General features: G+C 42.6%; 1 protein-coding gene across 2 annotated transcripts; it reads right to left on the bottom strand.

The window, feature by feature from the left end:
- Positions 1-55,295: 55,295 nt before the first annotated feature.
- FAM124B (family with sequence similarity 124 member B) lies at positions 55,296-71,798 on the bottom strand. Of its 2 annotated transcripts, none has more exons than XM_038416595.2 (3): positions 71,493-71,798; positions 65,876-66,615; positions 55,296-57,197 (listed from the first exon to the last, which is right to left on the bottom strand). In XM_038416595.2, the coding sequence occupies exons 2-3, from the start codon at positions 66,602-66,604 to the stop codon at positions 56,553-56,555; spliced, it is 1,374 nt and encodes a 457-aa protein (XP_038272523.2). In that variant the 5' UTR covers positions 66,605-66,615; positions 71,493-71,798; the 3' UTR covers positions 55,296-56,552. The 2 variants fall into 2 exon arrangements, with proteins under 2 accessions (XP_038272523.2, XP_043348442.1); XM_043492507.1 differs by lacking the exon at positions 71,493-71,798 and adding an exon at positions 67,070-67,142.
- Between the last annotated feature and the right edge of the window lie 291 nt (positions 71,799-72,089).

Below are 72,089 nucleotides of genomic sequence, written 5' to 3'. Positions count from 1 at the left end.
CGGTCTCGCATCTGCCCAAGTGCCTTCCAAAAAATGATGTAATTGATTCTGAAGAATCAACATAGAGTTCAGCGCTATCTGGATGATATTATCATCTTTGGAAATACTTCTGAGGAGCATGACAATAACCTGCAGTCTGTACTAAACTGCATCAGCAAAGCAGACCTCAAGCTCAATAGGTCCAAATGCAAATTTAGACAAACTGAACTCTCCTTTCTGGGCATACAGTTTCACAGGCTGGACTAAAACCTGATCCAGATCATATCCTGGCAATTTCAAATGCTCCTCCTCCAAATGATTTGCAAACCTTACCTTCCTTCTTGGGTCTTACCTCCTGGTATGCAAAATTAATTCCCAATTATGCCTCTGTCATTGAACTGTTATGAAAATTACTACAGAGAAGTTCAACCTTAGTGTGGACAACAGATGCACAAGCTAGTTTCAAAACGGTGAAAGACTTGATTGTACATAGTCCAGTACTTGCACTATTCACTCCTGCATTGCCCACAGTTGTAACTACTGATGCTTCTGATTATGGACTTGCGGCTGTCCTCACACAACTTCATGAGGACCACACAGAGAGGACTATTGCATTTGCTTCAAGGACACTAAGTAATGCTGAAAGGAAATATTCTATTCGAAAAAGAAGCACTTGCTTGTGTCTGGGCTGCTGAAAAATGGAGAACTTACCTGTGGGGCCTCACGTTAAAGTTGCACACAGGCCACTCCCAGTCTGCATTGGATGACTTCACCGTAGTATCAACAACAAGACATTGCACTGGAACTGGGGCTTGTGAGACAGCCTGTCAGACCCAGACGACCACCTGTCTGGACTAAAGACTATGTTATGTAGTATCTACAGTGTAATATTTCTGCCAACAGTATAGTGTCTTGTTTCATATTTGTTCCTATGGTTAGAACAACAGTGTTTATTTTAATTGGGAGAGTTTCTTAAGAGAGAAGGGAATGTGGTGTTTAGATGCTGCTTGTAATTATTAGAACTGGGAGCACTGGCTGTTGGGAGTCTGAAAGGACAGGAAACAGGAAGGAGGGGTGGAGAAGTAGAGGAGGCAGAGTGAGAGCTACCGAGGGTGCAGCAGCAGCTTGGTAAACAGGTTTCCACTTTAAAAATAAAGTCCTGTTGAAGTTTATTAGTATCTTGCCTGATTGCTACAGTTGTAGAGTTTCTTTGTGATCATGGACAATTCTCAGTTTCTCCTTCCATCTATGAAATGAGGACAGTGCAGCCCTACCTCACATGGATGTTGAAAATGAAAAGTGCATGGGGGGAACCCTCTTATCTGAAAGAGCATGGCAGGAAATTTACTGTTAAAGACTGTGGGTGAAATCCTGGCCCCAGAGAAGTCAGTGGAAAAACTTCTTCATTGACTTCAGTGAAGCCAGAATTTAATGACTGGATTTACAGAAAATTATTGATTCATACCAGGTGAAAACATACCTCTCTCTCTCTAGATCTACATCTTTTGATGCACTTCACCTAGTCAAGATCATCCTAGGATGTGTCATTAGGCTATCAGCAGAAGTTTAAATATTGGGAGTGGCACAGAAACTGAGTTGTTGGATTACCATCGGCTGACCTTAATTGTCATATGATTCTCTGCAACCACAAAACATTTCAGCAACTAAACTCAATTTCAGTGGCAAGCTTCCCATTGATTTCAACAGAGCCAGGATTTCTCCCCGGAGAACTAAGTTAGGAAAATCTATTGCATTATAACTGCTTATCAGCATTAATAGAAGTCACAGGATTTAAGGCCAGAAGGGAGCATCTGATCATCTAGTCTGACCTCCAGTGTATCACAGGCCACCAACACGACCCAGGCCCTGCACACTACACCCAATCACCAAAATTAGACCCAAGTATTACTGTGCACAGTAGATGAGACTTATTTGCAATGGGGAGAGGACAGGAGAGACTGAGGTGTACCAATGCCCATGGCCCCTGCAATGGCAGGGAATTGATGAAGGGAGATATATGCAGATAATCCTGGTAAGTGACCCACAGCCACTTGCTGCAGAGGAATCCTCCCCCCACCCCAAGGTCCCTGCCAATCTGACCTGGGAGGAAATTATTTCCCAATGCCACATATGGCGATCAGTTAGAGGGTGAACAATTTATGAGTTTATACTGTATAAGCTTTATACAAGGTAAAACAGATTTATTTGGGGTTTGGACCCCACTGGGAGCTGGGCATCTGAGTGCTTGAGATAGGAGCACTTTCTTAAGCTGTTTTCAATATAGCCTGCAGCTTTTGGGGGATGTAGTTCAGACCTGGGTCTGTGTTTGTAGCAGGCAAGCGTGTCTGGCTCAAATCAGGCAGGGCACTGAAGTCCCAAGCTGCCAGGGAAAATAGGCTCAGAGGTAGACTCAGAACATCAGTTGGCAGTCCCAAGGGCATTTCCGCACAGGGCCCAACTCCATGGGTGCTCCAGGGTTGGAGCACCCACGGGGAAAAAAAAAAATCAATGAGTGCTCTACACCCATCGGCAGCCAAGCTCCCCACCCCATCCCCTGCCCCAGCTCACCTCCACCCCTGCTCTGCCTCCTCCCCTGAGTGCACCATGTTCCCGCTTCTCTTCCCAGCACTCGCGTTTCACGGCATAACAAGCTGTGGGAGGGAGGGGGGAGGAGCGGGAATGTGGCGCGCTCAGCGGAAGAGGCAGAGATTTGGGGAAGGAGTCCAACGGTGCAGGGAGGGGATGGAGTTGGGATGGGAACTTTGGGAAAGGGGTTGGAATGGGGGCGGGTCAGGGGTGGTGTCGGAGCAGGACCAAGGGGTCGATCACCCACCAGTTCCAGGAGAAGTTGGCACCTCTGGGTTTCTGTGATCCAACCTGTTACAACATTCATAACTTTGTATTATTAAATTTCATCCCATTTCTGTCACTCCAGTCTTTCAGATCGTCAACATCTTCCTGTATCACATTCCGATCCTCCTCTGCATTGACAATGCCCTCAACTTTGTCAACAACAAATTTCATTTGATATTGTACCATGATCATTAATAAAAATATTGAATAAGAGTTGCTCTAAAACTGATCCTTGAAGAACTCCAATAGTAACCTCCCTCCAGTCCAATAATTCACCTTTCAGCACAACCCTTTAACCAGTTCCATATCCACCATACAATGCTTGTAGTGATCCCAATCTTCCCTAGTTGAATTAATAATTTTCCACGTGGTATTGTGTCAAATGCTTTACTGAAGTCAAGTAGATTAGATCCACTGCACTTCCCGTATCTAAAAAAATCAGTTATTTTCTCAAAGAAGGAAATCAGGTTAGTCGGACTTGTTAGTAAACTCATGTTGCATTATATCCCCTTTACTAGTTAGCTCTATGAATTTCGTTATTCTTTCCTTCACAGTTTGTTCTAAAACCTTGAATACTATTGAAGCCAGACTAACAGGTCTGGAGTTGCCTGGATCACTTTTTTCTCATTTTTTAAATATAAGTATGACGACACCAGCTATTGTCCAGTCACATGATAAAACCCCCCCGAAGAGATAGTTTTTTTAAAAAAAAAATCCTTGCTACCAGACTAGCAATCTCATGTGCCACTTTTTCAGTATTGTATGATAGAAACTATCTGGGTCCCTCTGATTTGAGTGCACTAAGCTCTTAAAAGTTTTTCTTCTACCTCAGATGAGTATATGAAAATGGAAATGACCACATCATCAGCCACCCTGCCTTCATGCCGATGTTCCACATTATAATCCTTATTGAAAACTGAGGGAAAATATTCATTTAATTTTTAGGCCATGTCTATATTACCTTTAATCTCCTTTCCAGTCACACTGTATAATGACATAACCTCACCCTTCCTTTTATCTATATATATATATATATATATATATATATATATATATATATATATATATATATATATATAAACACCCTCTTATTATTTTAATTTCCTTGGCAAAAGCAAATTTGGTTTGACTTTTAGAAATTCTAACTTTAATCTTACATTTTCTAACCTCCAAGATATAGCATTCTTTGCTGATCAATCTCTTTTCCCATTCTCTGTTGGGTCTCTGCTTACTCCTAATGACCTTTTTGAGATGGTTATTTATCAAGCTGGTCTGGAGCATTTCTCTACAGATTTTTCCCCCTTGCTTGGGATGCAAATTTAATTTAAACTGAATCAACTCATGATCACGTGAGCCAAGAGTATTTATAACCAATCTTCTGTGATGTCCTCACTACTCATCAAAAACAAGTCTAAAATTGCATCACTCTTGTTGGCTCAGTGACATCTTGATGAAGAGAAGAGTCATCTATCATGTCTAGGAATAACTAGGCCTACCAGTAATTAATGGCATTTGTCCTCCAATTTATACCCAGGAAGTTAAAGTCTCCCTTTATGACACAATTCCCAATAATATTTCTCTCTCTCTAATAATATTAAAGAGATCTGTATACATATCCAACATTGACCCTGGGGGTCTATAGCAGACCCCTAACACTATCCTAATAGAGCCTGGTATAAAACTTCCCAAAGCGATTTTGACCCAAACAGATTCTGTTTTGTCCATACCATCACTTCTCATTTCTTGTACATTAATGTACAATGCTACCCCATCACCTTTACCTATATTCCGATCTGTCCTAAGCCACAAATACCCTTCAATACTTGTATCCCAGTCATGAGGGCTATTCCACCAGGTTTCTGTAATCCCTATAATATCCAGTTTGGCTTCCTGCACCAGTAGTTCCAGTTCCTCCATTTTATTGCCCAGAATCCAGTATTCATGCTTTTCAGACATTTCCCTCAGGTCCCCTGCAGTTTTCTAGCCAGATTAATTATTATCCTTTCACTAACAGTCTGTAACACCAACCTGACTACTACTCCACTCAATATTTGTACTTTCTTTCTCCTTATTGTCCATGCTCTTCCTTTTCTCTGTCTTATTAACAACACAAAGGCCAAGAATGGGACAGTGAGAATTGTAAGGCAGTCTTTACAGAGAAAAATAACCTAATTTAACAGTTTCAGTTGTATTCAAAGGCTTCAGAGCTAGCAACTGGGTTTCTTCAACAAAATCTGCATTGCTAAAATTCTCATTTCTACAGGGACTTTTTTTTCCACATTGTGGTTAGATGGTGCTGTAACAATAAACAGACATCTTCACCATAAGGGATTTTGGATACTGTCAAAGCAAGCAACATTTTAAACCTACAACAACCATTAACTAATTGCAAAAGTCAGACCAGACAGTACAGAAAGACATGAAGCTGATATTTTGACAGATTGGGATTACACTTTGAGTAAGGGTGAGCCTTTGCAAAGAGACATGAGCCTTTGCAAAGAGACACAGATTCCAACTGGCATAAGCTAAAGCTGTACATCACTCTGAAAAGCCTGGAAACTGCATCTGAGAAACCTAACAAACTCCTTCACTATATGCATGATATGCAGTTTATGAACTAAAACCAGCACATTAAAGGGGAGATATTTCTTATCCTTCCTCTCTCTCGAAGTTGTTGTTAAAACACAAGGGGAATGTGAAACTGCAGCCTTTTCCTGTTTCTGATCCAACATTACGGATTGAAAACATACATATCAGTTTTCAGAGGAGCAAGCAGCACTAACACTAAAACCTGTTTAGAATTCAGATTTAACTGAGTCTAGCTAAGGTTTTCAGTCACGTAACTGGAAATTATTTTAAAAAAAAAAAAAGATTTTATTTTCCAAAAGAGAAAAATTTATTCTTGTGCTTATCAACCAAGAGATGTTAATAGAGCAGTTAAACATGTGAAAGTTGATCAGCACTGAACTTACAGACCTAATGACTAGTAGGCTCATTAATGCAACAGGAATATTTAGAGAAATACAGAAAACAAAGTTACAGCTACTGTTCCTATGAGATATTCTAGAGACTGAAGGCCTGGAACTAGAGGGTGCAAACTGTGCATTGCCTTAGCATGTAATCCTTGGAACAGGATTCACCATTACTGTCCCCGCATGTTCCAACATGGTAGCACTGCAACTACAACACAGGGCCAGGGTTCTATAATTGTGCCTTTCCTGGGTAGAGCCTGTCAAAAAGTAGCTTGGGAGCCCTGGAAGCCCTAGAACTCTGGTGGAGGCTCAGGCTAGCCCCTTGGGTTGCCTCTGCCAGTGACACAATGGCCCTGCAGCTCTTTTTAGCACACTGGTGCAAGCCCTGCTGGCACAAGTCTATCAACCCTGGGCTGGGAGGCTTGCTCCCTCCTCTGCAATGTTTTGATGCAGGGGGCCTAGAAACAGGGCTGCCAGGTCTCCAGAATGCTCAAGGGGCCTCATCAGTTTTGTTTCAAAAAGTCAATAGAAAAACATGCTCTCCGTGTTTTTTAGATGACATTTTAGAATTCCCATTCTGTGGAAAATTTTGAAATATCAAGATTTTAGTCCAATTAACTTTTTTTTTTTTTAATTTTGGAAATTTCCCACAGACTGGGAATTCTGGATTTTGATCTGCCCTACTTCTTGGTGCCCTGGCAACAAAGCCCCCTCTGGCCATAGTCATCCCATTTGGCTAATTCTAGGCACCTCAGTAGATTGAGATCATTAGGCACGTTGGGTGCTCCTATTGGTTTTTATTACAAAAGGCCTGAACCTAGCTTCTGGTGCTATGAACCCAGGAATGAGACAAGGCCCAGACATGTATAGGCTTTAGAAAACTACCCTGTCAAGTTTGAAGTTCCATAGCATTCCTATTCCCTTTGATGGGAGGTGGTGGGGAGAAAGGCCTCAGTTTAACTCTGTCGGGGGAACACCAACTGGATGAGTCCAAGCCACAACGTTTGATCTCACTCCAAGCTTTCCCAGAGGTCAGGGGGGGTTGAATAAGGGTTTTTAAATCTTGGCCCAGATCCCTAAAGAGTCAAAACCAGTTTATTGTAAACATAGCTAATATAGAGAGTTACTGTTTATGTGCCAGAAGGGTTTCATTTTAAATCCTACATTGGTTCAGAAAAGAAAAGAAAAATTAAGAGCCTCATCTCCCGATCAATAAAACAAAAGTTCTCCCTGGAGCTGCACAAAACAAATGATCTGGAATTCATAATGGTACCATCTGCCTTCTTCTAAGACATGATCAATCACTGTAAAATTTTAAACACCAGCAGTCTCCTTTATCCAATAACTGTGTCCAAATCAACTTGTTTTAAACAGATGAACAAAGAACATGGTGGCTTTTTATGGTACCCAGGGCAGCTCCATTAAGAACTTTGGGGTATAAAAGCTCCATCAGTGTGAACCTCCACTGAAATCAAGTCTGACAATAAAGCAATAACTTTCCCTATTTTTGCAACTATTGCAGCAATGCAGATACTTAATTTTCGAAGAAAACCACTAGAAGGTTTAGGTCCTAAATTGTTACCAGGTTTTATGTGGTCATGCAGTGGGGTGCATTTTGGAGGAAAATAAGGACTATTTCCTCCCCTTAACATAGTCTGTTCATAGGCTGCCCAGTATCACAGCCCTTGCGCAGGGACTGGTACTGAATTGCTCCATCTGAACATGTTCTCATAATAACACTCCCCCCAATCCAGAAATAACTTGACAAACAGTGGTGAGGAGCAGGGGATCTCTCCCTCTCTGAACCAGCCAACCGGGATAGCCAGTTGTGCAGGGGGGCAGCGGTAAGAAGGGAGAAACAGGGGGATGACCTTGGTGGTGGGGGAGGAAGGGTTGCCTTCATCTGCAGCATGGGGTGCAGTCAGTTGGTAGGATCATCTGGCTATATCTCACTACATACGTTCCCTGCCTCTGCAAGGCCCTAAGGCATTGATTCTCTTCGGGGTCCCTCTTATTCTCTGCAAACAACAGTTTAGTCTCCTGAGGGCTGTGAAATATAGGAGGTGAGACAAAATGATTTGGTGGTCCCTTCTGGCCTGAGCTCTGTGATTCAATCACGTTACTCCCCACAGCACAATTAATGAGGAACTGGTTCTCCCTCAGGGGCACTATGGCTCTGCACTGCCCCTTACAACAGGCTGTTCCTAAAAAGCACAATTGAGCCCTTAATTAGGAATAAAACTTCAAAGGATCACCCAGACTTTGTCAACAGGTTAAATGCAGTCCCCAGAAGCACTGCCTGTATTGAACAGCAAGCAATATTACTAATCCATCTAAAATTCACATTTATAAAGGCCATGTCTACATTAACGAGCTGACAGCAGCATAGCTGTACCGATGCAGCTGCACTGCTCTAAGATCACTTGTGTAGCTGCTCGATGCTGACAGCAGAGAACTCTCACGTAGACATAATTAAACCACCTTCAACGAGCGGTGGTAGCTATGCTGACGAGAGAGCGTCTTCCACCATCAAAGCACTGTCCACACCAGCGCTTCTGTCGGTGTAACTTATGTCGCTCAGAGGAATGTCACTAAGTGACATATGTTACACCAACAAAAGTGCTAGTGTAGATATTCCCAAGGTATTGGTGCAGCCATCAATGTTTCTGCATTACCCTGTTCTGTCAAATCTTGCAAAAAAGATAGAAATAAAAGTAAATATTTTGTGTTCTCAGAAGATGAGTAAGCAGTCTAAAAAAAAGGGCTTGAATGTAGGATTTCTTATAACAATTTGGTACCAGACATGCCCTCATCATTGGCTTGGAACTAATTCATACTGAACAAGTAGTAGTTTGTTCAGGCTAGCAATAAACTGTTTATTTTCTTAGACAAAAATGTTGAATCATTGACAAGTTCATGATTCATTTCCCCTCCTAATTTTCTCTGATGGACAGCTATTTATTCACCTGCTATATCTTTTCTTGGCTTACCTCAGGGGCCTCACTAATTTTATTTGTGCTGCTCCTCATCTACATAACAAAAGGAAAACAAACAAAAATGACCCAGTCAGTCATGAGGGCAAGGGAGCAAAATAGGACAGAGAATCTGCCCTGTGGTACCTACTCTGCTTTTCATGGAACCAAAGGGAACAGAATTGTCTTGTTAGCATTAACTCAAATAGTGATTTTCAGTGACTTCTTAACACTTGCTTCTTAACATGTACCACACATGCAATATGAACAAAAAAATGCTGTGAAATATCTAGTCTTCTTTTACTCTGTGCTGCCTTTTAATGCTATATGTGTCACATTCCATTGCAGTTCCATCACCAAGTAGCTGGATGGAGATACAAAGATTAGTGATTAAAAGCTGAAGCAAATCATCAAGTGAAAAGTTTTTTAGTTACAATGTGTGAGAAATAATTTGAATGACCTACATTAATTTTCTATCCATTTTCATGCTAAGTTACTGATGCTGAATACAAACCTCCCCCTGTGCTCTCTATTAAAATTTCTTTCAGGAGGGTGAGGAAAAAGGATTTTCAGGATGTAAAATAAGTTGTAGGAGCCAAGCTTTTTCTTGCACCATTTTAGTTTTGATGATCTGTCCACTTATCTAGATTCCACCTACACATCATCATGAATGTGTGATTTAATGCATATTGCAAAGCCCACTAATGTACAGTTCTCACAGCATGGCGAGATCTGGTTGAGACTGCATTTCCAGTATTTTTCTGAACAACTTTCGTGCTTTTGAAAACATCTAAAGGCCTGATTCAAAGTCCACTGAAGTCAATGGAAGACTTCCATTGACTTCAATAGGCTTTGGAATTGGCCCGAACACAGGAAGCATTGGAAGTTGTGAAACAGAGGTTAATAGGATTTCACTGAACATCTGGTCATTGTCAGTGTCAACAGAAGTATACCGAGATGAACATTAATGATGTTGGCCCTGTGTAATTGTTATTTTTTTTTATAAAACAGGGAATTTTAAGTTCACTGTACACAAGTCTATTTACTGGCTTCATTTATTGTTTCCATCAGTTTTCTTTCCCAATGGCCTACAAAGAAAAGAGCCACAAATAATATACAACAGATATTTTCCAAAAAATTTACTGCCAACATGATGCTGGTTCCAGACGTGACCAAAGTGTGTGAAATTCTGTTATCTTTAATATAGAAGCATTATAGTTATATACTTTGAAAGAGCCAAAGATTTTTGAAGGCCCAGGGCAAAATCTGAAACTTAGGCCCCCTACCTTTCCAAAAAATGTACCCTGGAGATGAAAGTGTAAGAAAAGGAGAGGGGTTGGGGTCAGAGAGGACCAGGGCTGTGGGGTCACTGCCCTCCCCACTCCCACCTGTCCCTAAGTTCCAGTCCCATTCCTACCTCCAGGCTCTCAGCCTGCTGGGTCAACTCAGGACTTGTGCGATGATGTCAGTGGCAGTGATGGTGGGATCTGGGCTGGGTCAACGTTGGTGAGTCACTCCCCATATCAAACCTGAGTGGTTTTGGAACCACATGCACCATCTCAACTCCTCACACTCTAATTTGGCTTGGCTGCTCCTCCATCATTTTGGGAGCCTGGAGCAAAGTACCCCTTTTGTCTTTCCCACTCCCGACAGCCCTGCTTACTACCATGCAATTAAGATGATTTGGGGGAAGCCTGTTACAAACATACTATGGAACATCATGTTGGAATTGGACTCCTTATCATGGTTGTAATTGTCATACACACAGGACTTAAGTTCGTATGAAAAATTTAGTCCAGCATTTTCAAATCTGACTTCATTGGGCTGTAGAGTTGGTCAGCACCTCTGAAATCCAGCCATTCTTAATACCTATGACTTGTTTTAGGCATGTAGTTTTGAAAACTTTAGCCTCACATTTCTGAAAGCCAAAACCCTGTGAATAGGTCAGTAATTCTATGACTAATGGAAGGGAAAGTCAAATAAATGACCCACAAGCCTGTCATAACACTTTCTCACAGAGATCATTGGCAAGTTAACAGGATTCTTTTTTTGGAGCTTCCTGAAATTTTACTCTTTGGGGCAGGGATTTTCTTTGTGTTCTGTATTTGTACAGTGCCTTGCACAATGGAAACCTGGTGCTCCTAGCATGACAGAAATACAAATAATGAACATCAATAGTTTATAAGTCACCATCTAGGATATATGGTTCTAAATCTTGAAATCATCTTTGAGGAGGGTTGGGAAAAGGGGTTATTCCAAATGAAAAGTGGTATTGGTATCAGGCCTGAAGTGTTTATGCAGACAATTCCATCCTTCTGTTTTTAAAAGCTTGTCATTTTAAAAGTCTCACCATGTGACTTAGGTAACCAGATACCACAATATTGAGTAATTGACGGCATAGTAAAAATGAATGGTTAAACCCTGATCCTGCAAAGACATATTCATTGAGTTAACTGTAAGTATGTGAACAGTCCCAGTATAGACAACAGAACTACACACATGCTTAAAATCAAGCATGCACATAAGTGCTTGCCTGAATGGGAAAAACATGTGCTTTCCTGAACCAGGGCCATAGTCAACAACCCATAGTCTGAAATATGTTCTCATAAACAAGTTAATAAGAAATGAAAATCTAATCTCAGATGATTAATGAACTCAAAAAGGGATAAATTCATCAAGTTATTCACCATGACTCATGGTCCCAGCTCTAGTCTTGACTCCCTCTCATCTGCGTGTTCACTCAGACAAAGCCACTTAGCAAGTAAAACAGAAAGAGAGAGGCTTGAGGATAATGATGAGAGTGTATTCCAGATAGCATTTTTGTTTTGGTGGGAGATGGGACGAGTCATTTCAGGGTTTTACAAAGGGACATGCCCATTTCTTTTTGTTATAAACACACACAAACACACACCTTTGTTCACTTCAGTAAACCCCCCCCATTAAAACTCACCATTGGGTCCATGTAGGTCTGATTCAGTAGGTATGATTCAGTGAGGTTGTACAATACAAGATGACCTTGCTCAGCCAAACCAGGCTTTTTTCAATGATATTTTTAAAATAAATGTATTAGATCAGATAGAGCAAGTAGTGGGCAGTTTACCATTCCTTATGATTAGAAGATAGTATTTCAGTATTAATTTCTGCTATAATTATTATTATTATTTGCGTTGCAGTAGCACCTAGAGGCCAGGTCCCCATTGTGCTAGGCACTGTACAAATATATAACAAAGACTACCCTGCCCTGAAAAGCTTACAATCTGCTGTCAATTTCCATTTCTTCAAATTTGTTCATAGATCAAAAGTTACATCTCAAAGTGTTTGGATGGGAAGTTGTTATGGAACTGCTTCATTTGGCTCTAAAACGTTACTGTCTACATCATTCCACTCTCTGGCACACACCCAATCCTCTGAAGAATCCCACAAGATTTCTTGTTCTTGGAGAACACCAACCATGAGTTGCCTGTACGTACTATCCCCAAATTAATATTAGGAACATAAATGGTGAATATATTTATCAAGAATAGGATGGTTTGTAGGCTATCCCATGCTGAATGGTTAGTGTGTCCTAATACCGCATTGCTACATATCATTATAACTGTGCATTGCAGCTGTTGCAAGAAGCTGGCAGCTCTGAGCAACCCCTTTTTGCTACACTGGGCAATGACACCCCTCTCCTGTAAATGCTGACTCATGAAACAGGATATTTATTTACCTTGCACAAACATTTTACCTTCCACATGACTCACAGCAGGGCTTGAAAGGAGCAATCACATCACAGGTTTAAAATTGTGGTCACATGCTTTCAATTAGAGACTCCATGGATGCATTGTTCCAGCTACATTACTTGAGAACAAACACCATGGGAAGCAGCACTGCAGCAAAGACCAAAGGGGAGGTTTTTTAAAGACATTAGGCCAACTACAACTCTGGCGTTACTGAATTTGTTCCATCAAGACAAAAGTTATTTCAAACTAGGAAGGAACATGGAAGACAATTAAAGAGATACAGAAACTATTTTAACTATATTAGGCTTAAAATTATACAAGAAAGAAGAAGCTTGAGAAAACCACACAGTTCCTTGCCATAAGCTGAATTATGAGTAGTATTACACCTAGATCCCACACCAAGCTCTGTGTTTAGAGACAATTCTTCTCCTAAAGAGCTTCTATTCTAAACCAGGGGTGGGGCAAAATTTTTGGTTTGAGGGCCACATCTGGGTCTGGAAAGCCATGAATGCTCACAAAATTGGGAGTGGGGTGCAGGGGGGACTGAGGGCTCTGGCTGGGGGTGTAGGCTCTGGGGTGGGCTGGACATGAGGAGTTGGGGATACAGGAGGGTGCTGTGGTTCCTGGCCAATGGGAGCTACAGGGGCAGCAATTGGGGCAGGCGTAGCGTGCGGCATCCCCTGGCTTCCCCTATGTGTAGGAGCCAGAGGGGGACATGCTGCTGCTTCCAAGAGCCACACGGAGTGGGGCAAACCCCCAACCCCACGCCCTGGTGGGAGCTTGAAGGCCAGATTAAAACCTCTGGAGGGCCAGATGTGGACCCAGGCTGTAGTTTGCCCAAATCTGTTCTAAACAGAGGATCCAGATATAGAATGGGAGAAAGTGATAGGGCATACGAGCAGAATCTTGAAAAACAAGGGTGCCTCAGTTCCCAGTGCAGCAAACAAACACAAAGCTGATATGGAGAAGTTAAAAGTCCTTAAATATGTTACAGCTAACTAATACATTACAGTGATTTACAATCTTCAGCTATCACTGAAGGGGACTTAATTCAAATAATCACATGCACAACTAACAAGCTACTACAGCAAGTAGTATGCTGGAAGTACCCCTGTGTTTGTATTATGGTGGCACAAACTATGCCTCTTTAAAATTGAATCAGGTATTGACATGATAAAAATATAGAATTCAGACCAGAGCACCTTCTTATGTTTTCTGTATGAAGTTGGGAACCAGCTGTCATGTTCCTAGATAAAACAACTGCTGCTTCTGCTAAAGGTATCAGTATACTCTGATATTCTGCTGAACTCAGGATGTGGTAGAATGACAGCAACACAAAGTGCAATGGAGAACCAGCAATAAAGAGGTTAATCGCTGTAAAAAAAATTGTAATGTCTAATCTGGATTCCCCAGTGCATAATATTGCACAAAGCTAATGAAACTCGCCAACATAATGCCTTTGCAAAATCAGCAATACAGTGCACAGCTGCACCAGGGGCACATGGGTTTTGGAAGTCATCACGATATTTCTTAAGCTTCTGGAAGCACACACTGTGTGCTGGATCTGCTTCTTGCATTATTTTCCACTCACAAAGAAGAAGCTAGTGATCATCATAACTCCTTGCTTATAGAATGATGTGAATGGTCTGATCTGCATGCAGGCTTCCACTGTGTTGGGTATGAATGTAGAATCAGCTAATCAGCAGGTCTGTCAGTGTGGAACTTGTACCATCTCTTTATTTTTGATACTACTGTAACCCTTCTGCCCGTCAGAGTTGGCAGCAACAAGGGCCGGGTTCCGTATCTAGGGGTTCTGTTTCAATAACACAATGCAAAACTGGCTCGAGCCCCCACCCAGTGACCTGGGACAATTACATACCGCTCCCTTGGGCACCTCTAAGCGGCAATACTTCCCCTCTCACAAGCACAGAGTCTGAGTGTAGCAAAAGCCTTTTAATAAAGGAGGGAAACAATGCAGCATTATGTTGGGGAAACACCACAAACAGGATTCATAACACCAACCGTGAGCAAAAGACCCACCCCCAAGTAAGTTTGGCAGTGTCCTTTTCCTCTCAGAGCCTTAAGTCCAGCAACCCAATAGTCACCCCCCCACACACACACACACACAGTTTCTTTCCTTTGTCAGTGTAGCCCCCGCAGAGTTCAGAAGTTCATCTGCAGAGTTTACCTCCCAGCCTGGGTGGAAGTGGAGGGACGTATGGGGTGCATCTTGCATGCTCCGCTGCTCAGGTTGACGACCAAGTACCACACCTCTCCATGGGGTTCTGCTTCAACCTTCACCAGCAACTGCACCTCTCCACCAGCTGTTCTGCTGTCCGCTCCTCTCTGCCAAGTGCCCAGCTATCTGCTCTGCTCTCCGCGCTAGCCATCCTGCTGTCCACTCACCAACTTGTCTTCAGCCCCCCCCACACACACTTAACATAGCTCTCATTGATCTCAGCTCTTAGTAACTTCAGCTCTTTAGTGATTTCAGTTCTCAATGATTTTTAGCTGGTAGTAGGGGAGCCTCAGTGCTGGTGCACCACTAGCCCAAAGTAGGTCTAATGCTTAGACCTAGGTATCAGTGATTTCAGGTCTGCAGTATGTAACAAGACTCCTAATAGAGCCAAAATTAGCTCTGTTATTACACAGTGGAGAGGTCAAAGTAGTGTTTAGGGCCCTCAGAAGGGGCCCACACTACCAGGTACACATACCTGTCCCCAGCCTCTCTCAATTCACTGGGTTTTGGAACTCATGTCCCTTACCTAGCAAGTGCTACTTAGTTGAGGGTGAGTCCCTCCATCATAAAATACCAAGTATAGTTCTACTGTCCTTGATTCACATAACCAGGATAACAACCCTTTATTACTCCTGCCCCAATAACAAAGAGACTAGGGATCCCACATCAGCCAAAGTGACTGTTTGGGCAAGCAGTCCATCATGCTAGGCAGGGTGGGTGTGCCCATGCGAACAAGATCAGCCCCTGAAGTCCTTTTCTACAGCTCACCAGCACTCAGGGTAGAGCTCATTCTGACCCTGCTTACACTACTAATGTGATCTCATTTGAGAGAAGTGGTAAGATGAAGATATTTTAAAATACACCCAACTAACATTTGAGTTACTGAAATATGTATGTGTGTAACAGACTGTGGGTTAGAGGAATTCTTGAATGAAGTTAATTCACAGCTGTGATGTAGAATGTGCGAGGACTTGGTTTTCAAGCATGACCAATCTTGCTACCAAAGTATAACCATTATCCAGAGAAGCCTTTATCAGTCTGTAATAACAAGCACCTGCAAAGACAGGAGTGCAGTAGGGAACATCTCCCCCAGTTATGTGTAGACACATGAGGAATGAGTATGGGAGCTGTTCATGGATTGCTTTCAACCACGCCACTTCCATCCTTCTGAAGTATACTATTGATTGTGACAGGGAGTCCTGTGGCACCTTAAAGACTAACAGATTTATTTGGGCATAAGCTTTTGTGGGTAAAAAACCCCACTTCTTCAGATGCATGGATTGTGTCAGTTGCAATTTCTCCAAAGGATGCTTTTGAAGAATTCTCATATGCCTTCATTTCTACTTTGTATGGAAGAAGGATGAATTAAACCTTATTCTTATCCCAGCAAGGCATTATTAGCCCTCATCTCCTTCTTTCCCATTGCGATTAACTTGACATCTACGGCCCATCCTCTCCCCTCATTATTCTGACATTCCATCCTAGCTTGCTTTCTATTCAGGCCTACTTTGTTGTCATCACTTATTTCTACAGCACCTCAAACGTGCTAGGAATTTTATATTACAAAATTAAAGAGTGCCATCGCCACACAGTGCTTACAACCAAATGTGGAGGTGACTTACAAAGGGAAGACTAAAACAGGAGGGAGTGAGAAGGGGGCCTTGAGTGCAGATGCTGAAGACATATAATGGCCTGAGTATTCAGTATGTGCCTACGTAGCAGTGTGAGATTTTTTTAAAAAACATTAAATGTGTGCTTTATAATTTTGGAAATCCATTTAGATGTAAAATTATGTCAGCGCAGGAAGTAATGTTGAATCAGGTCATATGCTCCATGACAATACCTACTAGACCTATGAAGAGAAAGAGATCCATTATTAAGGCTGTCCTCTGTGGTATCAATTATTACCCTTTACTAACTAAGCTAGTAAGCATATGGAAGAAAGATGGTATTATACTTAAGGAACAAGATTAAGAGACAGAAGATCAGATTTTTATTACAGGTCTTCCACAGATTCTCTGTGAGATATGGGACATGCTGTATAATCTCTCTGTACCTTAGTTTCCCTCTCTGTATAATGGGATTAATACTTTCCCACTTCATGGGGGTGTTGTCAGGTGTAATTCATTAATGTCTGCTCCGATGCTATTGTGTGCCACTGAAATGTCTATAAAGTATAAGGTTACAAAGAACACCTCTAAACCATTTCGGATTGATTGAATTTCTTAATTCAAATGAATTGATTTTCAGCCAACTTCCAAAAACCAAATCCACCACACATCATTAAGTTAAGAATAAGCATGAGAAATTTCACCTCACAAGGTAATTTTCTCAAAAAGTTGGAAGCCTCTGAAGACATGGGCTTGAAATGAAAGCGCCTTCTCAGCCATAATCAGACAATTGCTACTGTGACACTATAAGCAAGTTTGTATAGTTTGTATGGTGTCCCAAGAGCTGCTGTGATCTGGTATATGCTATTCAATACTGCAAGATCAGATGATCCTTCTTTGAATTACAAACCCAGACACAATCTGGGTTTTAAGGCATTCAATTACTCTTGCACCACTGACACTTTTTTCCCCCAACTAGGTAACGAAGGTTAAAACTATTGTCCCTTTGGGTTAAGCCAGGGTGTCCCATTGCCTAACAGCAAGATGAGACAACTTTCAAACTCAACATTAGATGAATGAATTAGCCTTTTAAAGGAAAGGCTGAATCTAATGTAATACCATTAACTTGTGTGTGTATGTATTCTGCATATATCTAAATACCCAGACATGCCTATAAATACGCATTAGTGTGCATATATATGTGTAATAAGTAAACAGAATATAATAATTTTAAAGCACTCCTTCACTGTGCAATAAATCTAAAAGCTGGAGGGTAATCAACCCCCATCTTTAAATAAAAGTTCTGAACTTTGAAGTGTCCCTAGCATCTGTTTGCCAGAAGCGGGGAATAGGCGATGGGATGGATCACTTGATGATTCCCTGTTCTGTTCATTCCTTCTGAAGCAGCTGGCATTGGCCACTGTCGGAAGACATAATACTGGGCTAGCTGGACCATTGGTCTGACCCAGTATGGCCGTTCTTATGAACTGGCATAAAGTAGGAAAGGAAAATGGTACAACCCAGAAAACAACTAAGCAGCAACAGCTCTGGATCCGACAGACAACTGATAGGAACAGTTATCAGATATGTGGGCCCTTCACTGAGAATACCCTGCTGTGAAGAGATTAACTGAAAGTGACCCAGTGGATACGGTTCATGAGATACAGGGAGATCTTAGATAACAGGATTCCAGAGCAATTAGGACTTTATAGAGCATAATCAACACCTCAACCCAGAAATAAACAGGCAGCCTGTGCAGCACATGAGTTATATGCTTGTAAAAACTTCTCTCATCCTGAGAATTTTGCAGCTCCATTCTGGACTAGCTGAAGCTGCAATGTACTTTCTTAGGGTGGCCTCAAGTAGACCCTATTGGTGTAATCCAGTGTTGTAGTTATGAAGATATGGGTCAATGCGGTGGGGCTGCAGTCATTAGTGGAGCAGTCACAGCATCATAATCTCCTATTAAATGAAAAAAACCCCACAATATGCCATAGTTGCTATCTGAGAATCCAGATGCAGTGACTGATTCAATAAAACTCCAATACTTTAAATTATATTGCTCAACAGAAGAAGCCATCATGACCCCTCCCACACAACTTATTCACCTAAACACAGTCCAGTACCAGGTCTGTTAGCATCTTTTCTATCTTAGCTGAACTGTGTTTCAGCCAGATTGTCTTTTCAAATCCTCTTCCCCTGGGTCTTGTCCCTGCCCCCTCCATCAGCATCTGGGGCTGATGAAAATGAAATGTAGATCCAAAACGCATTTTGGTGACAGAGCACATAAATGTGGCACACAGCAAATAAAAATGTCTCACAAAAAAATGACACCGTTGCAATGACGAGAAGGACCCTCAAGAGTGTGCTAAGTGAAGAATTGTTCTCATTAACATTTTCTCTGAGAAAAAGCAATGAACCCACTGAAGGACCATTCCCTACTGCAAATCTCAATGTAGGAGTCACCAAACCCTCATCAATAATATTGCTGATACCAGTCAAAAATTAACATGGACTATTTACATGTGTACATTTCTAGAAGGAGATCCACCACTGCAGATAAAAAATTGTCTCCACATTATGCCCAGAGGGATCGAATATCTTCTTCATATTAAATAAGATATGCTCCTACAATGTACAATTCTGGAAGCGACATGTCAGGGGAAGAGCTAAGGATTGTCATCTACCCTATAGTTTCCAGAAATCCATTGGCCTCCCTCTAACATAAATGCAGGAGGGGTAGCTTGCATTTCACTGCATTGTTTTAGTACATGTGCTCTCATAAAGAGATTCCAGTTGAACTACATTATAATTAACACTCTTTTTTAGTTTTAGAAAAGACTGCTTAAACACAACTCAAAACCGCAACTCAAATATAGTAGTCTACGTAACCTACACCAACTCAGCATGGGGCTCTGTACCCCTCTAGTGGTGGCTGAGCCACATAAAGACAGGCCACCACTTGTAACACAACACCTATGGCTGGCTCATTGACAGGCTGGGACTTCTGGACCTGGGATACTGAAACCAGGAGCATCTACTGCCTATGCTAAAAGACACTGTTCCTCAAGGCTGTAAGAGATTCATCAACCTTTATACTCAGCCCAGCCACCTTAGTGGAGAGATAGTGTGTCACCTGGTGTGGATTACACCAGCACTGTTTACTGGAGTCCTCCTACATGCTTTCCAATGGGAAATATGATACAGCCACCTTGGAGCCAAAGCATGGCGATGTGTTTGGCTTTGACACAAGCTACGGCTGCGCCTCTTACCACCATGGTGGGAAATGGGAAATTCACTCCAAGCTCAGCATTCTATGTCTCAGAGCAACTTTTAATGAGGGACCACTCCTCCCAAAGCTACTCTGTACTAGCAGTTACCTTAAGATTACTTTTTGTAAGTGGTTAGTCTGCAAAGGGGACTACTTGCTTTGACTTTAAAAATTGGCCATTTAAGAATGTATACGTAGATGTTGCACATATGTATCTACTTTCATGTTGTCACTGTTTATTCAGTACTACACAATGTACTATTAATACACAATAATAAAAATACACACCATACTATTCATAAGAATGTATTATGGATATGAAACTGCTGTTGTGTTTGTATGTGAAGTAAATTAAACAGATAAATATTAATTATACACTACAGCAGCTCTAAAATAGCCACATTATGTGCAATGATTGCACATTACAAATTAAATCTAAACTAACATTTTTTGTAATTGTGCACATAGCTCATCAGCCATTAATTAGAACCAAAGTAAAAAGAAAAGGAGTACTTGTGGCACCTTAGAGACTAACAAATTTATTAGAGCATAAGCTTTCGTGAGCTACAGCTCACTTCATCGGATGCATTTGGTGGAAAAAACAGAGTAGAGATTTATATACACACACACAGAGAACATGAAACAATGGGTTTATCATACACACTGTAAGGAGAGTGATCACTTAAGATAAGCCATCACCAACAGCAGGGGGGGGAAGGAGGAAAACCTTTCATGGTGACAAGCAGGTAGGCTAATTCCAGCAGTTAACAAGAATATCAGAGGAACAGTGGGGGGTGGGGTGGGAGGGAGAAATACCATGGGGAAATAGTTTTACTTTGTGTAATGACTCATCCATTCCCAGTCTCTATTCAAGCCTAAGTTAATTGTATCCAGTTTGCAAATTAATTCCAATTCAGCAGTCTCTCGTTGGAGTCTGTTTTTGAAGCTTTTTTGTTGAAGTATAGCCACTCTTAGGTCTGTGATCGAGTGACCAGAGAGATTGAAGTGTTCTCCAACTGGTTTTTGAATGTTATAATTCTTGACGTCTGATTTGTGTCCATTCATTCTTTTACGTAGAGACTGTCCAGTTTGGCCAATGTACATGGCAGAGGGGCATTGCTGGCACATGATGGCATATATCACATTGGTAGATGCGCAGGTGAAGGAGCCTCTGATAGTGTGGCTGATGTGATTAGGCCCTATGATGGTATCCCCTGAATAGATATGTGGACAGAGTTGGCAACGGGCTTTGTTGCAAGGATAGGTTCCTGGGTTAGTGGTTCTGTTGTGTGGTGTGTGGTTGCTGGTGAGTATTTGCTTCAGATTGGGGGGCTGTCTGTAAGCAAGGACTGGTCTATCTCCCAAGATCTGAGAGAGCGATGGCTCGTCCTTCAGGATAGGTTGTAGATCCTTGATGATGCGTTGGAGGGGTTTTAGTTGGGGGCTGAAGGTGATGGCTAGTGGCGTTCTGTTGTTTTCTTTGTTGGGCCTGTCCTGTAGTAGGTGACTTCTGGGTACTCTTCTGGCTCTGTCAATCTGTTTCTTCACTTCAGCAGGTGGGTACTGTAGTTGTAGGAATGCATGATAGAGATCTTGTAGGTGTTTGTCTCTGTCTGAGGGGTTGGAGCAAATGCGGTTATATCGTAGCGCTTGGCTGTAGACAATGGATCGAGTGGTATGATCTGGATGAAAGCTAGAGGCATGTAGGTAGGAATAGCGGTCAGTAGGTTTCCGATATAGGGTGGTGTTTATGTGACCATCGCTTATTAGCACCGTAGTGTCCAGGAAGTGGATCTCTTGTGTGGACTGGTCCAGGCTGAGGTTGATGGTGGGATGGAAATTGTTGAAATCATGGTGGAATTCCTCAAGAGCTTCTTTTCCATGGGTCCATATGATGAAGATGTCATCAATGTAGCGCAAGTAGAGTAGGGGCATTAGGGAACGAGAGCTGAGGAAGCGTTGTTCTAAGTCAGCCATAAAAATGTTGGCATACTGTGGGGCCATGCGGGTACCCATCGCAGTGCCGCTGATTTGAAGGTATACATTGTCACCAAATGTGAAATAGTTATGGGTCAGGACAAAGTCACAAAGTTCTGCCACCAGGTTAGCCGTGACAGTATCGGGGATACTGTTCCTGACGGCTTGTAGTCCATCTTTGTGTGGAATATTGGTGTAGAGGGCTTCTACATCCATAGTGGCTAGGATGGTGTTTTTAGGAAGATCACCAATGGACTGTAGTTTCCTCAGGAAATCGGTGGTGTCTCGAAGATAGCTGGGAGTGCTGGTAACGAAGGGCCTGAGGAGGTCACATAAACACCACCCTATATCGGAAACCTACTGACCGCTATTCCTACCTACATGCCTCTAGCTTTCATCCAGATCATACCACTCGATCCATTGTCTACAGCCAAGCGCTACGATATAACCGCATTTGCTCCAACCCCTCAGACAGAGACAAACACCGCTGGAATTAGCCTACCTGCTTGTCACCATGAAAGGTTTTCCTCCTTCCCCCCCCTGCTGTTGGTGATGGCTTATCTTAAGTGATCACTCTCCTTACAGTGTGTATGATAAACCCATTGTTTCATGTTCTCTGTGTGTGTGTATATAAATCTCTACTCTGTTTTTTCCACCAAATGCATCCGATGAAGTGAGCTGTAGCTCACGAAAGCTTATGCTCTAATAAATTTGTTAGTCTCTAAGGTGCCACAAGTACTCCTTTTCTTTTTGAGAATACAGACTAACACGGCTGCTACTCTGAAACCAAAGTAAAGACTCAAACAAAGCATCCAGAGGGCAAGTCCAATCCCATGTTATTATAATACATTGGCTCAGCGAGTGTGTCAGTATCACCTCTAGAGGCTGTCCCCATCATAGCCTGCTACTCATTAAATAAAGGACATTCTCCCATAGCTTAGCTGATAGAGGCCTGTGTTTCAAGTCCTGAAGTTATAAGGCTCTATCCACCCCTTTGGTTTTCACATCATGTTAAATAAGCATTTTCATCCTCCGTCCACTTTCCTATATCAATAGCTTGGGAACAGTTTCTCCTCTCAATCTGATAGGCACAAATTTCATTGATTTGCTGGAACATTTCCAGATATATCCCTGCGTAACACAGCAGAATTTGGCCCACCACAAAAACCAAAACAATTAGTCAAATCTCAAAGTTACACTGAAGCAATAAGGGACTAAATTAAACCAGCAAATACAATCATGTTAAGGGTTAGAGGTGGATCCCTAGAATACCCAGGTACTACAGAGTTCTAGCAGGCAGGCTTCCACATCGAGATGCGACTGGGTGGGTCAGGGATAGAGTTTCAGGCTTAACTCAAAGACTTTCCTTGCTTTTATGGTTTCAATTAGACTCTTAAATGTTACCTCGTTAACCACAAAATAGAAAGTGCATGACTCAGTTGGGTGGAATGTAAATTCTTGCAATTTAAAGTGGGTTTTGGACAAGTTATCATAAATCAAATAATTGAAAGAAAAAATTTTCTAACAGCCAGTCAGCTGGTACAATACTTTACAACTGCAATATGTTAAAAAAATCAGACTTTTTCTAAATGTGTGGGACTTTCATTGCAACATTGCTTTCTGTGTAATTCACAACCCACAAAAGTTATGCTTGTGTAGACCGCCCTTTAAAAAAATATTCAGAATTACAAGGCCTTCCAGTGACACTTGCCGTCTGGAAATTTTCAACACTTATCAGAATGAGCTGATGTCATTACAGTGACTAAGGAGCTCCCACCCCTAAATAGGATTCCAAGGACCTGCTAATTTTTCACAGCTACCATATGCTGCCTGTTGGTTACAGTTCACTCTTGCTTCACTTTGTTTATGTTGTACTCCCCCAGCCGGATTCTACAGAGACAAGCTTTGTTAGGATCATGCACAGATGGAAAGGGAGAGTCTTTACTAGCACAATCACAGTAAGTAGTTCATAGGCATATTTGGGCGATACTGACTCAACTTCTGCTAGATTCTTACAGCACCGTGTTTCCCAGTCCTCCCGGAAACTCTGATTCTAACTGTCCATCTCTCATAATAAAGGGTAGACAATACCTCATAGCATAGCTAGCAGTTCTGCCTTGTTTTAGGTTCAGATGGGCTTTCAGCCCACAATAATCTTGCAGTATTTTTTAAAGTGCTGCAAATTGACATCAGAAAAGTTGATGGACATCCGATGCATCAGTAAATGCATCCGATGCATCAGTAAATGCATCCGATGCATCAGTAAATGCATCCGATGCATCAGTAAATGCATCCGATGCATCAGTAAATGCATCCGATGAAGTGAGCTGTAGCTCACGAAAGCTTATGCTCTAATAAATTTGTTAGTCTCTAAGGTGCCACAAGTACTCCTTTTCTTTTTATCAGAAAAGTTGGAACCATGATGCTGGGTGTTAAGGCCAAGATTACCAACAATCAGGGCCAGCTCTACAGTTTTTGCCGCCCCAGGCAGTGAAAAAAACTGCCGCCATGGACGGCAAAAGAGAGAAGCTGCTGCCGAATTGCTGCCACCAGGGAAAAACAGCTGCCCCTTTCAAACTGCTGCCCCAAGCACCTGCTTGGAACGCTGGTGCCTGGAGCCGGCCCTGCCAACAATAAAGGGGGCGGAGGGTGCCTAAAGATCCGTTCCTTAAGTCCACAGTTAGGCAGATAAATAAAGAGGCTGTTTATCAACAGTGCTGAGCACAAGCAGTCTCTCCTCCCACAAAACATGGTACCAAATACAAAAGATGCAATAAAGAGAACAGCATCTGGTACAGATGTGACTATACTAGTGATTCTGACAAGTTGCACAGCCAATTTAATCTCTTTGAACTAGAGTTATTGAAAGATATTTCCTGTTTAATAAAATGCACACATCATATATCCCATGCAAGGACAGTGCAAGACAGTGCCAACCCACCATGTGAAACGGCATGACAGAAAAAACCCTAGGTGTTGGGTAATGTAGAAGCAATTACAACACAATAAAACAGGAAGAAACGGAACATTAGGGATTCATTTATGGGTTCAAAACAATGATGTGCCCATGTGGAACAGTGTTTATTATCCGATCAGTGATTATTATCAGTGTTTATTATCAGATTCAGACCAAAAAAAGGTTTCCTCTGAGAAAGCGATTAGGAAAGTCAGGAAAACTACATAAGGCAAAGTTTCTATATAAAGACTAGGGCTCCCATAATAAGGCATGTAGTAAGATAGTTTTTACACCTTTTAGACTTTTACCACATTGTCGCAAGACTGATTGATTCAGCTTTGGCAGCTAGTTATTTAATGATTATGAATAGTTATAAACTATTTATTTAGAGTGGACTTTCCAAAAGCTAGAAAAAGACAGGAGTTAAAATAAAAGCATTTAAAATAAATCAGTGAGGACAGCTGGGGAAAGAAGAGAAATAGGGCATGGGAAGAAGACTAAACATGGAATTTTCACAAGCATTCAGCACTGGACTAAACCTATTAAAGTATATAGTAAAAAACCTATTGGCTTGACTCGGAGCAGAGTTGGGTGAATGCTAAGCATTCTGGAAAATCTCCATCCTTGTAGTCCATTATGATCATTAGAGCGCCCTGACAGTGTGCTTGGCATTGTACAAAATAGCTGAAGAAAGATTCCTTATCCCAAGGAGCTCATAGGTAGCATTTTCAAAAGCACTTAAGTGACTTTGGAGCCAAAGTCCAATTTTCAAAGTGACTTTAGGCCAGATTTTAAAACTATTTAGGCACCTAAAGATTCAGATAGAAGGATTTTTAAAAGCATCTAAGCAGATTAGGTGCCTAACTCCCACTTAAATCCTAGGCTCTTAAGTCACTTTGGCACATTTGAAAAAATTACCTTACATTCTTAACAGCCAGTTTGATGATAGAATGTACATATATTCTACATGCAGGTCTTCATTCGATGCCTATTGAAGTCAATGAAAAGGTTCCTGCTGACTTTATTGGGCACTAAAACAGACCCTGAGTATGGTACATTTTGTAATGCTCGCTGACTGCTCTAGAATTCATGTCTCCCCTCCCGAGGATTCGCCCAATTATTGTGATTGATTTCTCTTGCAGTAGCGACCAAAGGCCTTGGTTTCAGAACAGGGTTCCCGTTGCATTAGGTGCAATTCAAACACATGATCCCTGCCTTCATGCATTTCCAAACTAAAATGGCAATACAACACATGGGGTGGGAAAAGGAATACAACAAAACTATCTAGTTTTTTATATTCAGTACTGGGCTGTAAAACAGAACTCGCAATCTGAGGAGTGGCCAAGAAGATTAGTTTATTTCATTTGGACAGAATTGTTAAAACGACCATTACATTATAAGTAGTGCCCGGGAAAGAATGTTTTAGGAGTTTTCTTGAATATAATCCCTTTTGAACAAATACCACCAGTTTGACTCAGCATCAGGGGGTGATTTAAACCAATCCTTGAACAGCAATAAATATGCAGATTTGTTTTCAGGTCAAAAATGTGGCAGTTCTAAAGCTAAGGTCACTTTAAAGTAGCCAGAAAATAAACAAATGTTGCAATTTCACTTCCTGTAACAAAGAAACCCAAACAAACTTAACTGGAATTTTCAAAGCAGTCTGACTGAGTTAGATGTCCAGCTTCATTGGGTTTTGGGTGCCTGCCTCCTGTCGGATCCTTTGACAATCCTAGCCTTTGTGTATCAGTGAAGAGTAGGTCAGGCTAAGAAACATCAATGTCTAGAGAGCCTAGAAACTTTTGCTAAACAAGGCTAAACTTTTTTCAGATGAAGAAGGATGTCTAATATTGTACCACTCATGCCTCTCCCAATCTGACATGATGGCCAAAAATGAGACAGGAGATACCTTGTATTACTTTCATACCATTTTTAATGTTGGTACTTTTTTCTGAATTTGAATTTTCAACTGCAGTAAGCAAGATGAATAAACCTATTTGTTCACATCTACATGATAGATCAACCCACAAGACTAGACAAATGCTTAATTATAAGTTTCAGTGTGTTCAGCCAAAGAATCGCTATGTACTGCCAGAGACGGGAAATGAAGTTGTGTGCGGCAAGAGTGGAATTGAAAAAGTATAAATGATAAGGTTGAGCTATAGATGTTGATGCCAAGAATGAAGTATGAGCACTAGGTCCTACGAATGGACCTATTGATTTCATCCAGTCTGCAGTGCATCCATTGACTTTTATGGATCTTGTTTAAATTAGATATTAAGCCCTTTGGGACAGACCATGTCAACCTACGTGTTTATATATTAGCTAGCATAGAGGGCCCTGATCCTGATGTGGACCTTTGGGCACTTCCTAAACACAAAGAAATAACAAACAGTAGCTGCTTTGCTTTCCTGGCTCTGACTACTGCTGACATTAAAAATTCCCAGGAAATCTTAAATAGAATTGAAAAGAAAAATAAAGGGTCTTAAATATGTATCATGCAGATGGATTGCTGCAGCAGCACAGCTGCTAAAGCAGCTTCATTGCGCATGCAGTGATCTCCCGCATGCCATCATGTACAGGTTTGGAGCCCGAGTCAGTTGTTCCATTAACAACCAGCAGAATTGTGGATATTAGATATATGCAAATAGGATAGAAATCACAAAGCTGAAAGAGCTAACAGCAAATGAGGTGACCATAGCTGAGAAGAAAGGAAGGAGGAAGCACAGTCGATACATTTTTTTTCATAGATGTGCCACCAGTACAGATTGTTACCTTCGCTAACAGCCAGTCAAATCTCAGTTGCTGTGGATGTTCATCAATGCTAATTGCAGTACATTGGCCAGGAAAAGATCCCTTTGGTGGCTATTAAAAGGCTTCCTTGTACACACACACACACACACACACACACACACACCTTTGTCTGTACACTAACATTTAGTGCTTGTCAAGGTAGGTCTCCTTTTATATGGTGTGACAGGGTCAGGCCAGATGGCTACAGGAGAGTGATAGAAGGTAGATACATTAGCCCCAGATTAAGCAAGTCCCTTTTCCAGAGTAAGATAATGGGCTGTTCCAGAACAATCAGGAAGTTGCTGGAACCAATTATGGCAGACAGGCTAATTAGGACACTGGGAGCCAATTAAGAAGCTGCTAGAATCAATTAGGACAGGCAGGCTAATCAGGGCACCTGGTTTAAAAAGGACCTCACTTCAGTTAGTGAGGTGTGTGCGAGGAGCTTGGAGCAGGAGGTGCGCAAGGAGCTGAGAGTGAGAAAACGTACTGCTGGAGGACTGAGGATTACAAGCGTCATCAGGAGGAAGGTCCTGCGGTGAGGACAAAGAAGATATTGGGAGGAGGCCATGGAGAAGTAGCCCAGGGAGTTGTAGCTGTCATGCAGCTGTTACAGGAAACACTGTAGATAGCTGCGATCCACAGGGCCCTGGGCTGGAACCTTTAGAGGGTTGGCCCGGGTTCCCCCCCCCATCCCCGCAACTCCATATTTGATATAAGAGGAGTTGACCTGGACTGTGGGTCCCACCAGAGGCAGAGGTCCCTGGCCTGTAACCCTGACCCACTAAGTGGGTCCGCAGAGACTGCAGGGATTGTTCTCCCCGCTTTCCCCATGCTGGCCAGTGACAAGGTTAACTGAGTGAATAGCAAGTTTGAGCCACTAGCAAAAGTGGCCAAACTGAGGGCTGCTGTGAATCTCTGAGGCGAGCAAATCCGTCAATAAACATAGGACCCACCAAGGCAGAGGAGGAACTTTGTCACAATGGTTAATATGTTTAAAAGTGCAATAACTATTACTACGCATGGACTGACGGGGCAGAGAGCAGGGCACAGAATAGGGGAATGGTGATGCTGGAACAGGAAGCTAAGATGCAAGTAAGATAACCTGATAAAATTTGTCTTCATTTGGTTTTATGTGCTGTAAAGATGACAACATCTTATGTCAAGCCCCCATGCTCTTACTAACAGGCTGCTCTTGGGGTTGTTCAGTGAAGTACCAGTTTATTGCATAGGATTAGTCCATAGCTCTGGCAAGATGACTAAATGCCATTTTACGTTGTGCAATTACATCAGGGAATGGGTTGAATCAGAGCTGCGTGGAGCCTCAACCAGAGAACTTTGGCCTCTTCAATCCAGATTAGGCTTTTGGTGCAGCGTAAGCACTAGGAAAAAACAAGAGTGCAGCCAGCCTGAGAAAAGAGGCACCAACTGGAGACAGAGGAGGGAATTGAGCCCTCCAGGGGTTCTGAGCTTGGTCCCAGTACAAGGTCCAAGCTAGGGCAACGTGTGCCTCTCCAAGCCTGTGCTGCTAGGGACCACTTAGGCCTCTGAAGCAGACTAGAGCAGCCCCAAGGGCTGCCCTAACCCACTCACTCTCTGAATATCCACAGGACACTGTTATGCACTCTGTGTTGGTGGGGAGGGGCAGGACATAGAGTTAGTTATGTCAGTTCTGCTTCTGCCAGGGATATTCCCTTACACGGATGATGGCTCCTGGCTGTTTACAGCTACTTTATGCCAGTTCTTCTGGAAGGATGTGAGGGATCCTTTAAACTTCCCCATCGCCAGATACTAACTCCCAGCTCTACACTCACCCACATGCTCAATACATTCCCTTTGTGCAATGATAGCTGGACGCAGCTTCCTCTGAATACTAGTGTGCGCTTTGGCCAGATAAGAGTGCAGAAAGGAGAAGAGGCATAAGATGCTCCCTACCCCCAGAATAGAGTGCCCAGTAGCAGCCTGGGGAACTAATTTCTCATTCCTTTTACACCTCAACAGTCACTACACATAATTCACCATTGTTCGTTAAAGTGATGTCACTGCTAATGTGGCTGAAGAGATCTATTGTGACACAGATGGTGTAGAAAGAAGTAATTTGATTGTCTGGAAAGGACTCCAGCAGCCAAGTGGTGAGGTAGCAAAGCATCGCTCCCATGGGCAGCGTGCTCCCATGTAATGACAAGGGCTGTGTGTGTCTCATATCTGATTGGGTAGGTAACCCTCTTGTCATTTTAGAGATGGAACACAAGGACATAGCCCCCTCTGCTGGTCAAATGAAGACTACCTACATGCCAGACTCTTAAGCAACAAAGAATCCAAACTGGGCTAGGAGAGACTGCATGAAAGACAAAAAAGGGATGGGGGGCAGCAGGGGACATTTTCCCCCTCCATTTCAATATGCTCAATCACAGCTGTAGAACAGAGTGAGGTTAGTATTAGACCAGAAGTATTTTCCTTCCACCCTGCAGCTGTCAGGATATTTTTAAACCTTGCACAGTGATCAGATGCCAGAGTGATAGATTCTTTATAAATACTTATACCTAGAAAAGCCCTCTTCCTTCCTGTCAAACCTACTCTGTGCAAGGCATTTACTGATGTTAGGATGTGATTAAAAACTTAGGCTGCCACAATTTTTGTTACTCCTTTGAGATGAGGAAGTTGCGGCTATCATGTCTGCTAGAGCAAATTTATAAACCTAATTATCTCCCAGCATAACCAGACTGCCGGCTGCTGAATCTGGAGTTCTGAACGGGAATGTTAATGAAAGTGCTCCAGAGAAGATGGAAAGCTGTCAAACCCATTTTCAAATTGTGAGAATTAAAAATCAGAATGGCATTGCAGCCAATGCAAGCAAGAATTAAGGAAAGAATTTCATGTTCTAGAGATGCCTGCTACAAGACTAGGTAGAGTATATTCTACAGAAATTCAGGGGAAGCAGCAGAGTCTACTGGCTAAGCCACAGGATCAGGAATAGGAGATCTGGGTTTGGACCACCTGAGCACCCACTTGCTTTTTGACCTCACCCAAGTCCTTTAGCCTTCAGTTTCCCCATTTAAAATGTTGTGCAGTGGAATTTTAAGACTGGATGAAGCTGATCAACCAAATCTGCCTCGTGGAACCTTCTACGTGGCTAAATGGGCCACCTCCTTCCTTGCGGAAATTGGGCTTCATAGTCTACAAATGTGTTTGTAAGGGAGGAGGAGGGGAAAGACGAGATCTAAGGGGAGATATTGGAATCCCCTAGTTAAAAGTCACTGGTGATTTGGGGGACCCAGCTTGAGATATTTAAAGGTAATGAGCACTTTCTGAAAATCAGGCCCCTTTCAAGTATCTCAAAAGTTGGACACTCAATAACTGAAATACAATATCATTAGTCACTTCTGAAAAGATAGGCTGCATACAGGTACTGAATACCTCTTGGGAGGGAAAGGTGAGTCAGAATGCTACCACTTCCTAGAATACAAAATTAGCTATATTGTAAAGTGTCTGACGGGACCGATATAAAATTAATCTAGTTAATTTATATTTGTAAGTTGAGCAAATTATTGATTAAAAAGAGGATTTGAATAAATAGAACCAGCTGGAGGACTGTGTTTGGCCAACAATACCCTATATAATCACAACATATGGCAAATTAATAAATCAGCGACCAACAGAGAGTTTTGTGACTGATATGAACCCTTGAAAATATATAGTATTTATAGTGCTTAGCAGAACAAAAATGGATCCCTGCATCTACCTAGTTTCCTATTGAAGGCAGGGTGACAGCACTTGCTTAAATTTAGACATCCCATTGTATTGCTTAACTAGGAGTCTCAAAGATCACTGAGGCCCCCCATCTACCAAAGTACTCAAGCACATGCCTATCTGTAAGTGCGAGTAGTCCCGCTGAAGTCACTGAGACTATTCACATGCTTCAAGGTAGGCGTGTGTTTAAGTACCTTGCTGGATCAGGGTCTTAATGAGTGAAATAGAAAGACTAAGTTTTCACCCAGCAACTCTGGCTACATCTACACTACAGCTGTAGTTTCCAGCTCAGGTAGACATATGTGTTCTAATTTTGATTGAGCACTGCACTAAAAATAGCTGTGTAGCGGTGGGGCAGACAGCAGCTCAGGCTAGCTGCCAGAGTACAGTCCCATCTTAGGTACGAACTCAGGTGGCTATCCATTCCCAGCACCATGGCCACACTGCAATTAGCACACTAGCTCGATCAAAGCTGTGTGTGTATATATCTCCTGGAGCTGGAAATGACACCTCCCAGCTGCAGTGTAGAAATACCTCTGAGAGAAAGGAAGGTCCCCTGACATCCCTAACATAGGAGCTAGATGGGCCATTGGAGGACAAGAGAAAACAAGTAAGATTAAATGAATAGCCCTGTTTATTGAAATCTCCATTTTCCTACAGCGATAATGAAACTGAAATACTGAAAAGCCAAATTTACACTTCGAAGTTCACAGTTGCACAATAGGGTTGCTTCCCCCTAGAGGTCAATGGCTTACACTACATACTGAAAAAAGAAAAAGGAGGACTTGTGGCACCTTAGCGACTAACAAATTTATTTGAGCATAAGCTTTCGTGAGCTACAGCTCACTTCCTTGGATGCATCACATAAGTTCACGAAAGCTTATGCTCAAATAAATTTGTTAGTCTCTAAGGTGCCACAAGTACTCCTTTTCTTTTTTGTGAATACAGACTAACACGGCTGCTACTTTAAAACAATATTCAGGTTACTCTCAGTCCCAAAGGGCCAGTCACTTACCCCAGGTCATATGTATTCAGATCTCAAACCAAAGACAATATTTATAGCCAATCCTGTAATAAACTAACTAAAGGTTTATTGACTAGGAAAAAGAAATGAGCGCTATTTACAAGGGTAAAGTAGATAAACATACACAAATGAGATACAAAGGTAATAGCAGCTTCTATGATAAGCAGAACTGTGTCTCCTTTAGGGCTAACCCAAGCCAAGGAGCTTGGGGAGCTCTTGCTTATGTTTAGGAATCTTTTCTCCTTCAGAGTTCAAACAGCATAGAGACCCTAATTCCTCCTGGACAAGGATTTTTATCCCCACCTCACTAGCGTCCAAGATGATGATACAAGCACTTCCATGTTACCTTGTCATGGATGGGAGAGGGCAGAAATTGACAAAATCTTTGTTCCACAATGGCCCAATTGGATTCAATAGTCCTTCCTGATGGGAAGGAGATGACACCTTTGGTAGGAATCCAGAATTTTGCATATGGTGAAGTTTTTTTTTCCCTGTTTGGTGATTTACATAGCTTCAGTTATGGAGCAAACACTGGAGTATTACATTATAGCATGGGACACAGATAGGTGTTATAAGTAGCATCCTGCAAGTATTCCATAAAGTCTAAACACTAAACACATTCTTCTAACATGAATATCTATTGTAACTATACTAACGCACAGGTAAGCCAGCCTGGTTTCTAGCTATGCATTAGTCAGTGTTCATGAGTTGACACCTTGGTCTGCCAGCGTCACAGGGTCTGTCAGTGATTTCTGAACTTCCCATGCCCATCCCCAGCATGTGTTTGACAGTCAGTGTTGCCCACTCTCCCACATTTATTGGGAAAGGGGATTCTGGCCCTTGCTACAGGGGCTCTCATCTCCCACATCTGCCCATCCCTTGCCAAGAAATTAATCCTGTTCTCCACTCCCCATCCCCCACTCCTCAGTTCTGTTCCCCTCGCCTCAGTTCAGGCCCGCAGCCTCATCTCTGCTTCTCCTGCAGTTCTTCACCTCCCTCTCCCAGATCAGAGGGTGGGAGGCACACAGCAGGATCCCCCTCTCCTACCTTACCAGGCTGGAGGTGGCAGCTCCAAGAGCTCATCATTCCACTCTGCCCCTTCTCAGGCCAGGTGTGGAGCAGGGGGTCCAAATTCTTTGCGGCCCCTCAGCTCATGCTATTGGTCCTGCTGCCAGTGCTTTCTCCCCACAGGGAGGGGAGTGAAGGGAAGGAAAAGCCTAGGATGGGTTTCACAGCACAAACTGCATGCTATGCTTTCCCGACTGCCAGTCCATGGAGGTTTGCCTGGCCTGCTGAGAGAGACTCGCTGCTCAGACAGCAAGCCCCACTTTAACTCCTGTGAAGAGCTGAAGTGAGCTGCTTGCTGCGGCCTGACGAGCCCGCTCCTGTTCCTTACATGCCTCCATTTCTGAAGTGCCTCATTGCTCCACACCTTCACTGTGGCTGGGTTTGTGGGAACCACAGAGGATGCCCTTCGGGTCATTGTCTAGTCAGGGCCTGATTATGGACACATTGAAGTTAATGGCAATAATGGCACTGACTTCAGTAGGGGCAGGATCAAGCTGATTGAGCCAAAGTCTTCTGAAATCAGTATGCAGCATCCCACTGACTTCAGTGGCATTTGGATCAGGCCCATATGGCCAAAGAGCCCTTGGTGGAAGGACAACCCGGGTGGGGGCTGGGATTTTGCTGTTACACCATAGGATTGGAGCTGTGCAAAAAACCTGAATTTTCCAGTTCATTGGCTGAACAAAACAAAGCAAAAAAACCCCTTTGGGGTTCACCCAAAACAATGTTTCATTTTTCTTGGTGAAACAAAAATGAAAAAAAGTTTGGGGTTTAACAATGTTTTGTTTAGATTTGGGGCATTTTTAACTACAATTTCATTAGAAGCAAACACGAGGAGGTGGGGGTGGCAGGACCTCCTTCCCCCTGCTCCCATATGCTCTGGAGCCCAGTGGTTAGTGCAGTCACCTAGCATGTAGGAGACTCAGGTTCAAGTCTGAAAAAGTTCACCCAGCTCTATAGTGTGCTGAGCTGCTTGTTCAGGAGAAGCACCCAGTCTGCTGCTACCAGTGGAATTAAATTCCTGAGGTTGTACAAGACTGTTTCCTTGCTACTGACTGCACCTTCCAGCCATTTGTCTACCAGCAATGCCCTGAAAGAGATCAGAGCTCAAGTAAATGTTAATTATGTAAACATGTGCCAGTGAGACCAACAGAGTCACAGTCTCGGGCCCTCTGAGAGAATGGCTGGCTGGGAGATGGGGAGCCCTGATGGGTGGATTGATTAGGTTTATTTGCTTCATGAATGATTGCTTTGTTTCAGCTTTTGTCTGTGTCATACCCTCATCCAGGCCCACACTCTGGATGGGCACCAGTCAGTTGTAAAGGGATTCAACTGCTGAATCCCATGAGCTGCTAGGCTTCTTGGGTCTGGGTAGGGACTGATGACTGGTTCTCGCTCTGGATCACTCAGGCACCCTATTGTCTGACACCCTACTGGCAGTCCTAGACCTAGACCATGGAGCCAGAGCCTTGACTCTCCCAAGCCCCAATCCATTTCCTGCAGTATCCAGCTGGCTGGGTGAGCTCTTGGGGTCTCTAGTTACACACCAAGATAGTTAAAGAAATGCACACACACACACACACACACACACACACTGAACTGTTAGAGAGCACAGAACAGTTCTATGGAAAACAACAAATTCTGAACACCGTTCCCTCCCTCAGAGTCCTTCCCACTCCTGAGAGACTGTGTGTTCTGGTCTTTGTCCTTGGGGTTGTGGGGGAAGGAACAGCCCCTTTTGTCCCCCTCACCTCTCCTCCTGCTGAGTCTGGTTCTGGCAAGGGGCTGGCCCTCTTTGCTTGACAACATGTCATTTTAAAAGAAGTTTGTCACCTTTTTCTGCTTCTCTTCTTATACTGGGATAGTCCATTCTCCAACATGCACCATCTTCCCATGGGCTGCTGGGCAGAGAGGACTGCTAACAGCTAATGGTTCTGTTGGTATCTCCCACTGTCCCACCAAGTCAGAGCTATCCAATGTTGATGACTCCTAGAAAGCCCTGTTTCAGTTCCCCAGACAGCCTGGATTTTTGTCACAGAAATTCTAATCCACACCGAAGGTTATAATCATAACTAGTGACACAAATACATTTCCAAAACTGTCTGTCCCTTTCACCAGTAAACTCTCTCCTAATGTCCTGTGCTAGGGCTCTTGCTGTTTGACTCCTGACTGGTTCACTGACTCCTTACAGCACTGGGTAAATTATCTTGTACTCTGAAGTTGTTATTGGGTGTAGGGTGACATGCATTAGGTAGCAGCCTCAACAACCTGGGAGGCACTATGCTTTCACACCACTCCTCGATCACCTCAGATCCTGTTGCTAGGCATTGACCTGACACGAGCAAGTCAATAACAGCCCAACTGAAGAATCCAGGCCCCTAAAATACATTAGGTACTGGGGCATAGTGGGAGAGGTGTTTATATTTAATAATTTTATTAAGATGAAGTAAAAAGAAAACGATACAGAGTTTAAGCATAGAAGTTTCTAGTTATCAGGGAATAAGGTAGAGATTATCAAGGGGTGAGAAATTCAGTTTAGGAATGGGTGGCATAAGGAATACATAATCTGCAGTCTCTCCGATTGGGTGTAAAAGTTTAACGGGTCAAAGTACAGACATTGAGATATGGCAATATGTTGTCCATATAAAGGCTATGTTCAGGTGTGGAGTATAATGAGTGGATACGATGATAAGGATGGATTACCCTCATTTGGTGGGATTTAATGTTCAGTGAGTTTATGGTTCCAATTCATATGGTCCAATGGAAAAAGTCTCTCAGTCCCTTTCCCATAGTTGATGCACGATGTCGTACCGGCTCACACCTCCTGGTACTGTCAGTGGCTGGTGATGTGTTCAATGTAGATGTCCTTGGACCATCAGATGGTGTCCGAGACCAGGAGGTGCCAAATGAGCCATGCGTAGCATCGACCAATCCCACAGGTCCACAGCACACACTCGTTGCAGGGGTCCCAAGCGCCCAGGGCTCCGATGATCAGGGCATCCATCTGCACCTCGTAGCCCTTTGCTCTCAGGGTGTCGGCCAGGGGGGGCGTATTTTTCCAGCTTACGAGCTCGGGCTTCGCGGAAAACCAGGGCCCTGTTCTCAAAGGAGACCGTGACGTCGACAAGGATGATCTTTTCCTGGGTCTCGTCGGTGACTACCACGTCAGGTCGCAACTGGCTGTCAGTACCGGGGATGGTGCAGTTCACGGCGACCTCCCCCAGGTGCGGTGCAATGGCTTTCACCAGGCAGTTCTGGATGGCATTGTGACACAGCTACCAGGCTCTGGAGTGGGGCTTGCAGCTGCACAGGACATGGGGCGGGGTCTCGGAGTAGCCGCACTTCCTGCAACGCTTGTCTCCGTTCCCGTGGCGGACGGCTCTCTTGAGCGGGATGCAGTTGAGCCGGGCGCGGTGGATGAACCGCCAGTTGGCAAAATGGGTGAAGCCGCCCCCGGCAAGGAAGTGGTTGCTGGCGTCCCACTTGCTAGTCAGTTCAAAGGCTTTATCCTGGTCTGGTTTACGCTTCAGGATTTCCATGCACAGTGAGTGAATGGCTGCCTTCAGGGTCCTCTCCAACATACCCCTGGCGCTAAGGGTGATGATGGTGTTGTCGTCGGACCTGATCTACGGCACCAGGACTCCCAGCTCCTGGCGCTCCTCACACCACTTCCAGCGGCAGCTGATGCACTTCCCCAAGCGATGAGTGGCATTGCGAGCACAGGTGAAGCGATGTCGCGCCCATCCCGTCCGAATTCGCCATCCAGGGAACCGCTCAAGAAGCTGGTGGTGTCTTGGTTGGAGGGGGCTCTGCCGATCTGCTTCTTTGTTGCATCATGGAGAGCGTTTGCTGCGATGTTCCTTACCATGGCCTCAGGACACGTCAGCAGGTGGAAGGCATGGGTGATCACCACAATGTCACACAGATCACTCAAGCGGGGGACATTGGCACCGCTATGCCTGTGGGTGATGTAGACCAGCTCGTCGCTGGCTCTCTGGGGAAGGAACAGCCACTTCTTCACCAGCTGCTGGATGATCTTGTCTGCCTTGTTGAGGGGTACCTTCGCCAGGGCAGATCCCCTTAGGGCAAACGAGATGCGGGGGATCAGGAAGGTGTTCAGGGCATTTATCTTCTGCCGCGGTGCTAGCAGGGAGGCGTCGATCTTGGCGGCATCCTGCAAGATCTCCTGGATGGTGTCCTCGGGTGTCTGCCGGACACGGAAACCTGTCGGTGTGCCAAGGTGCTGGTACGCCTGCCCCTCTGCCAGGGGGATGACAGGCTCGCCCTGGATCTGGAACCCTGTCATCTGCATCCCTGTCACCGAGTCCCTTTTGCTGCCGTCGATGTGGAGAGTGCGCACTTCTTTGCGTTGAAGCGGAGCACCATCCAATCGGCAGCTCGACTGGTGGCATCTAGCATATGTTGGAGGTTCTCTGGGTCGTCCGCGGTCAGGACCAGGTCATCCACGTAAGCCAGGATGCTCACCCTCTCACCGTGGAGGTTGAAGCTATCTGTGCCATTGGAGATTGCTCGCAGCAACAGCTCCACGGCGAGGTTAAAGATGATGGGGCTGAGGGGACAGGTGTTTATATTTAATACTACAAATGCTTTGTACACTTAGACAAGGTGGGTGAGGTAATATCTTTTTTTGGACCAACTTCTGTTGGTGAGAGATTAGATTTCAAGCCACAGAGAACTAGAGCTAGAAAGCTTGTCTCTCTCACCCAGAGAGGATGCCTGGAGGGCGAGGAGGGCATCAACAGAAGTTGGTCCAAGAAAAGACATTACCTCACCCACCTTGTCTCTCAAATATTCTGGGACCAACATGGCTACAGCTACACAGCATTGGACACTTATGAGCTAATGCAAATTAGTCATTTCATTTCTGAATGTCCACATCTGTGTTTGGAGCCTGACATTATAGCCCAGGGAAGTTTAGTTATTTTAAAAGAAAGGAGATAGTGGGTCAGATTTTCAAGACAACCCAGAACTGGTTAAGCAACACAATAAATGGCCAGGTTTTCAAAAAGGCTATGTATTGAGCTCTTTCAAATATCTGGATCCCCAGAACGCTGACTTCATGCAAAGCCAGACTGAGCCTCACAATGACGTAGGCGAGGTGCTGATTTCTTTTGGAAATCTAGTCCCACATCTTTAATTAAAACATTAGTATTTTTCCATCAACTGTATTTGTATAACAAGCTTCTGTGATGCATGGCCAGAAAGGGTTAAACATCCTGCAAAATAAATGACTCAAATTCAACCCTTAAAGACATGTGGGGAGATAATGTTTATTTATTTCCATATATATACATATATATACACACATATATATATGAATGAATGATAGGGTCAACAATATAATCAAAAGAACATCCTAGCATTTAAATGAATTGTAAACATGCGATATCTCCCTATTCATCTCTCTTTGAAATGTACAGTGAATGGTCAGGGCCAGATTAAGACCTTTAGAGGCTCTAAGCACTGAAAAGATTATGGTGCCCCCCATATATATTTCAAAATAAAAACAAAACTATACCTAAAATAAAATTTTATTTTTTGAAATGACACAAAACTTACAAGTACACAAATTAAAATAGCTTCTTTCTAGATTTTCTGATTGCAAAATTCTGGGTAAGTTCATTGAAGCTGACTCGAAGTAGCATGTCCACTTCCATACACAATAGGGAAAATGAATCAAGTCAGTCCTGACACATTGCTGTTCTCTGAGGGTTTTTTATTCTTTTCGGCTGAGAAAAAGAACGTTCTGTGGAGCAGTAAGTAATCATCAATGTTAGAAAAATATGTAGTGCAATCTCTACATTTGGAAATACTCATTGTATTCCAACTTTCAGTATTGTGACATGAAGATCAATGTGACTGAATTTCATTTTTCCTGTTTCATTAAACTTTGCGCGCATATAACAGTGGAACTGCTGTACTTCTCCACAGAGATTCATGTTCAAGTCAACAGGGTATGAGTCAACTAGCTTTTGGGAACTTTGTAAATATTGTTCATCGGATAAGTCCATATTGTTTAGAAAAGAATCTACTTGATACTACTTTGTACACATCACCTCTCCTCTTCATATGAGCTTCAAGTACATCAATTATAGCGTAGTAAGTAGATACACAAAATTTGTCTCTAGGATTCAATGCTGTTTCTGTTGCACTATCATTTGCTTGTTTTTTCCTGATTCGCTTGTGGGACTGGGCTTCTTTGCAGTTAGTATCAGGCAAGATATCTTTTGATACGTCTTCAGATCTTTCAAAATCATTCTGCAAAGCGTGTAAGTCATTCGTTAACGATTGACAGGTCTGCACACATTTTCAAATCCAATTCTTTTTCTTGGAGAGCTTGACTTGTGTGGTAAAAGTGTTGTAAAATTTCATTCCACATGGTCAACGTGAATACAAACTCTAGTTCTTGCATCTTGTTTGCAATGTTTTCTGCCTCTTGTATAGTTTCTCCCTTTTGTGATTGGTCTTCAGCTATACTTTCTTATGCATCCACAATCTTTGAGTAGGACTCCAGAATTGCACTTGTTGCCACTGCATGTGCCTCCCAGCAAGTATTAGAAAGAGATTTCAACACACGATCATTGCCCAAATATGTTTTAAGAACTGCCCATCAGTGTGTTGAGGCAGAGAAAAATAAAGTATAAAGTTACTGGACTGTTGAGAAAAAACTTACTGCCACCAGACAACAATCAACAGCACTGCGGCCATCAAGATTGAGAGTGTGTGCAGCATATGGTATGAATATGGCATATGTGTTCTGTTCTAAAAGCTTCTTCTGCATTCCTTGAAAATGCCCTGACATGTCGGCAGCGTTGTCATAAGATTGACTTCTGCATTTTGAGAAATCTATTTTGCAAACTTGGCACAGATAATGCAGTACTTGATTTGCCATTTCTTCACCAGTGTGGCTTTTCAAATTGAGGAATGTTATAAATCGTTCAACTGGTTTTCCACCTGTGGGAGACACATATCTTAGTACAATAATCAATTGATCAATATGTGAAAGATCAGGTGTAGAGTCAACAGATAAACTGAAGTACCCAGTAGTACTTATTTCATCCACAATAGCTGAACGAACTTTGTCACTCATTAGACCAATGAATTAATCACATATTGTCTTGAACAAGTATGATACAAGTACGTACAACTCTGAAGAATATATCAATAATAAAACAAATTTATTGCAATACATGACAGGATCTGATTTCCTCACATTATTTTGAGCTACTTTAGTAGGATGCCCCCCTGGTTTAGGTGGGGATAAGTAATAAAAAGAGAACAGAAAACCGGGGGAAGAGTGTGTAGTGGAGTGTAAGGAAATCTGACAAAGTTCTGATTTTTCCCATGATGACTACTTCGATGCTTTTTTTGAAATATCAAATATGATTTTTTTTCAAAAATCATTTTTTTTATGCCCCCTGCTTTGCTGGTGCCCTAAGCATGTGCTTAGTCTGCCTATCGGGTAATCCAGCCCTGCGAACGGTGAAGGAATAGGCAATTATCTTACGTTAATTTGTAAAGCTAAGTATCGGTGATAGACTGCCTGATGGATAAACTGCTTTATGTTAGTCTGTGTGAATAATTAATGACTATGCTTAGGAAATAAGGGCCTATTGTTCTCGGAGGGACTCCAACTTTTCAAAGAAGACCTGAAATTATATGAAAGATCCTTGGGTCCTGATCCTTCTTATCTCAGATCTGCTTAAGCTTCATCGTGGAAGTTTGAGTCACAAGGTGAGTTCTCAATTATGCTGGTACATCCTGGATATGATATTGGACATTGGAGTATAAGCTATGAACTAAATTCTAAAAGAACTCTTTGCAACTACAAAGCTCACCATCTCTGCTATGTATCTAAACCTCAAGAATCAAGCTCATGTCATCGGTATGTATACTGATCTTTTCACCATACTCTCTCTCTCTCTCTCGTTTTTTAATAAATTTTAGTTTAGTTAATAAGAATTGGCTGTATGCATGTATTTGGGTATGATCTGGAGTATTCAATAAACTGGAAGGTAAAGTGTCCGATCCTTTGGGATTGGTAGAACCCTTTCTTTTATATGATGAAATAAGATTTTTCAGAAATCTTCATCATATTTGACTTGGATACCTGAGGCTGGGTTGCTTTAAGTGTTCGTTGGTTTCTGGATAACCAGTGAGGTAATAAAGAAGCTGTTGTATGCTAGCTTGGTAGATCTAAGTATTGAATTATCCACCAACTTTGGGGTTTGTCTGCCCCATTCTTCGCAGTTCACCCTAATTGAGTAACCTCAGCTGGCCCCCACTGGGACCCCAATCACAGCTTCTTTGTTCAGTCTTTGACTCAGACTTTCAGAAGGCAACTATGGCTATCGTGTATAAAGAAGCTGGATAATCAGCCCACTTGTTTGATTTAATGGACCTTTCTTCTAGCATCCCATCCAATACAGCATGGCCAACTCTGATGATTTCATCACAAGGGTTTGACTTCTTTATGAAGGTCTGGTAATATTACTACTAGAAGACCCTTCAGGTCCAAGAGTTATTGTCTCTTTAAAGGCATTCCAGCCCTGGTCCCAGATATTGTGTACTTTAGGGCAAGATAACCAATGAAGATTGTCCTGTCCAACAGGAGACTGGGTAATTATTAGGGCTGGATCTCCCCTAATGGTTAGGAGAGCTATTATTCTTGTGCAGTAAACAAAACAACACATGGCTGTAATCCACAGGGTTCCTGTGTGTATTTTATCAAATTCTGAACCAGTCAAATACGCATTTAGCTCCATAATTCCCTTGGAGAAATCTTTGAGAGGAGACCCATTTAGTCACAAGCCAAACTCCAGGACAACCTAGAGCTCAACAGATATTTCTTCCCCAGTTTATCCATGAGTCAAAGATGTTGGATCTCATCCTTTCTATGCAGTTTGTGATGTGCACACTGGAACTCTGACTCCAGGACTAAGCCAGCTCTGAGGCTTGATGCTGTGGGATGCTAATTAGCAACACTCATTTACCTAAATGGGGAGGAAAGGAACCTGGAATCCCAGCAGAAGGGGTCTTTGGCTCTTATCGCTTCTAACAGGAGCAGGCCCTTCTTTTAAACCCCTGGACTGTTTTGCAATGATGTTACTTCTAGTTAGTTTGAACATAATTAATGATTTTTGCTGTAACTGGTAGAAAAAGTGCTGCTGCTGCTGCTACAGGGTTTTTAGCAAAATGTCAGTGTTTTAGACATTTCAGATCCATATCTTCTAATCAAGTGTGTGCGCACACGCACTCATCCACACACCTAGCTGATAGAATTAGAAACAGCACATTACATTGCATGGGTTCTGTCTTTGAGACGTTAGGAAAAGGTAGAAATCTGCTGAGAAAGCATTTTTTCCTGGCCTCTACATGACAATCCTCTTTAATGCCTGGATGGTTTCTTAGCAGTGAAAATGCATGAATTAAGGACAAATTGGTTTCCTTTTGTTATTAAATTCTTCATTATTTCCTTACATTTTAGGGTGAATTTAGTGTTGAGGAAGGTGAGGGCTGAAAGCCCAAATTGGAGGCAGAGATAACTAAAGAGGCATCTGAGAGACTCCCCAAGGACCTAATCAAGTGAGTGGATTGGGCAGCAAGATGGCAGATAACATGTCAATTGAAAGAAATAAGAGGTGTTGCATACAGAGAAGATTTCTCATCTATCCCAGTCAGTTCTGATCTACCAAGATCCTCTAAGGATCAAAATCTAGGGATGTATTGTGAGTAGCTCAGTGGAGATGTCTGCTGAGCTTGCAGAAGGATTGAGTACAGAGGCCATTAGGATGATGAGACAGAATTCAAAGCAGATAGATAATAATGCTGTAATATTCTGTGAAAGGATGGGAACCCCTACTGCCCTGTGAGGATAGCAGTGATACTCACGTCACTTCTAGGTAGATATTTAGTGGAGGCTGGCAAGTACCCGAGAAGGAAAACAAAAGAGAGGCCTAGCGAGGCTTCTGGATGCCAAGAGACTACAGAGTCAGGGATTATCAGCCTGGGAGAGAGAAGAACCAGAGGTGACTTGATTAAAGTAAGAGGCAGTGGATGCTGCTAAGGGTAGGGATTGCCTGGCTTTGGTTTGAGTCAGCATGACCATTTAGCTGGTGCGGTAGGTCAGGGGTGCCCAGTTACAGCATTAAGTGCCATGATTAAGGGAGTAAATATGCATCTAGCTAAAGGCTCTGTGAGCAATTATGGATACACCTGCACTCCACTGGGAACCCAACTTCCACCTGTTAGTTGCTATTCCCAGTACTGGAATTGCCAGTTTCCTTGTCTTCTACATCCTCACCTCTACTAGGATTACGTGGGCACAGATTGCACTTCAACGAACCCACTGGGCCTGCTGTGTCCTCCCTGGGGACATTCAGCCCTTGGGGATGGTGGGGAGTCTTGGAAGTTCTGCCACGGAAGTGCAGCTTTAAGTTACAATCAGGATATCCCCAATTTTCCTTGGCCCTGCTCTGTGTCATACCAGTTTTTCATGCTCTGCTGGTCAGTCGCAGTCTCTATGGCAGGGTGGCAGTTGCAGGTATCTTTCACTGGCACAAACACTTTCTAGGCAGACTTGCCATTGCAGAGTCCTGGCTCTTGTTGGCAGATGCTGCTAGCATAACCCACAAGTGAATTGACCCCATGCTATGTAGAACAGCTTTGTTTTCTCTCAGCATTTCCCTTGCCAGTAGAGATACAGGCCAGATAGAAGAGATAGAAAGGGGCTCCCTGACTGCCGTCCACGATAGACCTTTCAGACGAGACCATTAGCATCTAAGTGCTCTCCTGCCACAATTCCATTCTCACTCCTATGCTTGTTGTTGAATGTTATGCTCTTTGGAAAAAAAAACAAGCAAGTTTAAGAAAAAACGTAAAGCGCAGCCATCAATCATGAGAGAAAACTAGGTCACAAAAGTGACTTGAAATGCTCTGAAAATGTTGCCATTTCTGGTCACAAGATGGAGCTGGTACATTAGTGATAGGATGAATAGTTGTGGTACCATGCTGCAAAAGCCAGCGATCTAATAATGATAGCCAACGCCTTCCCTTTTTCCATACACACGCACACAATGCTATGATAGGTTAGATCAGATCAGATCAGATCTCTGACTTTTCCAGCAAGGTGTGAGTATATTGTCTTCTCCACAGCAATGACATAACATACCATACATATAGCACTACATATTCTTGGGACCTGAGCCAGCCTCTGACAGATGTCCCCTAGTGATTCCCAATGCTACAGTTCATCCCCTGGCTTCTTTCCTGCAATCCACTTCTGCATCTATTTTCATCTCAGCCCCCTGCAGAACAGACTGCTAAATAACTCACCTTTGCCTCAGATTGAACATGGGTTAAATCCAGCTTCCCTTTATCCCAGACCTTTTCCTTTCCCCTCATTCCGTCATCCTTGGCCCCATCCTTTCAAGTTTGCAAACTCACTACCTGATGTCGCCTTTTCTTCTTCTCTTTCCTTCTCTTACATCCAGGCTCTTGCAGGGTCATTTCTTCTACATTTTCCAGATTCTTCCCTTTCTTTCCATCCCTCTTGCCAAAACCTTAAGGCATACTATGGTGATTTTCAGTCCTGATTATTGCAACCTCCGCTTCTTCTCCCCTGTCCGCCCCCACCCCGCACTTCCAAATCACAGCTACAATATCTCCTTCCTTTCCAGGGAGTCAGGTCTGTCTCAGTCACTGTTGACTCTCTGAACCCATTTCCCATTTTATTCCACATTAAATGCAAGGTTCTCTTCACTTCCAAAGCACTTCATAATTACGGTGCCACCTACATTTCACCATCTCCCTACACACTGTAATGCTGACAGACTAGGTGCCAGCTCATGCCAAGGCCTTACTGAACACTTACAAATGTATAGCTGGAAACCAGTCTGTCTTACCTGTGAGTTGACATCATCAAAATAGATGTTAGATAAGTTGATAAGAATGTGCTTAGACTTTATAAAATGCTTGTAGGACGCTGCATGTATTAATCCCACTTATAACCTCGGTAGCCCATGATATAAAGTTATATTGAGTGTTCGCACTGTAATCCTCTCTAATTGTGTAACTCAACAAACAGGAAAAGAAGCATTGACTGAGGTAAAGTGCTTGTCTGGCACCCAAGGCAAATGACGTATTGTGCAGCATCAGAGGGCAGAGACTTTGTAGATTCTATTCCTAACTCCCTCCAGGCTGGAGAGATTTTCACGCGAATTCATCCCAGCAGTTTTGGGATAAAAATCCCTGACAAGGAGAAATTGACTCTCTTTTATGCTGTCTGGATTCTGAGGGGCGGGGGTCCTCAACATACTCCTGGAGATCCCCATGCTTCTTGGCATGGGTTAGCACTGAAAAGACATCCAGTGCTTATATCTGTCACCTTTTGAAACCATAGACTGAAATCACTTGTGTGTATACATTGCCTGCTTTAACCTGTAAATAACAACTCTTATTTCTTTTTCCTACTTAATAAACCTTTAGTTAGTTACAGGATTGGTTACCAGCATTGGCTTTGGTGTGAGACCTATAGTACAAATTGATCTGGGATAAGTGACGGGTCTCTTGGGACCGGGAGTAACCTGAATATTTTGTGATTTTTGGTGTAAGTGACCATTTATCACATAGTCCAACTTGCCCTGGAGGCAAAATAGACTGGAATGTCTAATGGGACTGTCTGTGACTCCATTATAAAAGACTACTGTGGTACTTTGGGAGTTCACCTTTGTTACTAGGTTGGTGAAATCTAATTATAGAACATACCACCTGTTTGAGGTGTCTGCCCCAGACTGCTTTTTGACAATCTAAACCTGTCCTGAGGTCGGCACTCTCAGTTATGAGTCACTCCATAACAGTTTCTTTCCTGGCCACTCCAGTTTGGCCCTAATGTAAATGATGTCACTTTGCACCAGAGCGGAATATAACACCTTGTCTATTTCATCAAGTGAATGTCAGCCAGATTCTACGGTTCCTAATCAAAGTCAATGGAAGTTTTGCTTCACTGAAAAAATGGCAGAATTTAGCCCTTGATCATTTCAGTATGCTCTCTAGCGGAAAGCTGGTCCAAAGTCTGTCCTCCAGTAAAGGTCTAAAAAGTCACCTATTCCATGCAGTGTCCCAGCTTCAATGAGGACATTCCATTCTCTTTTTATTCTGTTTCATGCAGTCCTATGCTCAAGGCAGAGATGCATCATTCATTTGGCAAAGGCCTAATGTCCATAGTCCACACACAGTAGTACTGTGTGTATGCATTAGCACTAGATAAATAGTTAATAATACGGCAAAACTACTCTACTCATGCTGAAACATGGACCTTATTTTTTCCTTTGCTTTAGAATCTGCCTGTTGTCCAAGCCACATTAGGTCCAGCAAACTCAATTCTATGATCCGAGCGCTATATTCTGAATTGGAGGAATATACGTACTCTACACAGCCACAATTCTAGTGGAAACGGTTTTTTCATTTTTCAGCTGTAAGTGAACAGGAGGCTGGGTGGCTCAGAAGATTGGTAATGGGCTGTGTAGCCTTTCACATCTAGGTCACTAGTAATAATTTGATCCAGTTCAATAGAGACTGAAAGGCTCTTCAATGACCCGTATGAAGTAAATTGACATGTGGACTGGTCACAATAGACTGGTAATAAAAGCATAAAAAATTGTCTGCCAGACTCAGCAAAGCCCAAGGACTGAATGGAAATGAAGCTTGACTTACACTATAAAGCAGGTCAGGGCAGAGTCAAAGCAAAATGGGGAAGCTAATATGCTGTACCTGCCTGTGGATAAAACTGAGGGCTCCGTTGTTCATGTCTTCCAGTTCGCACTCTTTACCAGCAATGTAATGCATTTAAATGAAATTGTAATAGTGCATTTAATGATACTAGTTAAATACATAACCCATTGGGTCTAAATGCAACATATGCTAAAATGCCAATGGGAGTCTTATGTCATAAGCCAGTTTATTGATCATCATGAGGATAAAAACTGCAGCTGGTTGCAATAAAATTTGCCCAGTGCTCCTTGTTTGGGCTCATCTAAAGTGACAGGTTTCTTCCTGTCTTTCTGCTAATCCTCTTTTCTGGATTTCCCATGAGCTGCACACCACACAAACTGCTGCCAGGTCCTAATGGTCTTGGGTGTCAGCACATGAGGAAGGGAGCAAACAACAAACATACATAGATGGCATCTATCCTGCCAATGCTAAGACAAGGGAGAAAGACCAACTCCTGTGTCAGCCTCAGCAGTATAAATCTGGACTAGCTTCACTGAGGTCACTCCAGATTCACAGAGGTGTAAATGAGAGCTGAATTTGACCCAAAATGTTGAGACATGAGCTTTAGTCCCTACAGAGGAACTTCATCCAGCATTTGTTTCTCCACCCAAGTCTTCTAAGCCTCCATTCCAAGGTTTTTTTCAATATAAGAGGCCACGGCAATCCATGGCATAACTTAACTTCAGTGGAGTTACACCAGGGGTTAATTTAGACCACAGTATCTACCTTATTCCTGGGCCCAAGGCCAATACGTGCTGGGCATTAAACCCAGTGCTTTTTATATTCCGTATCTAGGATGCTACGGAATGCTGCTCTCTCTCCCTGGCAACTCATCCCCTGAGCTTCAGAAAATACCGTTCTGCTACTTTCAGGCTAGACAAAAGGCACTGTTACTGTAGCCAGGGGCTAGAAGAATGAAAGCAACAGCATCAATAGTGCCCATAGCTTGCATTAAGTAGAATCCACGGAGCACTCCCCTCTTTTCCGAACTGCCACCTTTCTTTTGCTCTTCTCTCAGACTGACAGGCTCTTTCATCTTCAGAATTGCCCCCGCCCCATTACTGACACCACCTGACTTGAGCAAGTGAGAGAATAACCTTTTATTTTAGGCTAAAAATGTTTGGTTGAGTCTCCTGCTAAATGAAGCCATTGCAGCATTTTTGTATTCAGCAGGGCTGGCCAATTAATTATTTAAGCATCATTTAAAGCGATCCTTTGAGTTAGTTCCAGCGTGGCTTGGCAAGAATGGTTCTAAAAAATTAGTAATTACAAAAGCCATCAAAATGAGAAGAGCATTTAAAAAAGTTAAATGGGTGATTTTCTCAATGGGCAGGGTGGATGAGAGCAGATGCAGATTAATGTGATACAACAGAAAGAAAATACAGTCCTAGCATTTTCCCCTCAGAGATTATACTGCCATTGGCCTTGGGTGGGGAATGAATTAGTCCTTCGTATTAGATTTCTTTTTGGTCTGGTGAAACTGAAATCTGATCCATTTGTCTTGGAAATGTTTGATAGTCTGTTTGTGAATGTAGTGCCCACGAAGAGCTCCTGATTGACAGCTCTATAGACTCGAATCTTCTATTTAGCCCCTGCACCCTGACCATTAAACTGCCCATATTTCCTCAGACTTAATCTAAAGGGACCACCCGTAGAGGTCAAGGGCTATTTCATTCTCCACTCCCAGTCAATCCCAGGTCTCTCTGCTGAGAATGCTAACAAGTTTGTCAGTTACAATGTGGATAATTGCCTATAGAGAATTGGATTGAGACACCCAAATTCATTTCACCTAAGTCACTGGGTCACAGTCCTGCTTCCATCATCAACACTGTGTGAAGGACAGTGCACTCTGAAGACTGACTATAGCCCTCCCGTTGAATGTACGTTTGTTGGGAAATTAATTACACGTCTTTGCATCCCTTCAGCCAGTCAGACTGTAGTCTAAGTCCATGCTGCTCTGTAAACCATCGTCATTCACTTTCACACTTCTGCTTGTTCTACTCAAAGTAGTGCCAGGGCTACCCTACCTGCAGACTAATGCATTGTAGCTCACCAACATCAGTGTTGCAAGCAATAGAAATAAATGGACATACAGAAATTTCAGAGTCATTATTCCTGATTTGTAGCAGTCTAGGCAAGCTTTGAATCAGGCCCAATATGCCTAGATAGTTTGCTGGGGATTCTGGGTTGCTGATCTATAGCACAAAGCATGGCATCACATTGAAGAGTATCCCGCACCACTAGATAAAGACACGATTTATAGACATATAACTTATCAACAGTATTATTGATGAGCAACTCCACAGCAATTAAGCCCAATTTCAATCTAAAATCAAGGTTAGGTTAGAATCCTGTCCCTTGGGCCAAATTCATTTCTGATGTGAATGCAAAGAAGCCAATAAATTACACCAGGGATGAATTTGGCCTAATGCTTTGAAAACGAAAAGCCTGTAATAGCAGTTGTCCTACTTCTATAGCAAATCTCTATTGTACAGTATTCTTTTCTTATCACTCTATTTCTCACCTACTTTTCTTTTGCTGATCCTTCTTATTTAACATTTCTACAGTGCAAGGGGCTAGGGCCAACCAGACTGGAACTGCATCATTTCAGGCTCTATATAAACACAGGAAGTGATTTACTTCTTCCTCTCCTGCTTTTTATTCTCAGTTGTAATCCCATAGCACCTCTGGTATAATACTGTGCATCATTATTCAGCTCTCTATGGAGGCATGTTTAGTCTTACTTGTTTTGCTATAACTAAGACTTTAGAACAAATATTATGTAAAAAGATAATGGATAGAAGCTTTTCTTCTCTTCAGCCAGCTATGCTAACCTAGATACTCTGTTTATCGACTTCACCCACAAACATCCTGGGATACACGACTTGTGTGGGCTCTAGAAGGCCCTAGCAAGCTTGACCAGGTTGCTCAGGCAAAGCCCACTGCTAAGTCACTCCTTTCTTCTGCTTCCCCTTTATGTATGGCATCTGGGCCACAGAGTTTAATAAGCTACAGCTACTCTCTAGACACACCTTGGCAGTCTGTTCCCATAACTCTGCAGACCTGGCTGAGAAGACAGGAAGGTCTGGAGTTTAGCTTTACCTCTGGGTGATTCTGGCTAACATGCCTGGGGCCTTTCTAAGGCCTGCAGGGGTAGTATACCTCATCCAATCCCATCCCACCTCTCTCTTTTTACCCAACACACCCACTATTCATACAATGCTCCCCCTTTCTGATTTGCCACACTATCAACCTCCAACATTCAAGTCCATCCTAAAGACTCATTTGTGATGTTCACAAAAAGGGGTCAAAATAACTACAGTTAAATTGCTGGACTTGCAGCTTTGCCCCATCGTCTTTGGAAACTCCTTGGGGAATGCACTGTCTTCAGTCCATGCCTTGTGCAGGGCTGAGCTCACATTTAGCACCTCAGACTAACTCACACTGGAAACAACTCATGCCTCTGAACTGGAAGAGGCAGAGAGAATATACAGTGGAAGCCCAAACTCACCCCTCAGATAACTCCACTGAAGTCAGCGAGATACACAAACTAGCACATTGGAGACAAAGTGGCCTACTATTCAAGCAAGGTGAAACTTAAAGTGAGCTATAGAATTTAACTTGCGATAGAAAACCAGAGGTTTAAATTATTCAGTGCAATACCATTAAATATGAATGTAAGGCAAGCAGATCTCATACGGCTGATTTTGTCTTATACTAAGCTGCACGGTATTTAAAGAATCAAACTAAGGAACTGCCATGGTCCTAGTGTTCTTCAGTTTAACCCTAAAACCCTGGGCAAAAACTCCAGCATTCTGAACAGCTCAGAAACTTCCTAATTGCTTTGAAGCATTATCTCCTGATTCTGGACCCAGTTTTGCAGTGAGATGAATGTGTGTGAACCTTTAGGCAGGGCTCCATGTAGGGACAGGAGTCCACCTGTGTGGATCCACAAAACAACAAGCCTACAAGGCTCCAGGAGGGTGCAGGGACAACCTCTGACCATCACATTTTTTCTCTAACAAGCCATCGCTTTTCCATTTCTGTACGCTGTGTTAGGCACAGAGTTTGGATAGGTACATGTGCTTTCTTTATGAACTGAACATTGCTCTGTTTCACCTTAATCTGCTTGTGGGATTACTATGGAAATACTTTTTTTTTTTATTTTAACCTAAATTTGCCCAGAAGGCTCTAATTCTGTTTCCACTGAAATCAATGAGAATTTTGCCTTTGACTTCAGTGGAAGCAGAATTGGGCCGTTATCTTGCGCGTCCCTCTTCAGGACACTTTGAACATCACTTTAAAGATACTGTTGCTCATTTTGAAAAGTAATAGCAATTCCCATTTATATTGGAGACAGCCTTTAACTGGAACCATAGATCAAAGGCTCCAGGAGCTTGGGATACAAACATTTATTCAGGGCATTTTGTCCCAAAAGACCCACAAATACTTCACAGCACTAGCGAAGACAAACAGCACTAGTGAAATGCTTCAGGCTGGGGAGTTATGGGCCAATGAGTGTACAGCATCCTACAGAGATGAAGGACATTTCAGCTGTGAAAAGTGAGCCAACTCTCTACTCTTAGAGAAAATAGCTGGACAGAGGCCCTCACTGGGCAGATATAGCCTTGTTTGTTAAGGGATCATATTAGCAAGGCTCACATTCTTGTTCATCTGTCTTGAAGCACAAAGGATATGAACCTGCTGGGATTTGAACCTGCAGTTCCAAGAAAGGGCAGTGATTTGTTATAGAAATGGTTATTTACTGCTATGTCCATTGCACGTGATCATTCAGAACCATTCTTAGAATACCTTTCACTCCCTCATTATCTCCATAGCTGTGAATGGTCTCAGTGGAAAATACCATTGTAAGGATACTTTGCAATAGATCCAGCCTGAAAAATAGCAAGCTGCCACTTCGATCATTGTTAAGTGTCAATTATTCTTTTAAATGCATTTAATTTTTTATTTACTTTTATATGTGATTAAACAAGAACAGGTCTTGAATACAGTGGAAATGAAAATGTTAAGACGGATGTTTGGAGTTACACAGATGGATCATGTTTAAAACAAATGAATTAGGGGAAGTGCCAAGGTGGTACTAATTATGGAAAAGCTGAGGGAATACAGGCTTAAATGGTTTGGGCATCTAAAAGAAGATCAGAAGAATATATAGGAAACTGGGTGTTAAACTTAGAAGTGGAGGGTCTGTAAAGGGTTGGAAGACCCAAAAGTAGAAAGATGGATATCACACAAAAGGATTGTATTTGCTGCAGAGTTTCTGAGCAACTGCTTCAAGACAAATTGGAATAGAAGACATGAGGCACCGACCCCATATAGATGGGAACAGGACCAATGCTAGAGGAAGACTACATTTATATGTGATTAGATTTAGCCACTTGGATTTTGACACTGGAATTTTCCTTTTACATGTGTGTTGCTGAAATCGTGAATTCTTTCGTCTGGGGGAAAATATCGGCCCCAATTCTGTATATTCTATTCCTGCATTTGGGATAGGAACAGGGTGGTGGGGGCCATGGAAGTGCCTTTTAGATACCTCTGCATTCATATTTTGGGGCAACCAGGAGCCTACCCAGCCCCTGCTGTGAGTTAGAGCAGCCTCTGGACTGCTCTAAATTACACTCTGCTTTTCATGAACCTGGTAAGCAGAGCATAACTGTGAGCTCTAGACATACCACCAACGTGCCCTCCATGTGGTGAGTGAGAACTGAGAGATTGGATACATTTACTTTCTGCACATGTTTCAAGGCCTACCTTGGTTCCCAGGTACTTGTGGAAATGGAAGTTGTTCTATCCATTGCTTGGTGTATTCAAGGGTGAAGAGGTTTAGCTATTTAGCAGCCTGTAATGGCATAATAAGTTTATTATTTGTTGTTTCAAATGGGGATACAAGACTGACTTTGGCTTGTGGGGAGTGTGTTGTAGGAGACACCTTTTAACAGAAAAATATCTTTTATAAATACCAAAACATTAAGTTATACCACGACCAAGCTCTTATCTAGTACTTCTCATCAGTGTAACTCAAAGCACTTTACAAAAGAGGTCAGTATCATTGTCCCCATTTTATGAAAGGGGAAACTGAGGCATGGGGACTGAACGTGACTTTATCCAAGGTCACCCTGCAGACCAGTGGCAGAGCTGGAAATAGAACCCAGGGATTCTGAATCCTAACCCAGTGCTCTACTGACTAGGAAAAACTGCTCTGAAGAGAAATCGGAGTATAGCTCCTAACCCTCAGCGTCAAGGTCCTATGTGATCTTGGGCCTGTGTAGATCTCATTATTCACTCTCTATGATCCTCCCAGTTCTCCTCGCTGCTCTTACCTGTCTAGTCATTTAAACCTCACTCACCAGCATAGTGCCGCCGCCTCTTTGTTAAATTTGAACCATCATTCATTCTTTTCTATGTGCTAGAGAATTGGCTTTTTTGTCCATAAGGCACCCTTTGTCCCCGCCCCCCACAAGGCCAGATTCTCTTAGGGCAAATTAGGACTAGCTCCACCCACTGAAGCTGGAAGGTGATCAAACTAGTGTGCTCAAAATAGAAGTGCAAGCACAGCAATGCAAGTGACAGAAGAAGTTAGTTGCCCCAAGTGCAAGCCCATTCCAGACTCTAGACACATACTTGGGTGGCTAACCCTGCCGGCACTCATGCCATCACAGCTACACTTCTATTTTTAGGGCACAAGCCATTAAATCCCTTCTTAAAATCTCTTATTCCAGGAATCCATCCCCTACGTCATTCTCCTCTCCAGTAATTCACCACCACCAATCCTTTCCTGAACTGTTGTCCCTTGTCTTGTGTTCGTTTGGCTTCTTCATATTAGCATGTCTCCAGTGGTAGTAAATCACCTTGCTCTGAGTTTGTGAAGTGCTGGGTAAATTTATACCACTCTATGTTGTTATTAATAATCAGCTTATATGCTGTAAAAAGGTCTCATTATGTTTATTGAAAATTATTAAAACTACTACAGACTGTAGGATGAAACATCTTTTAAAAAAGTAAGTGCATCATGGTATAAGTATAAAATGGAAGATCAGTTTTCTCTGGCAATGGACGTTCTAACTTGGATTTATAACTCTGCATGTCAAGCCACACAGTATGGTTTCCTTAGCACAGGACACAGGAAAATAAGAATCTTTCAGGACAGCCTGGCCTGGTATGACAATATGTGGCAGACGAAAATAATGTTAGGAACATGTGTCATTCTACACATCAGAACTCATTCTCCCAGCACACACACAGTTGCTGCTGGAGAAAGCCGCCTCAGTAGCTCTCACTCATTTGATTCCATCTTGGCAGTATTAGGGCCTGATCCTGAAAACCCACCGGTCCCTTTAATTTGAATGGCCACTAGGGTGTTCAGCACAGCTCAGAATCAGGAATTTAATCCCATAAAGAAAGAACTCCTACTGAAACAATGCAAAGGCAACAAAGATATGAGCTGACCCAGCTTATTTTGTGTCACTAAAATACACAGATAGGATTTGGAGACAACAGGAGCAGAGCAGATCTGCTGAGTGAGGATGCTGTGCTATTACACAGTTATTTTTCAGAGAAGACCCACACTTCAAGGTCTAAGCAGCAGCCTTTTGCAGATTTATTCAAAGGAAAGTGGATGGAATGAAAGTGGGAGTTAGCCTGCCCCAAGCCAAAACACCAACAAACCACAGCTCTCCCCTGGCTAATTAGGCTAGGCTGTTCACAAAGGGGAAATTAGCCCTTTTGGACCTGCATGGGTAATCAAAGTCACACACTGAAGCATAAGGTGTGTTTACCCTCCTTATTTTAACTAGCATAGACGCAAATGTTGTTAATGATCATAACATTTTCCAGCCCTTTCTAATAGGCAAGCTGCAGTGGGCGTCTCAATGTCCTTGTGCCGTAGCAGCAGGAGTGTTATATGAACAGCCCTGGTACTCAGCAGTAAGCAGGACCTTAATTCTGCTGCACGATTCTTGGGTCCTCAGGCACTCTGGTATAATGCATACTCTGTGCAAAGCTTAAAACAGGTTGCCCGAGTTCACAAGTCTCAGGTGGACTGGTCACTGGCTAGGGATGGTGATGTGGCTAAATCTAAAATGAATGGGGTGCAGCACTGGTCATCCCCTCCCTAGTCTGCTCCTCCTCAGAGCAGGGAAGAGCATGACAAAGGTAAACCTAGCCAAGCCCTAATCCTCTGTTATGAAACATTCCATCAGCCAGGACAGAGCAGACCCTTTCAGCAGACACAGTGTAAAGGAGCAGCTCCTTGTCATGACTCCAAATTAACCCTTTTTTTTGGGGGGGGGGGGGGCAGTGAGGGTCCATGTGTTCCTCATATTCTGTACAAGAGTAAAAAGGGCTGATCAGATTTTTGCCATGCGCTTTGTAATTTTTGACCCCTCAGTTGAGTCTCCTCCAACTCTCCTCCTTTCTGCCCTAGGGAACCGTTCTCGAGTAGGCAAACTTTAAATAAATCCAATCTTGGTAATAAACATTTGTTTCTTTTAAATGAATGGCTTCATTTGTCATTTGGTGAGCACTGCTTACTGAATGTTTAGCTTTTACCATTCTGGTAGCTCTCTCAGCTCCAATGGTTCCTGTTTGTCTCCTGCCATTTAAAATTCAATTGGGATTTTCACCATGTTGATAATTGCACAGAGGTCTAATAAAGATCATGCATATTGTTTCTAACTTTATTCCATGGAGCACTGTGCGGGCAGGGGGAATGTGCTTCGTGGGGAGAAAAAAAAGAGGTCAAAATTGATTTTAAATAGTTTTCTTCAAAAATCTGAAAAGGAGCAGTATGAGGGCGTGATTTGGTCTCATTTAAATGCATATGAATGATCACATTCACAGTTTTCAAGTCTGAATGATGGCAGAGGGAGAAATGAGAGGGCATCTAGAAGGAGAAAGACATTGCAAGCCTGCTCGCACCTTGTGACCATGCCACCACCTAAGGTACATAAACACTTATGGCACCGTGTAGGGTACAGACACTGCATGCCCAGCTAGCACAGGTATAAATAGCAGAGTAGACGGTGAGGCACTGTTTTAGATGAGTAGAGTGCCCTACACACCTGAACTCTGTGTACCCTGCATAACCCTCTACACGCTCGCACAGTGCGTCCTGTGTCCACATTGCTATTTTTAGCAGTGTAGCATTCCACTGCCTCCCCACTGCCAAAGCCCTCTAATGCAACTACACAAGACAGAACGTGTCACAGGCTACTGATTAACATTTACAAACAGCAATAGGACTCGCATGGCTTATTCCCATTCATTGCACAATTAGGCTGTTGGGTGCTCTGTATTGAAAAGAATCAAACTCACTGTGTAACTGCACATGATTATTTTTTTGTGGTTTTGCCCTCCGTCCCATTAGCATTTTTGTACATGAGTGACCCTATTGCAATAAAACCCCACTGATGTCTTTTTCCATCACAGAACAGATATCCTGGGTCTAAACACAGAGTTAAACAGCATGCAGATTGCTTTCTCTCTGGTTCCAGAATAAAGCATTTAGTGACCAGTTTTAAATTCAGTCCATCAGGCACATTTGTTTCAAGTCAAATAAAGAATTCCTCCTCCTCTTCATTTCCATTCCCATAGTTTGCTCTTGATATTCGCAAGTGAAAGTCTGAAACTGTCTGTCCTGCTCCTTCATTTCTTTTGACAGCAAATGACGGCAGATGGGTTCTAGCCTCAGAAGGCAAGCTGATTCTGGAGCCAGGAGCAGCTAATGAATAGTTTGGTGCTTGTGGTTGAGGAAGGCTGTCCTGCAAGTCCCTTGAAAACCTGCTCAGGGGAGATGGAGTGCATTCAGAATTTACTACCGTGAATCCTGTGTCAACATTGGTCTCTGCTTCTTGCCTTCGAAACCGGATTTCTTGGCTGGAGATGTTCAGTTTAGTGCCTGCACTTACATTGAAAGAGGTGGTATCAGACTGTGAAGTAGCTGCTGGACTGCTGGCCTGGGATGCAGAGCAAGAGTTACTCTGTGAGGTGCTGCTACCACTCCCAGAAATAATTCCATGTTCTGATTTGATTTTACACTTCATCATTCTGACCTTCCGGCTTTTCTGCTCTGAATTAACCCACTTTGTGGGAAAAGGGGCTAGAGTGGAATTCTGTAGGATCTTTTCTTCACCTGCATTATTGTGCTGATTGGAAAGTCCATCATTTTTTTCATTTTGTTTTGAGTTGCCTTGCACCTGTTAAAGAAAGATTGATGAGAACACTATTAAACCATTGCTTGAACAGCAATGAAGTGACTACTGTGTCCTCAACTGCAGCTATCATGCTGAAATCATCTACATCTTAATGATTAAGGGTCCCATTAGTATCTTCTGCAGTTACACAACTCGGATGTGGAAACCCATGCTAAAGAATTTATGAACGAGCTGATCCATTCGTTTCAATGTATAAATTTATCATCATTTTACTTTGAAACTAATCACAGTTCACAAATTTCACTCTTTTGATAAAGAAAAACAAAACAAAAACAAAGATTCAGTGGTACCATTAGATTAATAATTTCTAATCTTATTTTAAGTCACACATGCACTGAATTTTATGGTCTCATACAAATGTTAAATTAGTTTGTTGATTTAGTTCTAAGAGATTCCAAAAATCCAGTTGGATTTGTGTTAAAATAACTAACACTTTTCATATGAGTTTTAAAATTAAAATCTATTGGAAAAAGTAATACTCCAGAACACAAAGTGTCCAGTGAGTTCTTTGAGTGTGTTGGGAACAACTTCTTGTTTCAGAAGGTGGAAGTAGTAACCATGGGGGCAGCCACATTAGGCTTGGTTCCAACTAACAGGGAGAAATTGGTTGTGAATCTGAAGGCTGAAAGCAACTTGGATGAAAGTGATCATGAAATGATAGATTTCATGATTCTAAGGAAAGGAAGGAGTGAGAGCAGCAGAATAAGGACAATGGACTTAAAAAACCCCAGACTTTAACAATCTTAGAGAATTGATAGGTAGGGAGGGGAAGAACAGAAGGGAAAAAATTGTTCAGGAGAAGTGGCAGTTTCTCAAAGAGACAATAGTAAAGACACTGACACAAAGGAAAAATAGCAAGAATAAGAAGAGACCAATTTGGCTCCTTGAGGAGCTCATTAATGACCTGAAAATCAAAAGGGAATCCTACAAAAAGTGAAAACATGGACAAATTGCTAAGGATGAGTTCAAAAGACTAGCACAAGCATGTAGGGACAAAATCAGAAAGCTAAGGCACAAAAACAGTAACACCTAGCAAGGGACATGAAAGGAAATAAGAAGGGTTCTATAAATAGATTAGGAATCAGAGAAAGAAGAAAGAAAGGCTAGGTCAACTACTTAGCAGGGAAGAAGAGCCACTAATGGATGACATCATGAAGGCAGAGGTGTTTGATGCCTTTTTTGCTTCAGTCTTCTCTAAAAACGTAACTTGCAACCAGATGCTTAACACAATTAATATTAACAAGGGGGAAGGAACACAAGCCAGAACATGGGAAGAACAAGCTAAAGAATATTTAGATAGGTTAGATGTATTCTAGTCGACAGGCCCTGATTAAATTCATTCTATGCTACTTAAGGAATTAGCTGAAGAAATCTTGGAATCAATAGTGATTACCTTCAAGAGCTCATGGATGATGGGCGAGGTCCCAGAGGACTGGAGAATGGCAAACATAGTACCTATCTTTAAAAGAGGGAACAAAGAGAACCTAGAGAATTATAAACTATTCAGCCTAACATCGATACATGGAAAGATGCTGGAACAAATTTTTAAACAACCAATTTGTAAGCACCAACAGAATAATAGAGTGATAAGTAATAGCCAAAATGGATTTTTCAAGAACAAATCATGCCAAACCAACCTAATTTCCTTCTTTGATGGGGTTATTGGACTATTGGATCAAGGAAAAGCTGTAGATGTGATATAATAAGGCTTTTGACATAATCCCACATGATATTCTCATAAGCAAACTAAGGAAATTTGATCTAGATTAAATTACTATAAGGTTGGTGCACAACTAGTTAAAAAACCATACTCGGTGTAGTTATCAGTGGTTTGCAATAATATGAGAATACAACTGTGTGATAACAAATCCAGACTAACTTTTTTGTGAAGACCTCCATATGCCTCCAAGATGATGCCTTAAATCCTGAAATCCCTTCTGGTTAATGACCAAAGCTCTCAAAACCTTGGGACCATCACCGAAAGACAAATGGCAGAGGCTGTGGATAAACAACCAGGTCAAGAATCAAGATCTCATTATGGATCCTACAGATCGGCTACCTAGCTTTGCCAGGCTATGTAAGATAAAGATCACCGTGAAATGCCTCAGAACCTCACAACACAATTTCCTACTACACAAATGGACAGCATGATATGCTAATATGAAGAAGAAGATGCCCAAACCATGGACTGCAAGACAGTAAATATTATAATCTCTATGTAAATCCATGATGTGCCCACAGTTCTGGTCCCCCATCTCAAAAAGGACATAGCGGAACTGGAAAAAGTTCAGAGAAGGGCAACAGAAATAATAGAGGGTATGGAATGGCTTCCATAAGAGGAGAGACTAAAAAGATTAGGGGTGCTCGGCTTCAAAAAAAAATTGACAAGTCAGGGAGGATAAGATAGAGGTCTAAAAGTCATGAATGATGTGGAAAAAGTGAATAAGTGTTATTTATCTTTTCCCACAATACAAAAAAAAATTTATAGGCAGCAGATTTAATACAAAGAAGAGGAAGTAATTTTTTCACACAACACACAATCAACCTGTGGAACGCATTGCTATGGGATGTTGTGCTGGCCATACCTATAACTGGGTTCAAAAAATAACTAGATAAGTTCATGGATGAAAGGACCATCAATGGCTTCTAGCCAAGATGGTCAGGGATGCAACCCCACTCTTGGGGCAGTCCTAAACCTTTGACTGCCGGAAGACAGGAGGAGAAAACAGGGCTAAATTTCTCCAACTGCCCTGTGCTGTACACTCCCCTTGAAGCTCTGGTACTAGCCATTGTTGGAGACAGGATACTGGGCTAGACAGATCATTGGTCTGACCCAGTACGGCATTTCTTATGTTCTTAAGATGAAATTCAATAAAGGCAGGTGCAAAGTACTACACTTAGGAAGGAAAAAAGTCAAATGCACAACTACATAACAGAAAACGACTGGCTAGACAGTTGTAGTGCAGTACTATTGGGAGTTATAATGGATCACAAATTGAATACAAACCAACAGTGTGATGTAGGTACAGAAAAGGCCACTATCATTTTGGGGTGTATTATAATAGAAGGGTCATATGGAAGATACGGGAGGTAATTGTCCCATTCTGCATGGTACTAGTCAGGCCTCAGCTGGTGTATGGTGTCCAGTTCTGGGCAACACGCTTCAGGAAAGATGTGGACAAACTGGAGAGAACTCAGAGGAGTGCAACAAAAAAGAGAAAAGGTTTAGAAAAGCTGATCTATGTGGAAAGGTTAAAAATACTGGGCACATTTAGTGTTGAGAAAAGAAGGCTGTGGGGGACCTAATAATGGTCTTCAAATATGTAAGGGTGTTTTATAAAGAGGATGGCGATCAATTGTTCTCCATGTCCACTGAAGGTGGGACAAGAAGTAACTGACAATCTTTAGCAAGGGAGATTTAGATTAGGGAAAACTTTCTAATGATAAAAATTGTTAAGTACTGGAATAGGTAACCAAGGAAGGTTGTGGAATCCCTATAATTGTCTAACCTTGTCTTAAAAACCTCCAACCACCTGTTAGGGATGGTCTAGGTACACTTGGTCCTGCTTCAGCATGGGGGAATGGACCAGATGACCTCTTGTGGTCCCTTCCAGCTCTAAATTTCTATGATTATATCAACAAAGTATGAGCATTAGCAATCACCTATAAACCCTTCAGGAAAGGGCAGAGAATGGAATAGTAAAGTAACTAAAGATAACTCAAGGAAGACAACTGAGATCACTAAGGACGTGTTAGCATGTGAAATATCAGGTCTCTTATCAATTATATTATCTATCCCATAATAAATAACCCAAATATAAGAATAATAGACTCCAAGCATCATTTATTTGCTGGAGGAAAAAAAACCCCAGGGAATCAGAAGGAGAATGGCAATTAATTATGGGTGAGAGCCTGCCAACCCTGACTCTTGGAAGTAGTTCTTAGTAAGGAGTAAAGACCATAGAAGTGAAAAACTACTCACTCAAGTAAGCACAAGTCATGTGACTCAGGGTTTGCAGGATCAGGCCTTAAGTCACCAAATGTATTTTGATAACCAAGCATCTTTATCTGAAAAGGGTTGCCCCCTCTTACAACACCCATGTCTCAGTCTGATGCCAGAGCTGCCCCTCTGCCAAGTGGTAGCAGATGTTTGAGGCATTGCAGGTTGGCTTCCCAGTGGTGAAGAAATCAGAATACATCCTGACTCTGTCACTAAGTGTAACTTGTTTTATTTACACACATATGCCAGTCCTGGAACAGAGACAATCACAATCACAAATAGCATGCAAGGCAATCCCTTCTTTCAGGCATCTCAACTCAACGCTAATACCCAGAGAGCAACTCTGCCTCAAGAACTGATTATAATCAGAGACCAAGGCAGTGAGCAAACTTTCCTTCTGCTCACGCAGCTCCCTCTCCATAGACTGCCAACACACAGAATCTAGTGTAACCAAGTCATTAACAGCACACAGCAATGTCCTTCTAAGACTGAACATTTGCTCAAACACTTAGGGCCTGTCTACACAGCAACTTAACGTGTGGCAACCCAGGGTGTGAATGTACTGTGCATTAGCCTAACGCATACTAAGTTGCCACGTGGACTATGCTACCATGTTCTAAACGTTCTGTAGTGAGCTTTGTCATACTGCTGTTAATGTCAAAACGTACTACCGACCTTTTAGTGCATGGTAGCAGGATCCACTTAGTGCAAGGCAAGCTAGTGCAGCATTTTACATTCACACTTTGTTGCAACTGTGTCACCATGTAGACAAGTCATAACACAAAAGAACTTGGAAAGTTACATGTAACAGCGCCAACTGTTAACACCTGCTGTAACTGAAAAATGCTCACCTATGATTCTCTGAAGAATAGACAGAGTGACTAGTACAGAGGTGAGCAAACTACAGCTCACAAGCCACATCCGGCCTGCGGGACCCTCCTGCCCAGCCTCTGAGCTCCTGGCTCAGGAGGCTAGTCCCCAGGCCCTCCCCCATTCATCCCCCTCCCCCGCAGCCTCAGCACGCCATGCTGCCGGTGTAGTGTATTAAACTCCTCCACATAGGAATGTGCTACTGGTAGCACTTATGGAGAGCACTACACCAGCGCAATGCTCTGGGTGGCGCGAATGTAGCGCTGCCAGCCACCGGTGCTCTGTGCTGCACGGTAAGGGGCAGGGAGCGGGGGGGTGGGTTGGATAGAGGGCAGGGGAGTTCAGGGTGGTGGGGGTGTGGATGGGGTAGGGGCAGTCAGAGGGCAGGGAATGGGGGGGTGGGGAGTTGAATGGGGGCAGGGGTCCTGGGGGGGCAATCGGGAAGGAGGAGGGGTTGGATGGGGTGGTCGGGGGCAGTCAGGGGACAGAGAGAAGAGGTCATTGGATGGGGCAGGGGTCCCGGGGGGAGCAGTCAGGAAGGAGGGGGGTTGGATGGGGTGGCGGGGGGCAGTCAGAGACAGGGGTTCCAGGGGCAGTCAGGGGACAGGGAGCGGGGGGAGGGGGTGGATGGGGCAGGGGTCCGGGGGGGGTGCCGTCAGTGGGCGAGAAGCAAGGGGGGGGAGTAGAGGCACAGCCTCCCCTAACCGGCCCTCCATACCATTTCCAAAACCTGATGTGGCCCTCAGGCCAAAAAGTTTGCCCACCCCGGCCTAGTAAGTGTGATAAGCCAAGGACATTTTATACTTGTAATTGATCAACCACCATTCCAAAGATATGTTCTGCAACAGGGAGGACAGACTGAAAAGAAGGAAGGTGATCCCTTAACAGAGACAAACTATTAAATAGGTTTCCAAAAAGTCATTCAACATGGAGATGCCCTAACTAATGCTAACTGGTCATTAGCAAGGGATCATATGGAACCTTTGTGACTTAAGTAGGATTTGTTCCTTTTCTTAATTGACAGACCAGGGATACTGTCTTTTCTTCAGCGTGAAGGATGCAAACCTGGGAGGTGCTGAGAGCCCTCGACTGCCATTACCTCTCGTGGGATCCGAGAGTCCCCGGATCGCAGGATCAGGCTCTTCATGCCAAGCTATCTCCAGATCAATGTGCTTCTTGAAGCAAAACAAAACAAAACAAACCCCAAGTTCAGACTGGCTCCTAGTGCCCTTGACAGGAGGTGGATGAGTCACAGCTAAAAAACAAATCCTAACGCTCTCCTGCCAGGGAATTCGAATGCATCTGTCAAAGCCAAGCCCTTGCCTACATCAAGTGGGCAGCCACCTAATTTGCAGAGAGACAGGATGAAAAGTGCAAACACATAAAAGCAAAAGCTGCACTGAGAATTAACAGTGAGAGATCAGTGTAGAAATTAGCCATGCAAATGGATTAGCAGGAATTGTAGCGAATAATCTCTAGAAGGAATAGAAAGAGAAAAAATAAAAATGAAGGCGAAATCCGTTTGCCAAAGAATCAGAGAAAAATTAAAATTACATAGGATTGCTACAAATTATTGAAATAATCCAAATTATACTGTACACAGAAGTATGAGAAAATGGATGAAAATACGAGGACATAAAAATGTTTAAATGGAAAATGCTGAGTAATTTAGATCCAAAGGAATAATTGTTCAGCAATACACTTAGTTGATATGTTTTCATTGAAATTTTGAATTTTCAAAAAAATCTATTAAATCTATAAACTAGTTGGAAAACAAACTTTGTTGTGGAAAATTTTCAACCCCAAAATTGACATTTCTAAAATATTCAGGTAAATCGATTCAAAAAGCATGTTACAAATAGTGGGCCTGTTCCCATAGCTCTTACTCCTGTCCACTATTTGAAGATGAAGCCATTTTAAAAAGTTAACTCTTAGTAATTATTACTGTATTACAGCAATGCCAAGAGCCTACAACCAGTTCAAGGCCCCTTGTGTTAGGTGCTATACATCCATATAGTAAATGAAAGCTCCTGCCTCAAATAGCTATAAAAGCTATTGCCTGCTTCTTTCCCTCACACTGGTGCTAATCAGGACTTAGTTCATTAAAGTCAAGGGAGTTAAACTGATTTAAAGTGAGTGGAGAATCAGAGCCACTGAATTCATTTTTTTCATTTCTAGCTCTGGGTGACATTTACTGCCCAACAACACCAAGTGCTGGGTGCTTTCTGTTAGGTGTGTAATGCTTATAGATTCATAGATACTAAGGTCAGAAGGGACCATTCTGATCATCTAGTCTGACCTCCTGCACAGCGCAGGCCACAGAATCTCACCCACCCACTCCTATGAAAAACCTCATGCATGTCTGAGCTATTGAAGTCCTTAAATCATAGTTTAAAGACTTCAAGGAGCAGAGAAGCCTCCCTCAAGTCAACCATGCCCCATGCTACAGAGGAAGGCGAAAAACCTCCAGGGCCTCTCCAATCTGCCCTGGAGGAAAATTCCTTCCCGACCCCAAATATGGCAATCAGCTAAACCCTGAGCATATGGGCAAGATTCACCAGCCAGATACTTATCTCCAGCTTCTGACAATGCCCTCAAACATATCAAGCTTTTAAACTTTCTGCCTCCATTTCCCCATCCGTATAATGGGGATGCTACCTGTGACAGATATGCACAATATCTGATATGCATGATAGCCTGCCATAGCCTTAAAGAAACCGTACTGAATTAAGTGTCCCCTGGGGTCCATTGTATTAAATGCAAAGTTTGTGCGTTATTGTGGGCTGGGATCATATGTAATCTCTAGGCAAGAGATGTAACATAAGGCCTGAACGATCGCAGAACTATCCTGAACAACATGCCAAACAAGAATGGACTTTTGGGACAATATGTTTGAAGTGGATTTCCTGGGAAATATCAAGGGGAAGGCGAATGCAAATTCCCAGCTTCCAGACCAGCAGAGTGCACATAAGTAGGCAGACAGATCAAATCAGATGTAAAGCAGTGCACTGTGGGATAGCAGTAGGAGGACTGCCAGAGGTGGAAAGGTTCATCCAAAATACAGACAGGTCCACTTGAACCATTTTCCAGAATAATTCATCCTGAAATGAACAAAATCCACTTTCAAAATGGATTATCTAATTTGCAAAAGGACACAAGATTATTCTAAAAAGAATTGTGCCATGTGAACACAAGTCAGTTTAAGCCAAAAAAACAAAAGTTAACATGAAAAAACCTACCCATGGAAACAAGCCTTTATTCACTATGATTATTCACTCCAGCCTAGGCAGTACAGTTTCACTGCTCCGTTTAACTACTAACCACTCACAAAAATGGAAGGATACCATACACCCAAATATACCCTTCCTCGGGTGGCACCCAATAGCACAGCTAGAAATCAGCTTCTGAAAGCATTTCCACTCTAAACCCTTATCATAAAGAAATAATTCAGGCACTTACAGTAATTTGATCTGAGGGTGAAACTTTGTCTACAGACCAGCCTGCAGAGGACTTGCATTTCAGGTTATAATTTATCAAGTCTAACTGCGCAATGTCGTATCAGCCCAGGGGGAGATATTACAAAAATATCTGGCAATCTTTTTATGTTACTTTGTGTGGTGTTATTAATGGGGAAAGCATCCAGAGTATGGGATGGACAGCTATAAATATTTTATAAATTTGAAGGAAGAAATAAACAACAACAAACAACTATCTTCCAATCAGACCCTGTGTTCTTCCTTGCTAGCAAGTCACCTATTGAATTAAAGAGAAAACACAAAGAACCCAATACCTGAAGCAAGATTTTGTTTCCTTCGTAGTCCTGAGTTTGCCATCGGGTGCTACTGATAGGAATACATGGATTAGGCAGAAGAGGTACCAGCTTCCCAATTTCGTGCACCTTGAATTGCAACACGGAAGATTCTTTCAGTTCAACAGAGACCCCAGGGGGAAGCTGCTTCAAGCAGAGCTGAACAGCAACAGTTTCTGTTGCATACAGCACAAAGACACAGAAGTTACTCTTCTGCATAGATGCTTCTTTCTGCAGAATCATCTCGTAAAGTCTGACTGCATCATCATAGTTATCAAAGCTACAGTAGAGGGTCACACGCAGAATTTCAGTGCCATAATGAACTTGCCGCAAACCCCATACAGGCATATGCTCATCCAGACCATAAAATTCCTGACTAGCCGGTGCATAAGGGTACAGTTTCCCATTATTATGTTGCATGTGGTGATCCTGCCATGGAGGGTGCTGGAAAAAATCATGGACCCGAAAAATCCGTTCTTCCCCAAAGTCCTCATGCAGGAAAAGGAGAATGGACATCCCAGGAAATCCAGAGCTTTTCCGGCAATATTTCTCATAATACTTTACTGGAGTAACACGTTCGGATACAAGGAAGAGGCGAACATCCAGGCAGATCCACCCCAGAAGCCGATCAAGTGTTTGCTGCAAGAGTAATGAATGTCCAGAGGTGGCAAGAAGATGCACAGTCATCACCGAGTCTGCTCTTCCATCCATTGTAAAATCACCTTGAGAATAAAAATAAAGACAGATGAGTGCTTCCGTATACACTGAATAATCATAAATAATTCTACTTTGGATTTCTCTTTTGCTTCCCATCTGAAGATCTCAGTATGCTTTACATGCCTCACAACATCCCTGTGAAGTAAAGACTTGTAGCTGTATCTATATTTTACGGATAAAAGATGAAGCACAAAGAGGTTAAGAGATTTGCCCAAGGTCATACAGAGGAACAGTGACAGAGCTGTGAATAAATCTCTCACTGTGAATAAGTCTCTCCCAGTCCTGATCTTTAACCAACAACTAATACAAATAAAAACCATCTGACATTCCCCCTCAAAAACAAAAAACCCAAGCCCTAACATTTTTGTCCTTCATAGTGAAGAACAGCGGGGATTAAGAACACTGAAATACTAGTGCAGTTATTCTGAAATGCATAGATTACTTTTAAAATATACTTGCCAGTTGTCCACGGAAATACAAACTGAGATCTAGCAGAACCCTGGCAACGGACAACAAGAGACACAGTTACTGCCTCAGTACAAATGCAATGCGGCATTTGTGTTTTAAAGCCTCAGCATGCATTGTTTTTTTAGTCAACGTACCAATGTTTTTGTTAGATCTTTATGAGTAACACCCTTCCAGGGTGTGTGGATAAACTATTCTTTAAAACGAGAAAGGGAAACAGGCTAACAAAAGAAAAACAAATGTGAACTGCGCAGATAACAATTAGTGCAGATGTGAATCAATCTAAGGAAAGACAAGAGTTTAGGGAGATGCCTTAAATCCTAGTTTTCCCATTGTGTCATTCTACACAGCAGAGAGAGCAGGCTGCCCTTCGGTTCTAATCTAAATATTTCAGTGCCCTGTTTATTACATTTATTCCAAAGTAATCCCAGTGCCGGATTTCCCCTCTCTGCCCTTTTTTGGTGCATTTCTATTGCTTATGCTGTATTTGGATAGGCTACTACATTTATGTTATATTTACATGTAAACAAATCATGACCATTATTATTTGCCTTTACAGATGAATATAGTTTCTACCCAACTACAAAAAGAATGCTGAAAACATTACTCCTTCCAGCTTTTCTTTAGGGACCCTGGACAACTAAACAATACTGGCCCTGGGTTCTCCATCATATTGCCAATTCAGAAGCAATTTACACAGAGCAAGTTAACCTCAATTCTTCAGACAGAACTTTTTTACTTCTGCATGTATTTAGGTCAAGGGTTATAATTTCTGGTGATGTGTCTGACTACATATGTTTAGGAACCACAGCTCTCTTTGCTTTTCCTCTTTCCAAACAAGTAGAGGGCACAAAATGACAGCTATTGTTGTTCAACAACGGTGTTTCCAAACCCGGGCATTAATAAAACTCTGTTTTTGAAGGGATTGTGTTATCCAAACTTTGATCCAGCAGTGAATAACTTTGAAACAGCAGTACAGACATCAGCCTCGTTCATTGAAGTTTGTATTTTAATCCAAATGTTATGGACTGAACCATAACGGACTGAACTGAAACACCAGGTTTGAACAATCTTAAACTTTGGAAGGTTCCATATCTGAATGTTGTGGCCATATGTGTCTCACTATAAAAGACCACTTTTAATTGACTTTAAAATATATATTTTATATACATACATAGAGAGAGAATCAGTCTTATTTTAATTAATCTAGGTTTTTACCATGGTGATAATCCCAATATAAAATACAGAATTATAGATTAGATATAGATAAGATCTGGGGAAGGTTTATACAAAAATCTGTTTTACAGCCCTGGCTACTTGACAATAACTGCAGTGAAATGCTGGGAGTGGTGGGGGCAGAACTACCCTGGCAACAATTACAGGAATTCGATGAAGAGAACAGAAACCAATCATAGCACTTCAAGCAATGTAAGTGTTTAAGGCTTCAGATAAAACACTACAAATGAATTCTGAACAACATTTTTTCTAAGGCACCTTTGTCAGCCCAAAGGGAAGGGAATATTTGATTAACTGTGTGCTGCTCATATACCAGCAAATGGGGAAGCAAAATCAGCTGGCTTCCTCTGTGTTTGAGATGAATGGGGTGTTTGCCTGAGTGAGGAGGACTGATTAGAGCTAAGGAGGAACTTCAGGGTTTGGCCTTCAGTAAGTAATACTAGTGCAAATGTTACCCATGCTCTTAGGCAGGCTGCGGCTAAGCCAAGCAGCGTGGAAGGGGCATCCTAGACTATCAGGTCACTACTGTGCTCATATGTAAAAGAAAAACATTATTGCGGTTGTTTTCTGATCACACCTACTATATATAGGATGATGAAGAATGAAGATGATGATATAAGCCAGGAAACAAAAAACAAACCGCACTGTAACTGATCAGAGCGTAAAATATATTCAGGACCACGTGTTTATTGATACATCCGTTCTACCAACACCTGAATCATCAGCCACTACTTTGGATACCTTCCTGACTAAGCAATCATTCCATTCCTCCATCCCGTTTGTGGGTTTCTACCCCATCTCATCCCCACACTCTGTGTGTGTGTGTGTGTGTGTGTGTGTGTGTGTGTGTGTGTGTGTGTGTGTGTGTGTGTGTGTGTGTGTGTGTGTGTGTGTGTGTGTGTGTGTGTGTGTGTGTGTCCCTCCAGTCCCATCGGGTGTCTCTCTCTCTTCACTCCCATTGTGTGTGTTTGTGTGTGCATCTTTCTCCCTCCTTAGTCCACACTTGCTCTCCCCAGGATCACCATTGTGCTGTTGCTTCTAAACATGCCGTTTTCCCCAGGGTGCTAGCAAGAGCACCAAAGGGAAAGTGGCATGGTCATGCTCAGTTTCAACATACTGAGTACCCGAGTAGCACTGAAAAAGGAGCATCAGAACATCCCTCCTGCTTAGAGCTGGAAAAAACCTATTCCCCTCCTATGTCCCAGCAAGCCCCTATATGGGGGGGGGGGAAACACATGAGAAGAGATCAGTGCAGTAATAATCTGATTACAAGTAATTGTCATCCTCTTTCCCTTTCTCCAGTACAGCATGTACATTCAGGAGTGAAGGAGCTGATATACTAGTTTGTTGGCAAGCCTTTAGTTTTCATAGGTACGAACAGAGAGCATGGTTTGCCCTAGTTTCCTTGTTGTGAGTCGCATCAACTTCACTGCAATACCTCTGGAAACAAACAGCTTTTCCACCTCTGTTCAGATGACTATGACAGCCTGGCTGAGTAAAAATCCCATGGATGTAAAAATATATTCAGGAAGGATACACATTCTTGAATGCAACACCAAAAATAGAGTATTTTAAACTGAAATTGTACAAGCTAGCATGGGGGGGAAGGGAAGTTATTAAAATTAAAAAAATATAGGCATTAAGTCTTCATCAAACTTCCAGTGAAGTCAGTGAGAGTCTTTCCATTGATTTCAGAGGGGTCAGCATCAGCACGAGGATAATGCCATGATAAAGTGGCCTACAAGTGTTTAGTGCCCTTGTATATTCATACCAACAGGTCTATACAATGTACTTAATACATCAGAGAGCAAATGAAGGAAAAAAAAAACATATGTGATTGATCAAGTTTGCAAAAAATCCAGCTCCACTTCTGATCTGGTGTTCATGGCTCCTGTCATATTCTGCCAGCATACGGTGGAGAAGATAATCAGCTACTGATGTCTCAAAGGATGCAGCAATACATGCCAGGTTATACAAATCCAAAATAAGGTGCTAATGTGAAAATCAGCAAGTGGTTTTAATCAGGTAAAAAAGTGGGTTCTTCGAGTATGAACACACTGCAGCTGGGACCCAGCCTCCCTGCCCAGCTAGACAGACATGCACTAGCTCTGCTCGAACTAGCACACTAAAAATAGCAATGTGGCCAGATGCACGGGCTTGCCACCTGAACATGGAGCCAGTGGGCTGGGCAGGCTTGTACTCAGGCAGCTAGCCCCCAGCCTAACATCCACATTGTTATTGTTAGCGCACTAGCTAGTACACGTATGTCTACTTGGGCTGGGAGGCTCATACCCAGCTGTAGCATTGATGTTCCCTTAAAGTCCCTCTTAGCTATAGCCTGGTCAATGAATTCTCAGCTCTAACGGAACTATGGCTCTGAACTTAAACACAATACCTTTCAGAACCTCCATGGGCACAGACAGAGCTACCACTAAAGTCAATAAAAGAGTTTAGCTCGAGTAAGAATTGCTTAAGCATTTCTGGGCAGGGCCTCATGTAATCAACAGGCTACAATGACGACTGCAAAGCATAGGCGATTTTACCAACACTTCTTGCATCCTTTTTACTGTCAAATTCATTCCAAAACACCAGGTTTTCAGCACTTTCCAGTAAAGAAAGAAGAAACACGTAGAGCACAAATCTACATGCTGATTGTCGACCTGGAATTCTGATTTTTGACTCATCTCCACCCTTCTGGATCCTGGTTAAATTGATTTTTGGGAAAAGGGACCAATGGGAAAAGGTCCATCTGATCAAACACAAAGCATTTTCATAACAGACACTGACCAATCCATTTATTCATTGTGGTCAGACTCAGATCTAAACATGCCTGAAATTAAAGGAGTCTGGCTGTGGATCCAAATTTTGTGGCTCATGTCTTCTTTCCAGGAAAGTAAAACCACAATGACTAGAAGAAAGAAAAAAAACAAAAAACAAAAAAAAACCCCTCATCCCTAGAACATTAAATGCATTAACACAGGCTTCTCTTTTGGTGTTTCCAGTTTCTTATCCACAACTGACCAATGCAGAAAAGGAAACTAACAAAGGTCTATGATCGAAGAGGTACAGAAAATGCAGACCTATGCTACAATACAAAAGGGTCGGATTTCATAAGACAATGAGATCATACCAGACAACAAGAGAATGAAGTGGAACCTCAGCATCCCCCTGATTATCTTACCTGAGGGAGCTAATGAGGCGGTTGCACCTTATGCTGCTGGCTCCAAGTCACCTCTGCAAGCTTTCATCAGGAATGAAGATTCAAAAATTAGCAAAAGGCTGCCTTTGAAAACAAGCTTCGGACAAGCTCTCACAAACAGTCCCAGTGACTGGAGAAGCTTTCCTTAAGAAACAGTATTCTAAGAGATCGATAGACAAGATAGAGTTTCACAGCTCACAAGATCTTTGGCCAGACAATGTTCCCTTGCTGTCTAAGATGATAGGCAGCTTTTTTGCTAACTCTAAAGGACAGCTTTGGGAATGTGCACCTCCTTGGCAGTGTGGCACCCAGAGAATTCTGGGCAGAAATGGACATTTCCTGTTCAATTCTCCTATTTAAATACTCTGTTGCTATTTATCTGAAGGCAAGCAAGCCAAAGTGATAGAGTTGATGTGGGTTTCCTCGGGAGGAGTTTGACAGGAACTGATTAGACAATATGAGCTATGGTGATGAGTGCTCTCTAGCCCATTCACAATCTGTGATTGGACACAACCTTTATTTTCCTTTTGTTTGCTCCAGCTCAGTAAATGAAGATCCAGGCAGTTCTGATAAATATAA

The sequence above is a fragment of the Dermochelys coriacea genome, chromosome 9, assembly GCF_009764565.3.
Source record: "Dermochelys coriacea isolate rDerCor1 chromosome 9, rDerCor1.pri.v4, whole genome shotgun sequence".
NCBI classification, from domain to species: Eukaryota; Metazoa; Chordata; order Testudines; family Dermochelyidae; genus Dermochelys; species Dermochelys coriacea.
This window is presented reverse-complemented; position numbering and strand designations above follow the sequence as displayed.

What these genes read in the sequence shown, in the direction of transcription:
- FAM124B (XM_038416595.2), bottom strand. Translation starts at nt 66,604, where the DNA reads ATGGATGGAAGAGCAGACTCGGTGATGACTGTGCATCTTCTTGCCACC. An exon ending in GAAACAAAATCTTGCTTCAG is followed by an intron (nt 57,198 to 65,875) that starts GTATTGGGTTCT and finishes TTTCTTTAACAG; the next exon opens with GTGCAAGGCAACTCAAAACA.